The sequence below is a fragment of the Antechinus flavipes genome, chromosome 4, assembly GCF_016432865.1.
Source record: "Antechinus flavipes isolate AdamAnt ecotype Samford, QLD, Australia chromosome 4, AdamAnt_v2, whole genome shotgun sequence".
NCBI lineage: Eukaryota > Metazoa > Chordata > Mammalia > Dasyuromorphia > Dasyuridae > Antechinus > Antechinus flavipes.
The window spans coordinates 190525131-190592590 of record NC_067401.1 but is presented as its reverse complement, the minus strand read 5'-3'; the positions used below and the strand labels follow the sequence as shown (position 1 = coordinate 190592590).

Below are 67460 nucleotides of genomic sequence, written 5' to 3'. Positions count from 1 at the left end.
GGGAAGGGGAAGGATTCCATAAAAGGTCCCCATGACAAATCCTCACTTGAATCCCATGTCAACTTCCCACTATATAGTTTCTCATTCCCATCCATGACAAGGGGGTTTCAATGAGAAAAGGCCCCTCCCTTCTTCCCCCACCACATTTATCACTCCTAACTCCTCCTCCCTTCCCTAATCCCACGTGTCCAGAACATTGTGTGTCTCAGGAAACAGCTCAGAGAGAGGGCCTGAAGCTGGTCGAGGAGGAGGAAGGGGATATGGAAACATATGCCACAACCAACCAGATTCCAGGGGATCTCCTTCTGGAAAGTGGAGGGTGTGGAGCCTGAAGGAGTGTCAGAAAAGCAGCACCCTTCCATGCTGCTACTGCAGCATGCTGCTTATCTTCCCACCACTGGCCAGAAGTAAGAATACTGGGATGAATAGGAGAAGTAGCTCTTTCCATTAAGATTCATAAATGAATGGGGGAAAAGAATGCCTATGCAGAGTGTTAGAGATTAAGTGAAAATTAATAAGAGAGGAGGAGGAGATTGAGGAGAGACCATAGGATACACTGGTCTTGCACCTGTAAAGGAGGTGGGTGATGTGAACTGCAAAGGCAAAATCCTAAACTTTCCATCCGTTCCATTCCCACCCCATCCCCTACCATTCACTGATCTCACCCCGACCTTGCCCAGAAGAAGAAAGGTGAGAGTCCAGTTTGGGAAACTAAGCAGCTTTCACATACAGATTCTCCAGAAGAGAGGTCTCAAGACAGGTCCTGAATTCTCTTGTAATCCCCACTCTATGGTAGGAGGGGTGCCAGAGTGAGAGTAATGGAGAAAGAAATCCAATGGTCTTACCAGCATCCCAGGTTCCCATTGTCATGTTGAAACTGGATCGAGATGGAGCTTGACCAAGCTCAAAACTCCTGCCAGAAGGCACGGCATTGGGAGATGGTTCGACCTCTGTGGGCAATCTCTCCTCCAGTGCTCCTGCTCGAACTCGGGGCAAGGACTGGGGAGTTTAAAGCACGGACCTGTGTAGTCCCGGGAATAGCAGCTAAGAGTAGGAATTTTTCTCCAGATCTCACATTAATTCCGTGGCTTCTCCCTCGCCTAAAGTCTGATTCCTATCAGTAAAGACTCCAGAAGCTGTTTGTAACAGCAGAGTCAGAGAAACTTGAGGGCTCAAAATTGGCTTCTCCAGTTTCCTCAGTATGTTTGGGGCAGATCGTTTTAACATTTATATCTCCCCAGGGCAGATCAAGGAGGGCATTGGACTTGGACCCCTCAAAAGGCTGGGTGGGATCCCCAGAGCAATGGCCAAGTTTCTCCTCACTCTGGGAGAGATGTGACCTTGAAAGAAACACCATTGCTCTGAGTGTCTCTCCCTGAGAATTAGCCGTTTAAGCCAGAGGGCAGAAGCTCAAATCAGTATCCTGAAGAAAAAAAAAAAAAAGAGTCCCTGTCCATGTGTTGAGGAGTCAGGGCTGGGAAGTCTCAGGATTTAGTTCAGGTGATAGTGATAGAATTTCTGAAAGGGATTTAGGAGTGCATAGAGAGTCCTGAGAGGAACTGGAAGGAAGGAGTTTGATTTCCTTCCAGCAAGTTTAAGCAGCATCTTACACTGCTGTTTTGAGATCTTTCGAGCTAAATTTTTCTCTGCCCAAGCAAGTATTCTTAGAAGCAGAGGTATTTTGTCCCATTTTTACCAAAAAAAAAAAAAAAAAAAAAAAAAGCCTTAGTTTCCCCAATTCTATAGCTCCTGGTCCATCTTTAGATGTCTCTAGAAATGGAGAGAAGACAAAATGCTCTCTGAATAAGGGGGCCCTTTTTGTCAGAGAATGCAGGTATTCTCAACCAGGCATCCCTGAAAGAACACTGCTTGAGCCTCAAATCTTCCCAGGTATTTGAGCATCCAACTATAGAATAGATAACAAGAAAAGGCTTTACCTCGTCCAGGTTCTTGAGGATCCCGGTCATCAGGGAACCAAATGATAGGATTGTAGTGGCAGTGAGAGAGTTGTGGAAATCCCCTTTTGGTCGGAGGTGCAGGTCCTGTATAAAAGAATTCACGCACCCGAAATATTAAGTGGCAAAAATGGAAGTTTATTGTTGAATGAGAAATCATCTTTGCTAGAAAAACTGACTTCTTCAGTGGCAAAGTCCTATTAGGGAAATGGAGACTGGCACTGAGAAGAGAATGTCTTCTCAGCAGACAGGAGTGCTGGCAGGCAGCTATGCCCTCCTCCAGACTTTTGCAAAGAAATGAGAGAGCAGAAACCTATTTTATGAATAGATCTTGGGGGATCTGGGGATCTGGGAGGGTCTGGGGGCAGTATGAACTGATCAGACCAGAATCTCCCAATTGAAATTATTTTGAAGGCTTTTTCGGCCTGAATGTGAATGGAGATCTGGCTCTCAATGGAGGTGATTGGCCTTAGAAATGGCCCAGCCTGAGAAGCTCTCTCATAGACTCTAGGGAGCCTGTGAGGGTCAGAAATCAAAGGGGACAGAATTTCAGAGTGGTAATTTTACAGCTCAAAAGGGAACACAGTTTCATACCCCATCATCCTCCCTTCAAGCAGTTACCACCCAAATTCATTTGGGGAAAAAGGGGCAAAGATCTCAGACTTCTGTAACTACTTCAATCTGGGGGCATGAAACTGTGTTCCCTTTGGGGACTGGGGAAACTCAAACTATGAGGAAAACCTGTGCTTCTGCCACCTATGCCTGGGGATCTACATGTATTGATAGGATGGGCTCCTTCCCTTGCCTCTGTCCCGCAGGTCTCATAGGTACAAAGCTGAAGGGACATTGTGGGAGTGAGGGAGATGGACATTTAACAAATGCCTTTTTTCCTCTCTCCATCTCATTGTAAGAGTCATAGAAATATGAGGCTATAGGGGAAGAAAAGGAGATATGAAAGGTACACTGCCTGGTACATGGTAGGTACCTAATGTTTATTGATTGATAAAAGGACATTGGGAAAACTCAGGAGGCAATGGTATGGGCATAGGAACACATGAATATAAGGGATCTTGAATTAATGGAAAATTAATGTAAAGAGGATACAAAATAATTAAGTATTGACTTGTTTTGGGAAAGCAGTAGATTGAGTGCTGGGCTGGAATCAGGAAGATCTGAGTCAAATCTGGCCTCAGAGACTAGCTATGTAACCCTGGGCAAATCACTTTACCCTTTTTGCCTCAGTTCCTCATCTGTAAAATGGGGACACACTGGAAAAGGAAATGAGAATTCATTCCTGTAATGTTCTGGTTGGTCTTGGAGCAGCCTTTGTTTCAGCCGAGTAATCGCCATGAGAATGGCCAGGGATAAAGTCCAAAACCTTTATTGCCTCCTTTAAAAAGTCTAGTTTTCTTGCTTGGGGCCTGGACCAGCTTTCTGAAGGTCTTTCAGACCGGACTTGGTTTCACTGTAGAAATGAAGGAGACCCACCAGGAGCCCGATCAAAGATGGAATGTCTCTCTGAGTCTGTCTCCTTGCCTGGGGCTCAGGCTAGCTTTCTTGGAGGCCTTCCTGAGTCTTGGTCTCAGTGGAGAAATGAAGGAGGACAGGTCTGCCACCACAGTGGTGTGAGATGGAGTGAATCTGGCTGGCTGAGTGTCCCAGCTTTATATGCTCTATTATAATTACATCATCATAGGTGTCAATCTTGTAGAATAAGTATCAATCTTATAGACCTATATTAAGTACTAAGTACATGTACTGAACTAGAGAACTATTAACCACTGTGCTAAACTAGATAACCATTGACTTATCAATTCCACTAACTTAACACCTTGTAAGAATCCTGGTTTCAAGTGCAGAGTTCTGGCCCAAAATACATTCCAATATCTTTACCAAGAAAATCTGTTAGCCAAAGTCCATGGCATCACACAGAGCTAGAAATCACTGAACAGCAACATAAGTTTGGGAAGGAGGGCACTCATAGCTAATGGGGATCAAAAAAGGTTTCATGCAGAAGGTGATACTAGAGTTAGATATTCTGAAGGCAAAGAGAAATTCTCTTAGGCAGAGTTAAGAATTACATTCTAGGCAAGGGCTACATAGCTAGTGCAAAAGTATGAATGGGATGATGGAGTGTTACATGTGAGGAACAAAAAGAAAGCCAGTTTGGCTAGACTAAAACATGCAGGAAGAGGAGTAATATCCAGTGAGTCTAGAAACACAGGTTGTGAACAGGTTGTGTAGGGTTCTAAAAGCTGAAGAGAAAAGTTTATATTGATCTTAGAGACTACAGGGAATCATTGAAATTGACTGAATAGGAAAGTGCTATGTCAAATGTACATTTAAGGAAAAATCTCTTTGGCAGCAATGTGTAAGTTGGACAGGAACAGGAAATCAGGACAGGCAGAACAATGAGGAAAATGCTATAGTAATAGAAGCAAGAGGCAATAAGGGCCAAAGGTGAAGATTTGAAAAAAACACCAAGTTCATAGACCTAAGAGATTGGAAGAATAGTGATTTCTTCAACAGAAACAGAGCAATTGGGAAGAAAGGTAAATTATGAGGAAAAGATAATGAGTTACACAAGGAGTCACAGGAAGATCACAAAAAAGAAATGGGAAGATGGGAGAATATAAAAGCAGAAGACTGGGGGAGGAATAGGAAAAGAAAAAAGAAAAATAGGGAGTGACAAGGAGTAAGCAGGAAGATTCAGAAACCTCTAGAAAGGATATAAAGTAACATAAGGAACACAGTCTATTCTCTCTCTCTCTCTCTCTCTCTCTCTCTCTCTCTCTCTCTCTCTCTCTCTCTCGCCTTCCCACTCTAGGTCTTCTGTGCAGCTACAGGATATATGTCTGAGTCAGCCCTGCCACCCCAAAGCCCAACATAGTACCAATCCCATCTCAGGAGTCATACTTTATGTCAGACTGGCTACTCCGGGGCCCACCTGACACCAGGATCTGGATGAATGTCAGATGGGTGAGAAACCTCAGTATTCAATTCTACAGCTAAGCTGACCTCCCACCCCCCTCCATTTCCCACGGAAGAAATAGAAAAGCCAAGGATAGAAAATTAGATTTTCCTATACTTTCTCAGGTTTTTCCAGTTTCCCAGGAGAAAAAAAGCACACCTTTTTTTCCCTGAATATTTCTGGAATTTTTCCAAGCCATTACATCTTTACTCTATACTCTCCCCTTTGATTTTCTGCTGTTTAATCCCCTTTGGACATTACCTTTAACATCCCCACAGAGAGACATTTCCTCTTCTCCATCCCCCACAAAGGCAATGTGGTATAATGGAAAGGGCACTGGAGCCAGAATAAAAAGACATGACTCTTCCAGCTAATGGACCTTGGATAATTCACTTATAATCTCTTAAATGGTAAGGCAGCTAGGTGACACAGTAGATAGAGCCCTGGGTCTAGAAGCTTTCTGCTTTGAACAAGAATTCAAATATATTTTCAGACTTAACTCTGCAACCATGAGCAAGTTTCTCCCTGCCTCAGTTTCCTCAATTATAAAATGGGGATAATAATGGTACTTATCTTCCAAGATTGTTGTGAAAATCAAATGACATATTTGTAAAGCACTTAGCACAATGTCTGGCACATAGTAAATTCTTAATAAATGCTTGTTTCCGTCCTTGCTTGAAGGTTTCAATTTCCTTCCTATAAGATTTGTACTATCTTCTTCACTGAGCATGAGAAAAGCAATTTGAAAACCATAAAGTACTATTTAAAATCATTATTTGGACAGCTAAGTAGTACAGTAGATAGGGCCTAGAGTCAGGAAGACCTACGTTCAAATCCAGTCTCAGATACTTACTACAGCTATGTGACTCTGGGAAAGTCATGCCATCCTGTTTGCCTCATTTTCCTCATCTTTAAAATGACTCAAAAAAAGAGGCAAGCCATTCTAATACATTTCCCAAGAAAACTCCAAATAGGATCACAAAGAGTCAGACATAACTCCAAAAACAAAAGTTATTTTTAATATCATGGACTGAACTGGAAAGAAGTTTCAGAGAGTAATGTAGTCTAGTCCTTCCCCTTCTTTTGCAGATAAGGAAAGTGAGGCTTAAGTTAAATGAAATCACACTGCCAGAACTGGAATCCTCTGATCCCAAATCTAGTATAGAAATCTATTACACCACTATATCATCAGGTTCCTTATCAAATATGTTTCCATTTTCCTGTTTCTATTCCCTATCCATATGCCCTCCTCATCTTTATATATCTTCTTCATTGTCCCCTAAAATACATTCCACTCTTTTCTTGGTCCACCAAAGCCTTAGTCCCTGTGAACATGGCAGTTCTTGCATGAACACCTTCAATGGTCTCTGCTCCCTAGGCTATATAGGCTCCCGCTATGAGAGGGACCACAATGAGTGGCCCTGGCAGCACTTGTCCTGACCTGCTTGCTACATTCCACTGCCTCTGTCCTCCAGGTATGGGAATAGCACTGGATAGCCTATGAGCAAGGAGAAGATCTGGGTAGGGAAGTGACAGCAACCAGAGAGGCAAAAAGCAAAGTGCAATCCACTGTCCATTCAGCTGATCAGATCTCAGGTCGGTTTCCAGCAGCTCATTCATAATTCTAAAGACTAAGGAAGGCAGATAGCATAGTTAACTTCACCTGAACCACTGCTGACCCCCTGAGACAAAAGCCTGATTACGCACTGGGGGATTTCTATATAGAAATAGGAAGATAAAATGAGAATGGGAGATTGAGGGATGGGAGGAAGGTACAGTTAAGAATATAGTTGGGACACTGATTTCTTGGTACTATAGTGCTAAATGAGTATATCCCCAAAATATTTATTTCCTGAGATCCAAGGTCAAACCAGTCCCTTCATTTTCTCATTGCTACCCCCCAATTACCAACTAGTAATTAACTTTTCCCAGCCCAGCTATGGATTCTAAACATAGTATTGACACACACACACACACACACACACACACACACACACACACACACACCTTTCAACTAGGCACAATACCTTTTCAAAGTTTTTGAAAGGATTTAAACTTATTAAACATAGTAGATGGTTATCAAGACCAGAGAACATCCAAAGATGCAATGAAAAAATGATAAAGTTTACAAAACAATGGTCCCTTAATCTTAAATTGAAAAGTTTTATCAGCTTTCTGAATTATATAAAGAACAGTCTGTCCATTCCCTGGTATGATTTCATATCTTAATTAAGAAAAAAATCCATTTGTACAATCAAGAGAGCCTCATTGCCAGTCAATCAAGTTGCTTTGTTGCCATTAGAAGAAAGCTGAGCATTCTTTAACCAGGACCTGTTTCAGTCATTGATTCATTATTTGTCATTATGTTTAATTCACTTCCCCTCTCAATCTTCAATTTCCTTGTCAGAAAAATGAGAGGTCTGCTCTCAGATTTGTGGAGGAGGAAGGAATTTATGACCAAAGAAGAACTAAAGATCATTATTGATCACAAAATAGAAAACTTTGGTTATACCAAATTAAAAAGCCTTTGTACAAACAAAACTAATGCAAACAAGATTAGAAGGGAAGCAACAAACTGGGAAAACATTTTTACAGTTAAAGGTTCTGAAAAGGCCTCATTTCCAAAATATATAGAGAAACAACTCTAATTTATAAGAAATCAAGCCATTCTCCAATTGATAAATGGTCAAAGGATATGAACAGACAATTTTCAGAGGATGAAATTGAAACTATTACCACTCATATGAAAGAGTGTTCCAAATCATTATTGATCAGAGAAATGCAAATTAAGACAACTCTGAGATACCACTACACACCTGTCAGATTGGCTAAGATGACAGGAAAAAATAATGATGAATGTTGGAGGGGATGCGGGAAAACTGGGACACTAATGCATTGTTGGTGGAGTTGTGAACGAATCCAACCATTCTGGAGAGCAATCTGGAATTATGCCCAAAAAATTATCAAATTGTGCATCCCCTTTGATCCAGCAGTGTTTCTATTGGGCTTATATCCCAAAGAAATACTAAAGAAGGGAAAGGGACCTGTATGTGCCAAAATGTTTGTAGCAGCCCTATTTGTAGTGGCTAGAAACTGGAAAACGAATGGATGCCCATCAATTGGAGAATGGCTGGGTAAATTGTGGTATATGAATGTTATGGAATATTATTGTTCTGTAAGAAATGACCAGCAGGATGAATACAGAGAGGACTGGCGAGACTTACATGAACTGATGCTAAGTGAAATGAGCAGAACCAGGAGATCATTATACACTTCGACAACGATATTGTATGAGGACATATTTTGATGGAAGTGGATTTCTTTGACAAAGAGACCTAACTAAGTTTCAATTGATAAATGACGGACATAAGCAGCTACACCCAAAGAACGAACACTGGGAAACAAATGTGAACTATCTGCATTTTAGTTTTTCTTCCCGGGTTATTTATACCTTCTGAATCCAATTCTCCCTATGCAACAAGAGAACTGTTCGGTTCTGCAAACATATATTGTATCTAGGATATACTGCAACATATCCAACATATAAAGGACTGCTTGCCATCTAGGGGAGGGGGTGGAGGGAGGGAGGGGGAAAAAATCGGAAAAGAAACGAGTGCAAGGAATAATGTTGTCATTATAAAGTAATCATTAAATAAAAAAAAAAAAGAAATCGAGCCATTCTCCAATTGATAAATGGTCAAAGGATATGAACAGACAATTTTCAGATGATGAAATTGAAACTATTTCTACTCATATGAAAGGATGTCCCAAATCACTATTGATCTGAGAAATGAAAATTAAGACAACTCTGAGATACCACTACACACCTGTCAGATTGGCTAAGATGACAGAAAAAGATAATGACAAATGTTGGAGGGGATGCGGGAAAACATACATTCTAGAGAGCAATTTGGAACTATGCTCAAAAAGTTATCAAACTGGGCATACCCTTTGATCCAGCAGTGCTATTACTGGGCTTATATCCCAAAGAAATACTAAAGAAGGGAAAGGGACCTGTATGTGCCAAAATGTTTGTGGCAGCCCTGTTTCTAGTGGCTAGAAACTGGAAAATGAAAGGATGTCCATCAATTGGAGAATGGCTGGGTAAATTGTGGTATATGAATATTGTTGTTCTGTAAGAAATGACCAGCAGGATGAATACAGAGAGGCTTGGAAAGACTTACATGAACTGATGCTGAATGAAATGAGCAGAACCAGGAGATCATTATACACTTCAACAACAATACTGTATGAAGATGTATTCTGATGGAAGTGGAAATTTTTGACAAAGAGAAGATCTATTGATCAATTGATCAATGATGGACAGAAGTAGCTACACCCAGAGAAGGAACACTGGGAAATGAATGTGGACTACTTGCATTTTTGTTTTTCTTCCCAAGTTATTTTTACCTTCTGAATCCAATTTTTCTTATGCAACAAGAGAATTGTATGGATCTGTACATATATATTGTATCTAAGACATACTTTAACATGTTTAACATGTATAAGACTGCCCGCAATCTAGGGGAGGAGGTAGAGGGAGGGAAGAGAAAAGTTTGAACAGAATTGAGTGCAAGGGACAGTGTTGCAAAAATTACCCATGCATATGTCCTGTCAATAAAAAGCTATAATTAAAAAAAAAAGAAAAGAAAAGAAAAGATAAGTGAGAGGTCTGGACCAAATGATCTCAATGGGCCCTCCTTTTGCCAATACCTGTTAGATCTATCTATAAATCCCAAACCAAGGCTTTGGACAAGCAACTGAAACGCTACATACAATACTTTACTCAGATTTAGAATTTTCTGTTCTCCCACAAACAGGACTGGATGTAGCCTCACCAAACCTGGATACTAATCCTGCTATTTCTATTTATTAGATATAAAAACAATGACACTTTCTTTCTCAGAGCCTTTGTTTCTTAATCTGTAAAATGGAAGGATTATACTAGATAAGATCAAGGATATCGGATTCTTCAGGAGGGGCAAAAAATCCAAATTGATCAAAAATCCATATTTATAGGAACATGTAATGATATAATTAATCATGTTCAGCTTCAATTGCATTTAAGTTTAATGACATATTAAAGGCATGCTACAACTCCCATTTAGAGCTTTGTACAGTACCTGGCACTAAGCAGACATAACATAAATATTAATTGACTGACTTTAAAATTTACAACACCACAATTTCACCACAACTCTGAATAGTGCGGGTATTGTTATTTTTATATTATAGATGAAGAAATTGAGCTCAAAAAGATAAAATTACTTTCCCATCATCATAGAACTATTAAATATAAAAACTTGAATTTATTTCCTGGCAGCACTTGTGTTGACCTTCTTGTTATATTCTATTGCCTTTGTCCTCCAGGTATGGGAATAGCACTGGATAACTTATGAGCACAGAGAAGTGGAAGGGTTTGGGGGAGAAGATCTGGGTAGGGAAGTGATTGTAAGTCTAGCAAACCAGGTGGCAATAGTGGTGGTAAGTGGATACTTAGACATAATTGGCCTGCTAATTCACAGGCATTCACTAATATTAAGATTTTTCTATTAAAATTTTCACTTCTGTCAGCTAGATGGTGTCTAAGGTCCCATCCATCTCTGATATTCTACAATTCTAACCGCAAAATACATAGCCCTTTGAATCACTGTTTCTTTGTCTCCCAGATTTCATTTCTCTTTGTTGTTGTTGGGTCACGTCCAACTGTTTATGACCTATTTGAGATTTTCTTGGGGAAGATACTAAAATAGTTTGCTTTTTTTCCCCTCCAGTTCATTTTACAAATGAGGAAACTGAAGCAAACATGATTAAATTATTTGTCAAGAAATTTCTGAGTCTAGATTTGAACTCAGGCAGATGAATTTTCCTGACTCCAGGTCTAGTGCCTAGCTTTGCTGCCTAGCTGCCCTGTTATTTTTAGGACTATTTCCCTCATATTTTTGGAAAGTAGGCTTCTCTGTATCTTTGAAAATTTGTTTGCAAGTCTTCCTGTATATCACAGGATCCCTTCCTAATCAAATACCAACAGCTGGCTCTCCCATGAAAGAAAAGCAGATCAGTATATCAATGGCCAAAAAGTGAAGGCTTTGCCCATGATATCCTTTATGATTGTCTAATTTTATTTTCAAGTCTTTCACTTTCTTTTTGTTTTAAATAAACTGTATGCTATTACCATCTAGTGCTTCTAAATTATACAGTTCTCACCAGTTTTTGTTTGATAAGAATTCTGCCACTAATTCAATATTAAAAAATTGTATTTAAAATATTTTTCAAGTATCTACAATATAAAACATTAGTTTAGGGGCTAGGGGAGATATAAAATTTAGATGAAACACCATCCCTGCCCTCTTAAAATTTCAATCTAATGAAGATCTAGAACCTATATGTGTAATATTCTCTGTTTCCGTTTTCTTGGGAGCAGCCTTCGTTTCAATTCAGAGTAATCACCACAAGTACAGTCAGGTATTAAAGTCCAAATCCTTTATTATCTCTTTCAAAGTCTTTTCTCCTTTCCTGGAGGGGGTTAGCTTTCTTATAGTCCAGATCCTTTATTATCTCCTTCCTGGGCTGGGCAGCTTTCTCGTCCCTTTCAGACCAGCCTTGGTCTCAGTGGAGAAATGCAGGAGGAGAGCCTACTACCAGGAGCCTGACTGAAGGTGGAAATGAATCTCTGTCTCCTTGGCTCCAAGAGCTCTTAGTGCGCTTGTCTTCTGTAGCTCTCAGTCCCTGCTTATTCACCACACTGAGTATAAACCTTCATTATATCTCTAGGAAATCATTATTTGTTGTAAGATTAAATCAACTGAACCATGCTAAACTAGATAACCATTGTCTCATTAATCCCACTTAATTAGTACCTTATAAGCATCCTTGTTTCAAGTTCAAAGTTCTGGCCCATAACATATATGCCAATATCATTATTAAAAAACTCATGCATGACAAGTGCATGAGAGGCACAAAGAAAATCTTATATAAAATTTGGAGATAGAAAAGAAAGGTAATAACTTTGCCAGCTCAGTAAAATCCTCTTGAAAGAAGGTGCAATTGAATTATATCAGTAAAATCCTCTTGAAAGAAGTTGCAATTAAATTATTTAAAAGATGAGTAGCAATTCAACAGATGGAGAAAGAAAAGGAAGGCATTCCAGACCTAGGGAAATTTGTTGAAGAAGGCATGGAGGTGGGAAAGTACAAAATGAGCTATCTGGGGAACAGCAAGCAGCTGAGCCAAGGTGGGGCATCAACTACGTGGGAGGAAAAGTGTAATACAAGGCAGGAAAAAACAGATCCCAGATGCCAGACTAAGGACTCTGAGTTTATTAGGCAATAAAAAAGCCACTGAAAAATACAGCCACCACCCTACTTCTGGCCTTTATCATCTTCTCTCCTGGAACTGTAGTAACCTCCTAATTGGTCTCTCTGCCTCAAATCTTCCGCCCACACACATTTCCAATATATTTTCTACCCAAATGCCAAAATGATTTTTCCTTATTGTGTACCATGCTATTTATTCCCTTACTCAATAAACTTGAATTCCTAATTACCTCTAGGATCAAGTACCAATCCTCTGTTAAGTATTTTCAGAATCTCATAAACAAGTTCCAAACTGCCTTTCCAAGCTTATTCCACTCCATCTTCTTCACACAACATACAGTCTGGACAATCTTACCTTCTTAACTCTCTTACTTGTAATAGCACCACTACTGATCCTCCAAGGGTCAAAATAGACTGTTTTCTCTAGAAAAATCCCTACATAAATTTGAATAGGATACAAAGTAGTGTTTTAAGGTCCCTGAAGAAGGTCCCATCAAACAAGCATTTTTAGAAAGTGAGAATTTCCCAATGTTCTAGTGCCTGCTGAAAAGGGAATAGGAAGGCTTTGGACCACAGATACAAATTCTTAATTACCTACCTGTGTAAGGGTCCTTTTATGAGTCAAGTCCAGTGCAAACATGAGGTTTGAATGGCCCAGAAGTAATTTCTGTGGCTAGGGACTGCTTGTAACGGGAGACGGCTCTCTCTCTGATTGCCTGTGAATGTGACCTCACAGACCCTTTTTAAGCCCACTGCAGCTGGAGGTTGCTCTCTTTATCCTGGGGTAGCTGAGCTGAGTGGATGTTTAGCCAAGAGAGGTAAGGAGCTCGATAGTGAACACAGGGTCTCTCACAGAACAGGTGTTCAATTGGGAGTTAACAAATCAGGGCATTATGTGAGCAAGTATAATAAAGACTTTAAGTTTGCACATGGCTGTTCTTGAGCATACTATCGGTTATTAAACTATGATTCAAGAAATCATCGCCAGAGACTCAGAGGAAGTGAGTCGAGTTAAAGTTAGTGGACACTGCAAAGGTCAGTGGCCAGATGATTCTCTGACACCCTAGGAATTAGGAGAGACTGGTAATGTAAAATACCAAGTAATGCTAGGGCATTAGCAAATGAAGTGACAGCCCAGGGTTAAGTAATAAATGGTATTTTACATATCTGAATCTCAACTGCCTAAGCCCTCTGCATTAGTCCAATGTCAGCAAACTCTCCCTACCTGCTCTGTCTGTCCATCTTAAGTCTGCTCCCCTGAGTGGCTAGTGGAATCTGAGAGGAAATAAAAGTTTAGAGCTTGTGAGCATATCAATCTATTAATCAATACATGCCAACTGTAAGCTAGATGATAGAGTACTAGATCTGAAGTTAGGAAGACCTGAGTTCAAATCCAGCCTCAGATACTTGCTAGTTATGAAACCCTGGGTAAGTCACTTCACAGTTTGCCTCAATTTCCTAATCTGTAAAATGAGATGAAAAAAGGAATGGCAAATCACTTGACAAAACAAACACAAAACCTAATCATAGGATCAAAAAAAGTCAGAAATGAATGAAATAACTAAACAACAATGTGCCAATTATATAACAAATCAGGACCAAGCTTCCTTAGCTTTGACACTGGACCCCAAATACTGGGGAAGAAGGATTTTTATGTATTAAAAACAATTAATCAAATTAGACCAATCAATTAAAAGAAAACAAGTAACAGGATAAATGCCAATATACAAGATAAAGTGATCTAATTTCTAATTAAAGGAATGATTAGCGATTCTCCAAATTTGGAGGGGAAGAGTGAACAGGTGCAATTCCCTGAAACCAGAAAAAAAAAAAAAAAAAAAAAAAAAAAAAAAAAAAAAAAAGGTGTCCCACTCCTCCTCAAATATCTATATTCAATCAAAGAAAGAAGGAAACAGTACCTGACTAGTATGAGGCCAATTTTCAGATAAGACATGTAGATTGATTGAAATATGTACTTATGAGAATTATGAGAAAACTCCCAGATCTGATTGAGTTTCTGATCAATATAACCTAGATCTTAAGCATCAGACAAATTTTGTCTCTAAACAACAAGTAGAGGTGATCCAGCTTCACAGCCACACAGGGTTAGGTTCAAACAATGCAGTAAATTTTCTCACAGTTCCTATGGTTGAATAGTGTTCTCATAATACAGAAACTGAACTAGATCCATAACTGAATAGAAAGGGAACTGAGCTAGACCCAGTATTGAGTCAGAAGATGAAGTTAGTGTTGTTCTCAATTTTCAATTCCTTCACCTATAGCTTCTGTTCTTTCTGCCTCTGTTATTTTAGGCTAGTGTTTTAGGCCATCACACAAATCACCAAACCTATGCTAAAACATTTAGGATGGCAATGATATGACTAAGAAGTTAGGATATAACTGAGATAGGCAACCAGCTGTTATTTTAATACAGAAGTTGAGGAGGGTATATTCTTACTTGTTATGGTTGGCTATTTTTTGTCTATTAGTTGATTCATTTCATAATTTTAGCACCTTTGTGACCTTTCTATCAATGTAATCAAATCATATGATTTTAAATATCATCTCAATTCCAATGATCCCAAATCTTTATATCCAGCCCTCATCTCTTTCCAGCACTCCAGTTCTGCATCACCATCTTGCAACTGGACTTCTACCTGGATGTACCATAAATACCTCCAAATCAACTCATTATCTTTTCCCCTAAATTTCCTCAATTACTTCTTTTAAGAATACCACCAATCTCCCAATCATCTAAATATATAATCCTTTCTCTAGCCTTACCCTGCATTATATAAGCAGTTACCAAGATTTACCAACTTCACTTCTCAACTCTACCAAGCCAATTTTTCTTATCTCCACTCACACGGTCTAATTCCATTCATACCACCCTCTCTCTAAACTATTTACAAGCTTTCAAATTGTTATCATAGCTTTCATTCTCTACCCCTCTCCAAACTATCCGCCACACAATTGGTAAAATAATCCTCCTAAAGCAGAAGTTGAACCACCGGGCCAGCCACATAAGATCCTTAAGGTGTATTAACTAAATGTCCAAAAACTTTCAGCATCTCTTCATTGTCTCTAAGATACAGTACAAATTCCCTAGCCAGTCATTTAAGACATTCCAAAATATTTCCCCTATTTACCTTCCTAGCCTCATTTCAAACAACTTCCATTCAGGAATTTTATATTTCAGCTAAACTGGACTATTACCCATTCCCTGAACTCTTATCTATCCCTCCTCTATTCACACATAAGCCATTTCCCATGCCTCAAATGCACTAATTATCTCTACTTCTCAGCATCCTTCTCATACTTCAATGCTCAACTCTATTGCCAACTCCTCTATAAAGTCTTTCTGACAGTTACTGACCTCTCCTTTTTTTGTACTATACTTGTCCTTCAAGTATTAATGTAAACTTCTTGATTATATGCACTGCCATGTTTTTTAGTCTTTGTGTCAAAAGTCCCTAACACAGGGCTAGGCGCACAGTAAGCACTTTTCATTAAATTTTCCTGTTACCAAAGCCCACTCCTAAAGCCACTCCTGTCTCTGGGGAACAAAATACCAATGGACATGATAAGGCCTTCCAATTCTCCTCTGCCCATCAGAGGCCTTCTCTGAGCTGAGCCTTCATTTTGTCCAAATATATGCCCAGGAATCGTTAGATCCTATTACTATACCCAAATTTCAGACCACTTAAACTTTGAAAATATTTTTCTCTAGGCACTTGGATCCCAGGCTGATTCTCTAATTTTCTCACTACCATCACCCAACGTTTCCACTTCAGAATTGACATTTCTCAACTCAAATGACCTAAGACTCATACTGTTATTTTTCCTTTTCCCTATTAGCCCCTCAAGGAAACATAGCTTTCTAGAATATTTACTAGTGACAAAGAGAACAGACTGAGAGGAAAATTCCCAAGATGTTATTAGTTTTGAGGTTGGAAAAGGGGACTCCAAAAGTCTGGGGTCATAGACTGGTATCATGAGGTGTCTCAAAAGAATTTGCAGGATTGGTCAGTCACTCCCAAGACAACGCAACTACATTAAACTCAGCTGAAAATAGCCCGATACAATATAACTACATCCTATATTCTTGGAGTTATAGAAAATTTTTCATTTAATAGATACCATCTATCACTCATAATCTTGGGGGAGGGGCAGACAGATTGTGATTTTAATCTATTGCCTGCCAAGGTTTCTCAGGCTCAAGAAAATTCTCTGCTTAAACCAGGAATGTAATAATCCAGAAGAGAATGGCTATTTTCCTTTCTCACTGCTCTTATCTAAACATTCCATTGGGCTGATCCCTCCTCACTTCTTCTATGATATCCCTCCCTTTTTTTTTCCACCTCTCCCTAGGCATAGAGATCTCTTCCTTGTGTCAGAATGGAGGGCTCTGCATGGACACTAGTATGTTCCATTTCTGTCAGTGCCCACCTGGGTTCCAAGGCAGCTCATGCCAGGACAAAGTGAACGTATGTGAGTTGAGGCCCTGCCAGCATGGGGCTACATGTTTGGCCCATCCCACTGGGTACTTCTGCCAGATGAGAGGGACTGAGGTACAAGAAAGATTCAGGGAGCTTGGAGGAGTGGGAATACAATCATATTGATGCAGTTCTAGTGGTAGAGAACTGAGGTGTGAGAATTGATGTGAGAATCCTCTCTGGACTCTGCACAGTCCAATGTGAAAAGAATTCAGGAAGCTGAAATCTTAGTGGCAAAAAAAAAAAAAAAAAGTTTTATTTTTCACTAAGAAGCTCTCTCTTAGGACAAATCTCATAATGAGGAGATCTGCAAAGAAAGTGTTAACAGAAATCTATTTTATAAGCAAATCTTGGGCTGGGGGCTGTTTGAGCTGATTATCAGACCAAGATCTCCCAATTGAATGAAATCCCACTTTGAAGGCTTTTTCCCAGAATTTGGAATTTCCTACTACCAAAAAGATCAATAGGGCACCAGCTTTCATGCATACACTTTGTAAATAAAAAGCTTTAATTTAAAAAAAAAAAAAAAAAAAAAAAAAGGAAAGAAAGGCTATGTCAGGGGTGTGCTGGTAAATGTTTAATAACCAGTTCTCAAAAAAAATTATACACAAAATGAATTTTAAAGTTTAACATGTATTATTTACATTTTTCTATATCTCTATTTTATATTTACATAGTCAATAAAACAATTTATCAAGCCCTAAAAAAAAAAAAAAGGTTCCATAGAGAATGAGCTGTCCAGAGTCCTTAGTCTTAACTTTTTTTCCCCGTCTCCATCCAAGACTTTGAAGGTCCCATCTGTCTCCATGGAGTTCCTTCCTATGGCCCCCACCACTGCCATCCTGGGGGTTTCAGTCTATCCTCTTCCCAGCCAGGATCTATCCCTTACTGTGTTTGCCTCAAAGGCTATGGGGGTCCTGATTGCCTGCTTCCTCCAGTCACTCACAGTTGTAGATCTCCTTCCCCTTGCCTACGCAATGGCAGCTAGAGTCCCATGGAGGAAAGGGCCCTGGTAGCGCTAGTTTCTACTGTTCCTGGAATCCTGATGCCAAACATCAGAGGCAGAGGAATATAAAGGCCGATATGGAGATGGGGCCTGTGATCCTGACTGCAGTGGTCCTGAGGGTGCCTGGGATGGGGGAGACTGTTCCCTGGGGATCCCAGATCCCTGGAAGGGCTGTCCTCTCCATGCTCAATGCTGGCTCTCCTTCAGAGGTGGGCAGTGTCACCCATGGCGTGTCTGTCTGATGGCTACAATTGTGAGACATCCCAAATTTGCTCGTGAGGAACACTGGGGGAAAGAAAGAGTAATGTAACAGCCAACCCTGGCTCCTGGCCTCAAGGGACCAAGCAGAGAGATAGTATTCCCTTACCCTGGACCACAAACCGAAGAAGAGCTTCCCAGAAATAGGAACCACCCACCTCATGAAAGAACAGTACCCACACACACACCTGTTCAGCAACGAGACTGACACCCGCCCTGCTAGATAAGGAAGATTAGGAAAAAGTAGGGCTAGGGACAGGGGCAGCTAACCGGTGCCCAAATAACTAAATGCTCATGCTTCCACTCATATAGATTTATGGTGGTGCTAGGGATAGATTCATCCTGCTGTGGCTCTGCCCCTCCTGCCCCCCAATGCCAATGGGATCCAGGCTTTCTGCTCCCCTTCCTAGCTGCAATGGCTGCTGTTGGGCCTAGACACTCTACTGCCCGGGCCCCTGAGAGTTGCCTATCCCCAAGAAGGCACAGGTAGATGCTATCACCCTCAGCTTTTAATTTTCTCTTGAATTTTCCCTCCATCTTAGACCAGTCACAGATCCTCCATTATCTTATCCCACACTCATCTATCACCTTTCCCAGAACTACCTATTGAACATCATTTTACTCCTGTCTACACAAGAGGGAATAAAATGACTAGAATCTCAGAATAGCCAGTAGAGAGATTGTTCTCCCTCACTGATCCTCTGTCCCTCCTACTAACCCTGATTTCTCTGCTTATCTGTCTACACTCTGTATTAGATGCAGCTTCCTTAGAATAGATACATTTGTTTCATGTATGCCTTCCTGGATCTTTCTCTGATTCAGTCTTCATTTCTCTTCCCCAGCCCTCCAGCTTCCCTGGTCTGTGTTCTTTTCCCCAGTGGCTGGGATGATTCTCCTAGTTCCGAGGAGACTCCTGGTCCTCCAGCTTATCCGGAGAAGGTGCCAGGAACATGGTGCTCTGTGGCTTCCCCCTGGTTTCTCCAGGAGGCCTCGACCTCAAACAAAACCTGCCTCCTGTAGACGTCAGCCCCCTCTGGGTGACGCCAGTATTGGACTTAAGTAAGAGCAGGAGATACCCCCAAATGACTCTAGAGAAATGGAGAAAGAAGTAAGGGAAAGAAGAAATAATGATTTCACGGAAACAATGACTCCTAAAGGCAGAAGGAATGAAATCAGCATGTACGATTAGATGGCAGAGGTCATCTATGACACAAAAATTAGATCTTGAGGTTCTTGAGAGTTTCATGTTAACTCTAATCCCATATCCTCCTTCCTTGCTCCATTCTCTTTCCTAGGCCATTGAAGCCAGAGACTGAGGCTGATGAGGATGGGGTTGTGATTTGCTTGAGCTCTGAAAAGAGACAGGAAATATACCAGGTAAAGAGTATGATATGGAGATTGGGCCAAGAAGTGGCTTGGGATCTAGTGTGGAACTGAGGGATAAAAAAGTCCATACCTTGGACATGTATACATATATTGTATTTAACTTATGCTTTAACATGTTTAACATATATTGGTCAACCTGCCATCTGGGGGAAGGGGTGGGAGAAAAGAAGGGAAAAATGGAACAAAAGGTATTGCAATTGTCAATGCTGAAAAATTACCCATGAAGGCAGTTTAGGACATGAAAAAGAGAGAAGGGTAGGGAAAAAAATTAAAAGAAGATGAAGAAAAGGATGGAATAAAAATGAGTATGAGTGAAAAAAAGAATGGGAAGGGAAGGATAGGGAAGTTAGGCAAAGCAAAACTGTTCAGATATCAAGGCTGTGTGAGTTCAGACAGCCACTGTCCTCTGCCCATCCCCAATACCCTCAACTCTAGCTCCTATTTCAAAGTGATCAAACTTCAATAGATGCTAGAACAGAAAATGAGACAACACCTCTCATGCTAGCTGCCCAGCTGGCTGCAGAAGACCTGGTAGAAGAGCTGACTGATGCCCAAGCAGATAGAGGAGCCAGAGACAAATGGGATAAGGACAAATGGGATGGGACAAATGGCTTCTAAAAAGGAGGATTGGTAAACTGGAGATTACTGAAGTGGGAAAAAAGACAATGAGTTAAAGATGGAATACCAAGGATATTCTTCCACTCAATATAGTAATTAAGAACTTACTGTGGACAATTTTCAGATGGAGAAATTGAAACTATTTGTAGCCACATGAAAAGGTGCTCCAAATCACTATTGATCTGAGAAATGAAAATTAAGACAACTCTGAAATACCACTACACACCTGTAAGATTGACTAAGACGACAGGAAAAGATAATGATGAACGTTGGAGGGGATATGGGAAAATTGGGACACTGATGCATTGTTGGTGGAATTGTGAACAGATCCAACCATTCAAATGTGCATACCCTTTGACCCAGCAGTGTTTCTACTGGGCTTATATCCCAAAGAGATACTAAAGAAGGGAAAGGGACCTGTATGTGCCAAAATGTTTGTGGCAGCTCTCTTTGTAGTGGACAGAAACTGGAAACTGAATGGATGCCCATCAATTGGAGAATGACTGAATAAATTGTGGTATATGAATATTATGGAATATTATTGTTCTGTAAGAAATGACCAGCAGGATGATTGCAAAGAGGCTTGGAGAGACTTACATGAGCTGAAGTCAAGTGAAATGAGCAGAACCATTATACATACCACAACAAAACTATATGACAATCAATTCTGATGGGATGTGGCTTCTTCAACAATGAGATGATTCAAACCAATTCCACTTGTTCAGTCAAAAAGAAAGCCATCTATACCCAGAGAGATGACTGTGGGAAGTGAGTGTGGAACATAACATAGCATTCTCACTCTGTTATTTGCTTGCATTTTGTTTTCTTTCTCAGTTTCTTTTTCTTCCTTCTCGACTTGATTTTTCTTGTGCAACAAAATAACTGTATAAATATGTGTGTATATATATATATACATATATATATATTGAATCTTACATTTATTTCAACATATTTAACATGTATTGGACTACCTGCCAGCTAGGGGAGAGGGTGGGGGGAAGGAGGGGAATATTTGGAAGAAAAGGTTTTGCAAGGATCAATGTTGGAAAAATTACTCATGTATATACTTTGTAAATAAAAAGCTTTAATTTAAAAAAAAGAAGAAGAAGAAGAACTTACTGCAGGTAAGACATTGTGCTAGCTGCTGAGAGTTCAAAGAAAAAAATGGAGGTCCTTTTTCAGCTTCCATTACACCACATGTACATAGAAAAGTAAATTACTGCCAGATCCAAAACTATATTATAAAGTAGCAGTCATCAAAACCATTTGGTACTGGCTAAGAAATAGAGTAATTGATCAATGGAATAAGTTAGGATCACAGGACAAAATCGTCAATAACTATAGCAAAGGCCCCAGCTTTTGGATAAGAACTCACTATGTGACAAAAACTACTAAGAAAATTGGAAACTAGTATAGAAGAAACTAGGCACTGACCCACACCTAACACTACATATCAAGATAAGGTCAAAATGGGTTCATAATTTAGACATAAAAAGTAAGATTTGTGTCTAAAGAAGAACACATAATTGGAACTCATAATTGAACAAAAAATGAATAATTTTGATTATATTAAATTTAAAATTTAATTTTAAATTGTCTGTACAATTTAAATTTTAAAAATTTAAAATGTCTGTACAAACAAAACTAATGCAGACAAGATCAGAAGGGAAGCAATAAATTGGGAAAACATTTTTACATATAAGGGTTCTGATAAAGGCCTTATTTCTAAAACATATAGATAATTTATTCAAATTTATAAGAATTCAAGCCATTCTCCAATTAATAAATGATCAAAAGATATGATAGACAATTTTCAGATGAAATTAAAACTATTTCTAATCATATGAAAAAGTCCTCTAAATCACCATTGATCAGAGAAATGCAAATTAAGACAACTCTGAGATACCACTACACACTTCTCAGACTAGCTAAGATAACAGGAAAAAATAATAACAAATGTTGAGGGGATATGGGAAAACTGGGACACTAATACATTATTGGTGGAGTTGTGAATGGATCCAGCCATTCTGGAAAGCAATTTAGAACTATGCCCACAGGGCTATCAAACTGTGCATACCATTTGATCCAGCAGTGTTTCTATTGGGTCTATATCCCGAAGAGATCTTAAAGGAAGGAAAGGGACCTACATGTGCAAAAATGTTTGTGGCAACCCTTTTTATAGTGACAAGAAACTGGAAACTGAGCAGATGCTCATCAGTTGGAGAATGGGTGAGTAAGTTACGGTATATGAATGTTATGGAATATTATTGTTCTATAAGAAAAGATCAGGAGAATGATTTTAGAGAGGCCTAGAGAGACTTACATGAATGGATGCTAAGTGAAATGAGCAGAACCAGGAGATCATTGTACATGGCAACATCAATATTATACGATGAACAATTCTGATAAACGTGACTCTTTCCAACAAGATGACTGATGCCAGTTCCAGTGATCTTGTGACAAAGAGAGCTATCTACAACCAGAGAGAGGACCATGGGAACTGAATGTGGATCACAACCATAACATTCTTACTCTTTTTGTTGTTATTCACTTGCATTTTGTTTTCTTACTCACTACTTTCCTTTTTGATCTGATTTTACTTATGCAGCAATAGAGTTGTATATGTCTACACATATTGGATTTAATATATATTTTAACATATATAACATATGTTGGGTTGCTTGCGATAGAGGAGGGGGTGGGGGAAAGGGGGAAATCTGAAACACAAGGCTATGCAAGGATTAATATTGAAAAATTATTCATGTATGTTTTGAAAATAAAAAGCTTTAATAATAACAAATAATAATTACAAAAAGTAAATTATGAGGCATTTTGAAGGAGGAGCAATCTTCTCGCAGGAAACAGCACTTTAACCATACCTTAAAAGAAACTACAGGCAAAAAAAAAGAGGAAATCCATGGAGAACAGTCTGAAGAAACGCACAGACACAGGATATGGAATATCAATATTTGGGGAGATTATAGGAGAGTTTGTCTAGAACTATAGCACATTGAAGGAAATAATATGAAATAAGTCTGGAAAGGCAGGTTGGAGAAAATCTGTAGAAAGTTTGGACTGTTAGGCTAAGAGGTTTGCATTTTATCCTAAAACTGCTAAGGAGCAACTGAAAATTTTTGAATTTTTAAATGCCAGTAAGATATCTGATGGATATGAGTGAGCCATTAATTGGTGATATAGAACTGGAGTTCTGGAAAGATCAGAGTTAGATATATAGATATTGATATGGGAGCTACCCTTGTAGATCTAATAATTAAGCCTGTGGGAGTTGATGCCATTATCAAGTGTAAACATAATCAAAATGGACAGAGAATTGATACAGCATCTAAGCCTAGAGGGCAGAACATAGATGCTGATCTGGCAAAGACTGAGAAGCTGATCAGAGGAAGAAAACAAAAATAGTATTTAGGAAGAAAGTCTGCAAAGCTTTTAGAAGGAGAAAATGAGGAGTGAGAAAAAAATAAATAATCTTGGAGGGTATAGAGGGCCAGTATTGAAGAAGTCCATATACAGGAAGAGTCCAATCCAGGTATTACTTGAGATCTGCTCTTTGTAAGGGCTGAACAATTCTAGGCATTGGCTCAACGATTTCCTTAACAATTTTTGATAATTATTTAAATTATCCCTTCTAATTTCTATTTAAAAATGGCTTACAACCAGTGATACACTGCATGCAGAACACCTCTTTTCCTGTACCTCCAAAATCTTCACCACCCCAAATTTTTTATTTTATTTTTATGCTTTTCCTATTTTTAAGGTATTAATAACTTATTCTCATTCACCTTAACTACAATAACAAGATATCTATCATAAAAGTCATCAATAACAGAAATTATCAATAGCAAAGGTATTTTTCAAAATAGGGTTGTAAATAACACAGTTGTGATGCCTTGTTCCTGTCACATGCAATCTCCATCAAGATTATTCTAAATTTATCCCAAGTATGTCTTTCAAAAATTGTTAAGGGAGTCAGTGAACCAATGCCTTGGGTTGTTCAGCCCTTATAGAGAGCAGGTCTCTAGTAATATCTGGACCAGACTCTTCCTGTACGTGGACTTAAGTCAATACTGCCACTCTACAAAAGGGTACTGTTTCAACTGAATGGTGAGGGAGAAATCAGCTAACAGAGAGAGAGATGAGGAGATAAGGCTTAGCGTCGGGGTTTCGCTAAGGGACTGGACTGTAGGTGAATCCAGGGGGATGCCTCCAGGAAGCAGACAGTTTGCCTGTCAAAGTCCAACCCAGCAGGGAAAGCAGTGGGAAGGAAGGAGGGGAAGCCGGGGAAGGGGAGCGAGGTAGGGTGGAGGGGAGGGGAGGAGGGGAGTGAGGTGGAGAAGAAGGAGGGGTCCCTATCTCCCAGGCCACAAAACAAAGCCCCATTGTCTCAGAAGATGACATCACCGACGCAAAACTTCCTGCCCACGGGTCGCCATCTCCACGATAAAGCTTCCCGCTACTGACCAGCAGAGGGACCCCCATGCCAGCTCTAGCTGTCCCTTTTCTCCTATTTCCAAGCCGGGAGAAACTTCTCACAGTCATCTACCCCCAACGGACCCCAACCCCAACTCCAGATTCATCGCTCTTTGCCTCCCTAGGAAGGCATTTCCCTGCGGAAACAATGTTTGAGCCGCCAATGCCCTACTCCAGGTAGGAGCAGACAAGGACGCTCAGGACAGCAGGGTCAGGGTGAATGGCTTTTTTTCCCCTGAGGCAGTTGGGGCTAAGTGACTTGCCCAGGGTCACACAGCCAGGAAGTGTTACGTGTCTAAGATCGCATTTGAACTCAGGTCCTCCCGGCTTCAGGGCCGGTGTTCGATCCACTGCGCCCCCTAGGGTGAAGTCTCTTAAAGGAGGGGCAAAGTCCAAAGGGCGGCTGATGAGGGGAAGGGAAGGAGGAAGAAAGAAGAGAAAGGAAGAAGAGAGAAGGGAAAAGAGAAGGGAGAGGAGGGGGCAGAGGGAAAAAAAAGGAGGAAAACTGGGCGGAGTCGACACGTGATGTAGGAAGACGGAAAGTCTAGGAGGAATCGAACCTCCCTGGGAGTGGCCTTTCCCTGACCCCACCTGTCTGCTTCCCCTCCCCTCCACGCTGCTCTGCCTGACTGCCCGGGAAGGGGTAGTGGAAGTAGCCCGGTTGCTTCGGGAAGCAGGGGCGTCCCGGGAACTGCAGGACCAGGCCCAAGACATCGCTGAGGACACTGGGGCCGGCTGACGCTCCTGGAAGAGGAAGGGCTTCCAGAGTCCCGGCCCTCTTTGCGTCACAAAGCCTCCCTACGCTCTCTGGATAGAAACGGGACCCGGAAAGGCGCCTTCCGGCCCGCTAGGACTTTACTTGAAGGCGGGGCTTTTCCATGCGGCCGTATGACGTCAGGAGGAAGAAGTAGGCGCTTACCCTCCCCGCGAACAGTGTCGATGAATGGTGGGGCACGGCCTTGCCTCTCCAGAGGCGGAGAGGCTCCCCTAGGCGGCCTGAGGTCCCCAGCTAGCATGCACGAAGCTCGACACTGTCCTAGCTTACTACTGTATCGGTCCTGCGGACAACGAAAAGGAACGACAGGCAGCTGCTCTTATGATTGGGTGGCTCTAGAAACCTGTGGTCCCATCCCCAGAACTCCGGATCCCTCCCTCTTGCCTTACTCCCTCTTTTGAACAAAGTTCCTCCATCCTCCTGTGTACCCAAAACCTCGGAGTGAAGCCCCTAAGCCGAGAAAGTACTGGGCATAAGGTGGTTGTTGTTGGGAATCAAATGGATGTTGAAAGCAGCAGTCTGGGGATCTCCCAAATTCTAGGCCATGAGACTCCAACGCAGGGAAATCCTCCCCCATAGTGGAAATAGAGGGATGTGTCTGCACCTAAAATCAGTTTTTATCCCCTTGATTGAACAATATTTTCCCTGAAATGGGAGAGAACCTCAGCTATCCCTTTCCTGTTAAAATGGACACTATTACATATACTTAAAAGGGAGGGGTGGGGGGCAATACCATTATCACTATTGCCACCCCCAAAAAAGATTATGACCTGATGAGGAGCTAGGAGCAACAGAAAGAGAAAAAGGGACAAGCAAATCCCAAATACAGAGTTGCTGGGAGCCCCAAAACTGGTGCCTCGAGAGAAAGAAAAATAGGATATGAAATTGTTTTCCGTGTACAGATGACTTCCCATGGGTGCCTGCCTCTGGAACAGTTCAGAACTCCTTATGTTTCTCCCCTTACCCTAGGATGAGATCACTTAAGGATGGCACATCCAGTCATCTCCCCCCTATCCTTGATGAACTGGATTGTTATTTCCTAATAAAGCTAACTTCATATATCACTTGTTCCTTGTTCTTTCTTGGATCTGAAGAATTGTAGAGAAAGTGAGGGAGCATGACACAGAATTGGAATGGGACTTCTCACATACTTCACCCCCCCTAAAAAAAAAAAAATTGTCCAGGAATGAATAGTTCAAATGCTTGTGGGAAAAAAACAGAAGATAACTTTGGGGTTCCCATAATTTGACATCTATGGTCACAGCAATTAGATGAGATGTAAAACTTGCCAAACTATCTTCTTAATTCAATGTAGGAATCCAAATGCCACGTTTTTCTTTGCTAACATTCCCTAATATAAATGCACAGTAGCCACTTAAATAACTAAAGGGTAGAAGTTATGAAATTTTGAAGTACTTAATATCTTTAAGAAGATGTCTACTGGTCTTGTGGCATTATAGTCATCTTGTTCAGGAATTAGAGACTACCTAATGCTTAGGGTCTTTAGGAAACTAAAGGGCTAGACATTAGGAAAACACTCACCTGTGTGTCCTTAGGAATACAAGTCCATGAAGCCACATCCTCCATATTCTCTCAACGCCAACCCTGCTTACCATCAAATGACTTTCACAGTCCAGAACTGACATATAGTTTTCTCTATTCAAGAGATCCAGAGGAGTTGTTACATCTCCTCATTCTAGTTTCTTAGCCCTCAATACTGAGAAGTTGCCCCTGCCCCAAGAACTTGATTCTTCCTAGTTTTGACTTTCCAATCCTATCTTATATATGTTTGTATCTTTAGCATTAAGTTTGAGAAACAGGATCATAGGATGATAACCAGTAAAGACCTTAAAAGAACCCTAGTGCCATTATTACAGAATACTAGATCTAGAACTGAAAGGCACCTCAGAAGCCAATCCCAGAAACAAGTGAAGGGATGTGAAAGGACACACAGGTCAGAAGTTAGATTTGAACATAAATCCTATAATTCCAAAGACCATGTCTTTCCCCCATTCTATGCTGAAGAAACCTAAATGGATCTGTGATTTCATTGATTGGAAATCCCTTCCAATAAAACAGACCATCCATGCACATCTTCCTACTCTTCACTATTCTTGTTCATGCCTTCTATGTTTGCCACAGTGTCTCCCAAACATGTTGGACACCATTCTAGTTTCCTTTTAACATTGTGAGATTATCAATGAAGTGTAGGTTGCCCATTAGTTAGTCCCCATCTTACCATCTCAGTAAACTACTCTCATAATGGATTACAACGTATTCCCAGCTGCCATGTGCTTCTCCATTGTTCTCTGAAACTCATTTTTCAATTCTTTGGAAACTCTCATATCATGTAACTCATAACCATACAGCACTTTTGGAAACTGGTATTTAAAAGACAGGAGTTTGTTTCAAAAAGAAGCTTCTGTTGAAGAGACTGGAGAGTTGTTCTACCAAAACACTGCATTTATACAAGTTGTAAATACTTATGATATAACCAACTGATATAGAAGCTTCTCAGATTCAAATTCCTTATTCAAGTTGGAGGCATCCATTCACAGCAGGAAGTTCTGACCCAGAAGAATTTCTGGCAAGTCACTTGGTCTCTCTGAGCCTCAATTTCCTCATTGGTAAAATTGGCATAATATTGGAATTCCTATTTCAAGACTTCTTTGCTTTTGTTTCTTAATGAAGAAAGTGACAGATAAATGTGAGGTATTGTATGCCTATTTCCCTGAGTTGTTCTTTCTCAGTCTCCCTGGTGGCAATCCCCTTCGCAGCCATTAGGACTGAGACAATTAGGGCTAGAAGGCCTGGCCACTCTGGCATTCCAAAGAGTCATAAAACTCCAGGTGGCTTATCTCAAACACTTGGTTTCAGGCTCAGACATCCTATCTCTAACTTCTTCACTTATTAGAATTTATGATCCTTTTTTTTTTATTATAGCTTTTTATTTACAAAACATATGCATGGGTAGTTTTTTTCAACATTGAGCCTTGCAAAACCTTCTGTTCCAACTTTTCCCCTCCTTCCCCCCACCTCCTCCCCTAAACAGCAGGTAGTCCAATACATGTAAAATATGTTAAAGTATATGTTGAATACAATATATGTATACATATTTATACAGTTATCTTGCTGCTCAAGAAAGAGCGGATCTAGAAAGAAGGTAAAAAAAAAACCTGAGAAGAAAAACAAAAATGCAAGTAAACAATAACAGAAAGAGTGGAAAGGCTATATGTTGTGGTCCACACTCATTTTCCATAGTTCTCTCTCTGGGTATAGCTGGTTCAGTTCATTACTGCTCTGTGGAACTGATTTGGTTCATCTCATTGTTGAAGACGGCCACGTCCATCAGAATTGATCATCACATAGTACTGTTGTTGAAGTGTATATTGATCTCCTGGTTCCGCTCATTTTGCTTAGCATCAGTTCATGTAAGTCTCTCCAGGACTCTATGAAATCATTCTGCTGGTCATTTCTTACCGAACAATAATATTCTATAACATCCATATGCCACAATTTATTCAACCATTCTCCAATTGATGGGCATCCATTCAATTTCCAGTTTCTAGACATTACAAAAAGAGCTGCCACAAACATTTTTGCACATACAGTTCCCTTTCCCTTCTTTAAGATCTTTGGGATATAAGCTCAGTATAAACACTGCTGGATTAAAGGGTATGTACAGTTTGATAAATTTTTGAGCATAGTTCCAAATTGCTCTTCAGAATGGCTGGATGATCCTTCTTTACCCTCAACCTGTCCAAAATAAAAAGTTATGGTCCTTCCTGGAGTTCCAGTTCGCCAGTGTTCTATCCCCCCTTGCCTTTGTTTTCCTGATCACTGGAGCCCTATAAGAGTCTCCGGAATCCCTGAATGCTGAGACAAGAGTCCAATTCAGCTGGCTGGGGTCAACATGAGTCCTGTTTGGCCATGGATCCTGTTTGGCTGCCAGTCCAAATTCTCCACTAATAAAATATTAAAAACACTCTCTAATCTCTATCTTGCCTCGGTTTCTCCAGCATTACAGTATCACTAATACCCTCCTGCCTCCCAGCAGGAAAGAATCTCTCCAACCTAGGTAGATATTGGGGGGGGGGGGGGAAGGGGGAGAGGGAGAGAGGAAAGAGGAAGGAGGGGAGGAGGGATGCTACATTGAAAGATTATTCTACTAGGTCAGGGGTATTCCCTAGGGGAGGGGAAGGACTGGGGGTGGGGGTGGGGAACAGCCTGAGGAGTAAAACCACTTCCTCTACAGCAAGTTCCTGTGTTGACAGTCAGCTAGGAAGAATAGAGAACCTGTTATGGGGGAGGGAGAAAGAAAGAGAAAGGGGGAGCAATGTTGTAGTCTGATAATCCCCCACAATACCTATTTCTCCTCATCAACATCTACTTCCCCAGGACCCTCAAATTGAGAATAATCGGTTTTATTGTATCCCTTTTTTCAGGTACTTTCCTGAGGATAAGAGACTGCAGGGAGGGTGGAAAAGGGGAACAGGAGGAAGTTGGTTGGGGGAAGGGGAAACATCACTAAGAGGGATGGGCGGGGTTTTGGGGGGACTAACCCAGAACCCAGCTTCCTTCTTAGAACCCAGGCATCGAGCCCTCAAGTTCTCCTTCAATCCTATTCTATCTCCAGCTACCGTCTAGGGCTCAGGTGTCCAAGCCTACAACCACCACTACTGCCTCCAATCCCCTTCTCACCTCCCCCTACTAACGGGGATGGAGACAGAAAGACTCCAGGAAGAAGAGGGAGGTGAGATTGAGCAGGTAAGTAGGGGAAAGTTGGGAGAAAAGCAGAAAGGAAAATAGGGACAAGACAACAAATTTAGATTTTTAGAGAGACAATTGTATATAGAGAAACAATGCATTGGAATACCAAGCCAGGTACTCTTTCTTGCCTTAAGATTTGTCTACTTGTGATGGAAGTACCTACTTATCATTTTCAGAGCCCTCCCCGAGATGATCAAGGCTGGCCCCCTCTCAATACTATCAGACCTTGGAGATCTGCACCCCCAACTCCTCCTCATTCCAGAGATCAAAACACAGGTAATCCAACTATTATTTCTCTGTGCCATTTTAATCATTACCTCAACCTTATTTTTGGCCTAAGTACCAATCTCAGATTTGATTTCTGAGACACTCATTTCTAACTGGTACTCTCCCTCAGTTAATCCAGAATTTTCATCATCCCATTCCCTAACTGTCACAAATATGCCTTTTACAGTCCCCCAATATCCAACCTCCCCATTTACAGCTTCTCCTATCCTAACTCCTCAACCTCCAAATCTCTGATCATCACCCCCTACACATACTCCCCCAGACCTAGGACCCCGCTCCGCCTCCATGCTCTCCCTGCAGACAGAACTCTTCTTGGACTTAGTAGCAGAAGCTCAGTCCAAGAGGCTTGAAGGACAGAGAGCCACCCTCCACATTCCCTCTGGCTCCCTAGCCACAACCTCAGTCAGAGTCCAGGTTTCAGAGGACAGAGACCAGCTCTACAGCACCATCCTCAGTCACCAGGTGAGACCAAAGCCTTCCTAACTTCCCTTAGGTATAAGTCTGCTCCTCTGCCCTCAGATTCCCTTTCACACAGCACTCACTTCTCTAATGGACCCAGAAATCTGCATCACTCCCACCTCCTCTCCCCCTGTCTGTCCTTATCCCCACTTTTGCTCCCTTCGGAGAGAAAATCAGGTATGCAGCCCCAACCAGTTCTACCCAATCCCCTAACTCCAGTATATCATTCCCTCAGGACCTCAGGCATCCAGTTTTCCCCTCCCCTGCTCACCTTACCTCTATCCCTCTTTCCCCCCAGTGCCAGCGTATTGAAGCTCAGCGTTCAGACCCACCTCTTCCACCAGGAGGGCAAGAGCTCCTGGAGCTGTTGTTGAGGGTGCAGGGAAATGGCCGAATGGAGGAACAAAGATCCAGACCGCCTACACATACCTGCTGATCTTTCCCCTCTCCTGCTGAAGTTGGGAGGTTGTGGTGGGGAGGTGAAGTGAGGAGTAAGGGACTGAGAGCACTGTCTAAAATTGTCTCATCCTAGGCCTGTCTCCAGGGGATGTCAGGAATTGCAGAAAGCAGTGAACATCAACTCCTCACCTCCATTCTTCTCTATGGGTATAGTGATGCTGAGACCCCTAAAGTTTGAGACCAGGACACCTGACGTTCCTCTAAGAAAAAATTTCAGATTGGGGATAGGAAGGACAGAGAATAAGAGCAATGTAGGAGAAAGGCTGAAAAGAGGGAATCCTGGTAACTTAAATCCTCCCAGGAGGATACCCACACCTTTGTCCACTTGGATCTGAACTGCTGAGGTCAGAATAGGATTTGGTCTTAAGGAATGACTGAGAAACTATCCAGATCCAACCAGATATGTACTGCCTAAGAAACTTCCAGGGGGAAGGAAAAGGGACAGCACCTCTATCCTTATAACTTGTTCCTCTCAAAATACAAACAACTTTGTCCCCCTTAGGGGACCAGTTTTATCTGCACTCGCTCCCAGTCTTCCAGGAAGCCAAGACCTCTGAAGGAATTAGAGTGCTGCCCTGTATAAACAACTGTGGCCTCTTTCCCATCAGTGAGGGAAAAGGCTTGGAAGGTTGGAGGAAAGAGATTGGGACCCTCCAGCCCCTTCACCCTACACTCATTTCATCCTTTGAGAGGACAGGATGAAAGGAGGAGGTCCAAAGACAGGGTGATCTGAGACAATCACACCCCTTCTCCTTAATCCCACCTCCCTGAAAGCATATTGTTTCAATTTTATGAATAAATTTAATTTCCATCTCATTTGAAGACTGGTGACTAAGTGAGAGGGGGAATGGGATCTTTGGGGAGAGGAGCTAAGGGGAAAGGCCTGAGGCAAGGGCTGGATAGCTCTTTCCTTTGTCTGGCTGCAGGCCAGCTCACCTCCGAGGCTGGTTAATTACTAGCTCATTAAGCTTCGGCTGGAGACCTCCCTAATTACATACTTACCCCCTCCCCTCTCTGCACAGCTCCCACACTCCTGGTCTTAATTAAGTAAGACAGGGAGGGAGTCTTTAGGACTAGAAATATGAACAGAGCTGTCCAAGAACCCAGGCACCTGGCATCTCTAGCCCCATCCCTTATCAGGAGTCGAATGCCACCTCTCCCTCCAGCCTTTGGTTTCCTTCCCTATAGAATATCAAAATAAGCATCAGGCCCTTAACTCTCGCAATTCCAATCTTCTCTCCAAAAGGACCTTCTCCCTCTCCTCTCATCTTTCTCTTTTTTCCCCACCTCTTCTTTGGTCTCTGTTCTTTGGTCTATCTCTCCGCCCACAACTCCTCCCTGTTCCTCCTCTTCTCTCTCCTCCTCTTCCTCCTAATCTCCCCTCCCCCAGCTTCCCCCCTCCTCCCTCCCGCTCTCTCACACACACCCCCGCCCGGGCCTCCTCTCTCTTCGGCTCCATTTTCTCCGCCGCCCGGGGCCGGGGTCTCCTCTGGGGGGGCTCATCCCATATCTCAGAGCTTCCCCCAGGGCAGGGGCCCCCCAGGGAGAAAAGGGGGGGTGGCAGTAGGAGCATCGGCCCAAGCAATTTTTCAAGAAAAGGGGGGAACCCGGGAGAAAGGAGGGACTGATCTGGGAGGGGCTCCGGGGGGAGGCCCCCCCCCCAGCCATGGATGAAAGGCTACTGGGGCCGCCCCCTCCAGGCGGTGGCCGGGGAGGCCTGGGGCTAATAGGTGGGGAGCCAGGGGGATCTGGGGAACCTCCCGGTGGTGGAGAACCCGGAGGGGGTCCGGGGGGGGTCCCAGGAGGACGGGGAAAGCAGGACATCGGGGACATCCTGCAGCAGATCATGACCATCACCGACCAAAGCCTGGATGAGGCCCAGGCCAAGTGAGTCCCCCCAAACCCTTTTCCAAATCTGAGACCTCTTCACACATACGGGCTTTTGGGACCCTCCCCCATATTCTGACCCTCTGTAGTCCTCTTACTGTCTTTTGGTCTTTCCTAAATCCCCTCAACTACTCTACCTCTTCCTCCCTTACTCTAAGGAATCCCTAGACCTGCTGTACACAATCTCTTTAGGTGACTGTGAATTCCCTAAATGCTTAGCCTGCTCCTGATCTCTCAGTAACCCCTAAGCCCCTTGAAATATCCAATATTCCAAGGCTGTCTTTTAGTACCCAATGTGGGATTTTTATCATCACAGCATCTAATACCCTCACTCACAACCTTATCCAAATCACTTGATCACAACCTCCTGGCCACCCCTACCCTAAACTTTTAAGTAGAAAAGAGCTTTCCCCACTTTTCTACTCTAAGCTTGCCCAAGCTATTCTTTTATTTAACCCTTTCTCACAGCTTCTCTCTAACTTCCTCCTAGGGAATCTCCAAACTCCTAGCCTGTCTCCTGGCCCCCATTCTTCTCTTAAGCCCACTTATCTCCCCCAATAACCCTCCAAACTCTTCCATACCCCCTCGAACTCATTCCCCCATGTCTCCCACAACACACACACACACACACACACACATCCCATCACTGGTTTCCATTTAGTTCTTCTGCCCTCTTCTCCAAAATGTAGGACCTGATGCCCTGGTCTGGCCCCCTAGTCTTTTATTTCCTTCAACCCCATCCCAATTTCTTTCTACCTTTCTGACTTCTCCCTGTAGTTCTCTCTTCCTTCTTGTCCCTCAGTTTATTCTACCTCTTCCCCAATTCTCACATGCTTCTTACAGTGACATTCCTATCTCTTTCTCCTTCCTTCTTTTGTTCTTCTCCTTTTCCTTCCCCAGGAAACATGCCCTGAATTGCCACCGAATGAAGCCTGCTCTTTTCAGTGTCCTATGTGAAATCAAAGAGAAAACGGGTATGTATCTCCCCCCCCCCCCACCTCACCTCCCCCTTCCCCAACACACACTCCTTTCCTGGGAATGAAATCCATCTCACAATAGAGACAGTAGGAACAGGTCTGGGTCCCTGAAGAATGAGAAGGTAGAAAAGAAATTGGGGACAGAACATGCAGAATTCCCAAGGGAAAGAAGAGGCTGCTGGGTAGTTAGATACCATAGACCTAAAGCTTAAAAGGACCTCAGGGGCTTTCTAGTTCAACTCCTTGTTTTACAGATGAAATAACTAAGGCCCAGCCAGGTTTAAATGAAATTGCCCAAAGTTACAGAGAGAATAAGTGCTGGAGATAGGATTTGAACCCATCCCCTGAAACCCTATACTTTATCTTGCATCCCAGGCCTCAGTATCCGAAGTTCACAAGAGGAAGAGCCTGTGGACCCCCAGCTGATGCGTTTGGACAACATGCTTCTGGCAGAAGGGGTAGCAGGCCCCGAGAAGGGAGGAGGGTCTGCAGCCGCAGCTGCAGCAGCAGCAGCCTCTGGGGGTGGAGTGTCTCCTGACAACTCTATTGAGCACTCCGACTATCGAAGTAAATTGGCCCAGATCCGCCATATCTACCATTCTGAGCTGGAGAAGTATGAACAGGTACAGAGCCTTGGGCCAGATGAAGGAGGGGCATTGGGAGGCTGTCAAAGGGTTCTCCTCATACAAACCTGACTTCCTGACCACCCTCCCAGGCATGTAACGAGTTTACTACCCATGTGATGAACCTGCTTCGAGAGCAGAGTCGTACACGACCTGTGGCTCCCAAGGAAATGGAGCGTATGGTTGGTATCATCCACCGAAAATTCAGTGCCATTCAGATGCAGCTCAAACAGAGCACGTGTGAAGCCGTCATGATCCTTCGCTCACGGTTCCTGGATGCCAGGTGACTTCGAAATCTAGGATCCTAGCCCGTAGCTCTTTTACCAGCCTCCTTCCACCCTCCCCATCACTCTACATCCATCTCCCAGGGACTCCAACATTCTCACACACCCTCTCCCTGTCCCTGCAGAAGAAAACGCCGTAACTTCAGTAAACAGGCCACTGAGGTCTTAAATGAGTATTTCTACTCCCACCTGAGTAACCCTTATCCTAGTGAAGAGGCCAAGGAGGAGCTTGCCAAGAAGTGTGGGATCACTGTCTCCCAGGTAATGGTGTCAGGTACTACGGAATGAAAGACTTTTGTATCCTGAGAAGAGAGGGAATGGAGAAGAGTTGGCAAGAGAATAATAAACTGAGAGGGGAAGGTTATCAACTGTTGGAGGGAGGGAGGAAAGGAGGGCAGTCAAGTCACAGGGTTTCAGAAAATGCTAGTCTTCCTCTTAAGTCCTCTCCTCTCCTCTCTTCTTTACTTCAAAGGTCTCTAACTGGTTTGGCAACAAGCGGATCAGATATAAGAAAAATATTGGGAAGTTCCAGGAAGAAGCAAATATCTATGCAGTGAAAACTGCTGTGTCTGTCACTCAAGGGGGGCATAGCCGTGCCAGTTCCCCTACACCTCCCTCTTCTGCAGGTTGGACTTCCCACTACTCTTATTCCATTGGTTTACATTCCCTGAATTTACTTTTTTCCTGTCTGATCCAAATCGTGGCAGAAAGGGGCCCTATCTAGTTTGAGGGTGACCAAAATGAGACAGGGTTTGGAACACATCATCACAGCATATATATATATATATAGTTCATGCCATCTTCGAGAATTTATCCCTTGCCTTCTCTTCTAGCAGAAAAGATCCATAGGAAATGAGGTGAAATCTTCCCTTTCTGGATTGACAGTTTATTCACCAATCTCTTGTATATGGAAGTAAACCCCCAGAGAAACAGTACTGTGGTGCTTTGGGAATCCTAGATAGGAATGATAATTTAGTTTTCCCTCTTCCTCTATTCTTTTGCCTTTCCATAGGCTCTGGTGGTTCTTTCAACCTCTCAGGATCAGGAGACTTGTTCCTAGGGATGCCTGGGCTGAATGGAGACTCCTACCCCAGTTCCCAGGTCAGTTGCACAAGGCTATGTGTCTCCTTTATACCTTCCCCATACCCGCTAAAATATAGCACATTGCATTTCATCTTGTAATTCTAGGGTGTAAGAATCACCTCTCTTGCCTTATTCTCTCTTTTCCCTTGGGACATAGGTGCCTTTTCTTTTTCTGGCTCCCTCTTCCTCACCCCTCCTTTTGCCTCTCTCAGGTGGAATCACTCCGACACTCAATGGGCCCTGGGGGCTACGGGGAAAGTCTTGGGGGAGGCCAGACGTACAGCCCCCGGGAAATGAGGGTGAGTCTGTATATAGAATCACCCCTACTCTCCCTAGGATCAGAAAGATGTCCTCTACACTTTCCTTCCGTACCCATTCTTAAACTATGAGAACTTCCTCCCTTGTGATCCTATATGTCTCTCTCCTTTCCTAGGCTAATGGTGGCTGGCAAGAGGCAGTGACTCCATCTTCAGTGACATCCCCAACAGAGGGACCTGGAAGCGTTCATTCTGACACGTCCAATTGATCCAGTCTCTGTCTCAGGGGTGGGGGCACATTGGATGACTCCTGAAGAGGCCCTGTACATCCAGTGAACACACCCCACCCAAAGGAGAAGCACAAGGCAGAGGGACAAATGGGGCTTTTCCTCATGAAGAAGGTGTCTCAGTGCTAGGTGTGCAAACCAGAGAGTGGGAAGGATCTCCTAAGGGATCCTTCTCCGTTTGCTTCATTTCTCCCTCTACCCTACTTCTTTCCTTTAGTCTTATCTCTGTCTCTCTCTCCCTCATGACTTATTCCTCTTGCCCTCCCCACTCCACCCTATCCCACTTATCCACTCTAGAATTAGGCAGAGACGCCACCCTGCCTGCCTAGTGACGCCAAAAATGGAGACAAGATTTTTGGACAGAGGACACAGGCCATACCCCCTGTGCACCCCACCCCCTGCCCCCTAAGACAGCTCTTATTACCTCATATGCAGCTCATCTTAAACCAATAGAATTGCTCGGTGGACAAGAGTGTCTGACTCAGATATCTACCTCGAAGGGAGTTTCTGCTACTTTAGAAAAATGTTGACAGGCTTTGGATTTTTTTTTCTAAGAAAAAAAAAAAAAAAGAAAAAAGAAAACCTGGGATTCATCTGTTGGTTTGTTTGTTTTTTATTTTTAATCTAGGTTTGTTTTGTTTTGTTTTTGGTGAGGAAAGGGGTTAAGTGTATTGTTTCTTTTGATTTATTCCTTTCCCATATTAGGGTTAATAGCCAGAAGTGTTGGATAGGGGGGATGAACAAATTTAAGAGGACCTGCCAATCTCACTCCCCAAATGGGTCCATCAGTCTGATCTACGGGATATGTTGAAAGAGGAGAATAAAACCCTCCCTTCAGACCTTGCTGGGTACTGAGAACTTTTTCATTTGCATGTGCAAATAAGCTTGCTTCATTCTTCCAGATATCTGGTAATAGGATGACTAAAGGGGATAAATGAGCTCCCCAGGAAATCACTTGAGGAATGGGTCAGCAGAGCTGAGGATTGTGATTTTAAGGGAAAAAGTGAAATCACCTGCCCCCTCTCCCAGGGACTAACACATCTTAAAATATGTTTTTGCATTTTTCTTTATTTTATTGTTATCCTAGCGTGGGGGGGGAAGGGAGGCTTATTGCCAAATACGTTAAATAGGAGGGTACGCTTGTTGTCTCTCCCTCAGTTTCCCCAGAAATGAGGTTTCTGATCTTAGCCCAAAATCTGGGGTGTAGAGGTGGGAGAGCAACAGGGGTGAAGTGGGGGGCGGGGGAGGAATATTAGAAATGTCCCATATCTCCACCCCTCTCCCCTCCTGGCTAAACTCCTCAAACATCCTCAGGATTTGGTGTGTGTGTGTGTTGGGATGAGAGGACTCCTCCCTATTTAGGGATTCTGGGGTAGGGTCAGGAAGTAATGGGGATTGGGGGGGAGGGGAAAGGGGCAGTTATCTCCTCACTTGTAAACTTGTAGTTTCACAGAACAAATGACAGTTTTAAATAAAGAAATTTCTTTTTCCCCTGGGTTTGGTGAAGAATTTTTTTCACATATATGAGAACTTGGATTTCTCTAGGTTTTTATCTTTCCCCACACATGAAATCTGGCATCATCATGGCTTACTGGGACAAACACTGGTCTGGAAATCCAGGAGTCCTGAGTTTGACACTTGACTTCACAACTCACTTAAAAATGTTATCCAACTTCCCTTGCCTGATTTTTCCTTCTCTTCTACTTTCTCTCAATACCCTTTTTCCTAGGGAGAATAGACTTATCCCTCATCCTATCTGGCAACTTCTCTCTTAGAACAGGGTCTACTATGCCCACTAGTCTTCAGTGGCTTGGCTTGGGGGTACCAAGATTTAGAGCATGCTTCTCCCCAGTCCCCATGGGTGTGGCTTTGCTAAGAGTCAGCAGTACCTGGGTTGGGAAACACAAGTTTCTTCTGGTACTTCAAGGGCCCTTGTTGAGAACCCAGCTGGATTCCTGGCATTCTCCAGGGGAGCAGACAGAGGAGATTGGGGAGAAAAGGGGGAGGAGAGTCACAGGGTGCTGGCTTTATGTGGGACAGTAGCAAGATACTAAGAGAGAGTCAAACAACCAGGAGGCTGGGGAGAAGACAGGATGGCATTTCAGACAAACACAGGAGCCTGGATGCTGATCCTTAGCCTAGGGGGTAAGGGACTTGCCCAGATAAGGCCCAACCTTTTTGAGTATTCCCCCTCTTCCCTATTCAACTGCAATTCCCCCACCATTCCTACTCCTCTTCTACCTCCCATATCTATTCCTTATGTTCTTCCCTAGCTATTTCCTTGCCTGATGCTACTTCAATAGGGGACTCCAACCCTGTCCTGGCTCTGTCACATATCTCTGGCCTTCCCCATCCCTACCCCAAAAATATATCATGCTTTCTCCTTGAGGGCAGTGGTTGGCAGTCAGAACATCTCAGCCAGGATTGGGGAGCCCTTGGTGCTGACCTGTAAGGGGGCTCCTAGGAAACCACCCCAGCAACTTGAATGGAAACTGGTAAGTTAGGAGTTCTCTCTTAAGCCTTCTTGCTTTCTAATTCACATGAACTTTCTCCCCTGTTCAATTATTTGTCATCCTTTGCTTCCTAAACTCTCCCTAGAACACAGGCCGGACTGAAGCCTGGAAAATCCTCTCTCCTGGAGAGAACCCTTGGGAGAGTGTGGCTCGAGTCCTCCCCAATGGCTCCCTCCTCCTGCCAGCTGTTGGAATTCAGGATGAAGGAACATTCAGGTGCAAGGCAACCAATCGCCATGGGAAGGAGTTCAAGTCCAAGTACCAACTCCGTGTCTACCGTAAGGGCAAAAAGAGCTTCTCTTTTGCAATCTTCAGCATCTTCAAACCTGGGGCTTCTTCCCCCACACCCACAACATCCTCTACCTGGATTAAAAAAACCATCCTTTGAGGGCCCCTGATCTCATTTTTCCCTCTAGAGATTCCAAAGAAGCCAAAAATAGTGAACTCTGCCTCTGAACTCATTGCTGGGATCCCCAACAAGGTAGAATTGAAAAAAAAAACAAAAGGGGAATGGTGTATGAGGGGTGGAAAGGACATTCCAAAGGCAAAAATGGAGGGTGATGAGGTCTTTCCGGTATACCAGATAGGAACATGCCTATCCGAAGGGGGATACCCAGCAGGGACTCTTAGCTGGCATCTAGATGGGAAAGCTCTGGTGCCTGATGGGAAAGGTGAGTGATTCCTTCAAGAAAACTTTCTTCTCTATAGTCCAATGTCTATTTCCTCTCTGTAATCTCCCAAATCTTAAAAGCTTTCTTCTTGCCATGGCCTTTCCCCTCTCTATATCCGGTCCTCTACTTTTTGGGACATGAATCTCTTTCTTTTCCCATCAGGAGTATCTGTGAGGGAAGAGACCAGAAGACACCCTGACACAGGACTTTTCACAATACAATCAGAGCTGACAATGACCCCAGTCCCAGGAAGCCCTCTGAACCCCACCTTCTCTTGCAGTCTTAGCTTCAGTCCCAGTGCCCCTGGACAACAGGCCCTCCAAGCAGCGCCTATTCAACTCAGTGTCTGGGATGAGAGTTGAGTGGAAGAGAACAAGAAGAAAGCTATAGGCTTATATATATAGGGTCTTTGGTGAAAGGGGTGGTGATATGTATTTCAAATGGGGAAGCAATATGCTATAGAGGAATTAACCACTATTCTCATTCCCAGAGCCAGAATCTTTGGAGGAAGTTCGACTAGTAGTAGATCCAGAGGGTGGAGCAGTGGCCCCTGGAGGGGCAGTAACTCTGACCTGTGAGGTCCCCGCTCAGCACTCATCACAAATTCATTGGCTTAAAGATGTGAGTGATTCAGTTCCTTAATGGTACAGTGAGTTTAATGAAAAGGAGAGCCATGCAAAACACTGGGAGGTGAATGATTTGGGTTGAAAAAGGGGAAAGGAAGAGGAAGGAGAAGTTACAGAAATACTAGGTGGGGGGAAAAGGAAATTTGGAAGATAAATGGGAGAATATGGTAGAAGGGGATCCCTGATAACCATCCAGTATCTCTCCTTCCCCATCCTTTCCCAGGGTTCTCCTCTGGCCATTGCTCCAAGCTCTGTGCTGTTCCTTCCTGAGATCACAGTCCAAGACCAAGGAATCTACAGTTGTGTTGCCACTGACCAAAGTCACAGGTCAAGAGAAAGTCCTGGTGTTAGCATCAGCATCATTGGTGAGAAAAGTCCTCCTGTCCAATCTTTCAATCCCAGACCAGATTGAGGCATGAGTCACAGAGGCCAAACTTCAGGTTTCAATCCTCCCTCCCTTCCCAGCTCCCACTTCCCATACTGCCCCCCCCCCCCAAGAAGGCTGTTCCTTCCAGGCTCCTGTCCAGGCTCCTCTGCCCAACAGAGGAAGCCCAACAAGCCTCCTCCATTGCCAGAAAAAACAACTTTAGCTGCAAGGGTGTTTGGTAGGGAATAGGAAGTGGGGGGGAAGGGGGAGAATAAAGGAGGAGTTCATCTTCCTTGGAAATCCAATCGATGGAGAGAAAAACAGGTCCTAAGTACAGTAGGAATACCTCTTCCCTGCCTCCTTCCCCACATTCTAGCTCTATCCCCTTTGACTAAGATCTACTTTGACTTTCAGATTCTAGAGAAATTGACCAAGTAGAAGGTAAGGATCATAGATGTGTGGATGGCTGGTGAGGCAAACTGGAAGTAACACAAAAGTTGCTCTCCTTCCAATCATGTTTTGTCATCTCCCCACAGGCTCTGAGGGAGGCCCAGGACTAGGCTTACTGGCCCTCATTCTAGTAGTTTTGGGTGGCCTGGTCACAGCTGCCCTGCTGGGGGGATTCTTTTTGTGGAAAAGACAGCGGCTGCTCCACAAAGAAGAGAGGTAAGTGAAGAGCATGGAAAGCCTAGGGCCAGAGGTCAGAAGCCAACATCTAGGGCTCTGTCCCTTTTTCCTTCTGTAGGAAGGTTCCTGAGTGCCCAGAGGAAGAGGAAGAACGGGCAGAACTAAATCAACCTGAAAAAGAAGAAACAGCTGAGAACAATGAAGGGGAACCCTGAGCAACCCTTGGCTACCCATCTAATTCCATCCATCTTTTTCCCACTCCCCTGCTCTAATGCTATTTCTCCTGACCCCAGTATCCCTTCCCCATTTTCATTACTTCTCCTGAAAAGTCAGTCTTACATCAGCTGAGAGCTGAACCTGTTCCCTGCTTGTGCACATTCATCCAAACAATGATTATTAAATATCTGATAATCCTATCCTCTGTGCGTGTCTTCACTGCCCTAAGAACCTCACAGGAAAAATATCAAATAAGAAAGATCTTGAGAAGCAAGAAGCAGGGGGATGGGGTTGGGGGAATGGAGGAGGGTTGGGAAGCTCCCACAGACATATTTTCAATTTTTTTTATTGAATTCCTTACAAATTATGGAGTGAGGATGGGGATGAAGGTAGGGAGACAGAACCCATCCTAGGCATAGAGGGGAAAATTAAATTAAATCAAAAATTGGGAGAATAAAGAACACTTCCTCTTCATCCCAAATAAGAGAACTTGGGAAGAAGTAGAGAAGTAGACAGTCCCCTTACCCATTTCTCACTCCCTTACCCCTCAAGTTGGGAGTAAAGTTGCATCTCAACTTAGCAACTAGAGAGGAAAGGGTTCTCTGGCTCTCCCAGTCAGTACTCAGTTGATTCCCTCTCCCTCACTTAGAGGGATGGGATTGGGGGAGGCTGTGTCTGTCCTCAGCCAGCAGAGAGCAGATACCTAAAAAAAAAGTTTTGGGGCCCCCCAATACTGATTCTCCCTCTAGTTGGGGGAGGCCCCTAAGAGGGGGCAGCTCAGACACTGAGCAGCCAAAAAAAGAAGAATATGGCAAGGAGGAGGAAGAGGGAATCCTGCCAGCCGGAGCCTGGACGGCCGGGTCCCAGGTCCACACCTATAAGAGAAATCAAAGAGTTGCAGAAAAGAGTCCCTTGTCCCAAGGAATGAGCTAGAAGACTCTCATCCTGAGGAAAAAGGGAGAAGGCTCTTACCTGGACCCCGGTAGAAAGGCTCATGGGCATTGAAGACAGTTGTGAAAAAACCAAAAGGAAAGGCACCCACACCAAAAGAAAGGTGGAAGCCTCCAGCATCCCCATACGAATGGAATCCCTGTTAAGATGAAGACATGGTAGATATAAGATAAGTGATGAAAGAGGAATTTTTGGGATACAAAGTCATGATGGGAAAAAGCAAGACTCACCCCTCTGCTTTCAGGGGCAGGCCTCTGGCCCTGTGGACGTGGCGGTGTTTTCAATCTGTTGAAGATAAAGATTACACGAGGAAGCCATCACCTACCTTTTCTCAAGACTTAAAAGTTATCCCCAGAGCCTGATTCTACCCTCATTTACTCCCTCTCACCTAGGATCCTGTTGTTTCTGGCTTCCTCTCCCATAGAGTGGGACAACTTTCTCCCGGCTTATTCCAGCCTTACACACAGGGCATTCTTGTCTTTCAGGTCGAGTCTCCAGCCACTGAGGAAAGAAGTGTAATATACAGTAAATAGGTTGGGTTTTCTACTCCCCAGGCCTCTCCATTCCTCAGCACCCATCTCCCACTTCCCTTTCCTCTCCATCCACTCCACTACTCACCTGGTGGAGACAAGGCCAGCTTGGTGGGAGGAGAGATCAGAGGTCAGAACAGCTGCAGATAGAAGATACACAGAGGCCCCAGGCCCCAACTGCTTCCCAGCCCCATTTCCCTCACCACTCATTATTATTCCTTTACCTCTCAATCTTTTTCAATATGTCTGTTTTCACATCAAAATGAATTCATATTACCCCAAATGCCCTGTCTCCCCTACCAATACAATCCTTTGTGTCACTTCCTTAGCACCAACCCTTCACAATCTGAATTATAATCACATCACATCAAACTGATCTCTTAAAGTGATATTTTTAAAAAATGCAATAACCTCAGTTACACTGAATAATCCCTCCTTCAAGATATCTATCTCCTCTCTTGACTTCAGAGATGCCACATTCCCCTTAGTTTTCCTCCATCTCTGATAATGCCTTGTCTCCTTGGCTGGCTCTTCTTCTCAGCCCTTCAAGGTAAGTTCTGTTCTTAACCCTCTTCTATCTCCTTTAGCACAATCTCTTATTACCAGCTATGACATCTCTTCCTTAACTGAATCAACAGATACATAAATGAGGTGCACCTGTCTATCAGACCAAATTTTCCAGTTCAACAATTTAGTAAATCTAAGTTCATTTATATAGCAGAATGATTGTTATATTCGAAGTCAAAGGAATCAAGTTTGAATTTGTGCTGGCCTGTTTTTTGTTTAACTCTGGGCAAAACATTTGACTTAGATCAATCTATATCCTTATTAAGAAAATGAGGCTAAACTAAATGATTTCCAAAGTTCCTTTCAGGTATAAATCCTAAAATCCTATCATTCCCTCCAAACCTGTTCTCCCTGTTGACTTAATTATTTCTGTCGATAGCAATAAACATCATTCTTACAGACTCCCATATTCAAAACCAATATTGCTTTTCACACTTTCCTTTTATTAACTTCTCACATCCAATCAGTTGGCAAGTTCTATTAACTTTCACGTCTACTTTTCTTTCATCAATATTCTCCTTTTTATTTCTACTACTACCATCAATAAAGGTTCCCTTCCTAACTACTTTCATTTATTCTCAGGCCAATTTTCTTTAAACATTGGTCAAGTCACTTTGATCAAAATTCCCTAAAACCTCTGCGTGGAATTCAAGCATCTCTACGTTGGAAACAACTTACCTTTCCAATTTAATTTCATATTTCCCCTCTATGTACTCTACTTTCCAAATTAGATTACTAGCTATCACAACTCCATATAGTTGAACTCCAAGTTTAACTATCAGGATGACTGCTTATTTTTAAAAACCCAATACCACTCTTCCCTTACTGACATCTTCCAGCAATAACACATTCACACAGCACTTTGTTTTGAACCTCTCAGGCACCTATCATATACTACTTTGTGCATCCATTCATATATTACTTATATACATGTTATATGCCCCTGGAAGCTCCATGAAGTCAGGTACCATAGCTGATCTAAACTTCTGTATCTGTTGCTCTGCATACAGTAGATATTTAATAACTATTTAAGCTATTATAAATATAAGTTGGATGTGCATCCTGGGTGCACAGGCGTGCCGTCTTTTCTAAATTCCCCCCACTGGAGTGGTATATGTATGTCTATATCCCCTGGCTGTCAACAGCACAGACATGTGAGCCCAAGCTCTCAGCAGTACAAGTATGTGTATGCGGATTTATCCAAAGCTGTCATGAAGACACGTCTATGTGAATGTTGCAAGAACCTGGGAAATGTGTACGTGTGTGTTCTTCCTAAGGCTGTCAAGACATAGAGAGAGGAATGCAGTTAAGAATAGGGTATATCTCTTAAAATGGCTTACATAAATGTATTGCACACACACACACACACCAATATCACCCACTAGCCCAAGGAGGGGGGTGTGTGTGTGTTTTCAAGGGATTCTTACCACTCTCATACACTAAGAGTTGTGGGTATCTTGGGGCTGCTGACAGTACAGGGAGAATATCCAGTGGGAACATCCTGAGGTTCTCACCAGTACCAATACAAGAACCTATCCGCGGGTCTCCTCGAGCTCTCCCATCAGTACCAAGGATGTGGGTTGTAGATGTGCTGCAGTCTTATGTCATTTAACTAGAGGGGTGTAGTAAGTAGAGGTCTGTCTCTTGGGGCTTTCTAGAAATAGGTATGAATGTAGCTCTGTCCCAGAGTGATTGTATATTAGGGAAGGGATAATTTGTGGAGCTCAGGATAATGTGTCCCAGAACTCTCTCGAGGAGAGAGAGAGAGAGTGAGTGTGGGTGGGGGTAATGGGATAGAGGGATGTTCTAAAGCCCTCACTATTTTACTAGTAAAGGTATATGTCCCAGGTTCTCGTTGGTATGGTGGGAGTAGAGTGGGGGGGAAGGGGGGAAGGTGTGTGTGGGGGGTGTCCCGGGGCTCTCACCAGTACAGGTGGCCGCACATACTGACCACCGCCTCCCGCGCTGTCTCCAGACAGATGTTACACTCGAAGGCCGCACCTGCCCCTCCCCGGTCTCGGTTTGGCCCTTCGGAGCCCCCGTCCTCCTTCCTGGCCGCTGCCATGGCCCCTCAACTGTTGCCCGCGCAACACAGGTCTTCCCCCACTAAACACATATACAAACCCAGAAGGTCCGAAAAGCCCGCCCCCCTGCTCTTGCCCATTGGTCATCCGTCAAGGTCTTCGAGCCTCCATTGGTGATCCTGCCCACCAGTCACATCGCGTTCGGAAAGAAAGGATTGGTCGCCAGTCTGGGGAGGGAGAGGCACATATTGCCCCGCCCTTAAAGAGTGATTATTGGACGAAGCAGTCGACAGTCAAGATGCTGCGTCATAGGATAAGCCGTAAAATGTTCTGGCAGACCCTATTGTCCGCAGCAAAGAAGAGCCCACTATATCAGCATCACCACTCGTCCCCCATTGCTATGTGTCGTGCTCAATTGGCTCCAGGACACAGATTCTAGCTATTAATTATCCAGCCAATTCCCGCCCCCGTCCTTCCTTCAGTTCATTCACAATCCAGAGATCCTATTGGACTATGAGCGCGTAAATTCCGAAGCAGCCGGTTGGCTAGGAAATGGTCGCAAACATTCATGTGAGAGATAGAGTGGGCCTATCCGGAGGAAGTTTTCCTTCCTTGGACCCACCCTTTCCTCTCCGTCTTTCTCGTTGCTATAACGACTGGATTGCAATTGGTCTTGGTTTGGCCACCACCCCAGCCTTAAATTCCTTCTCTGTTCGCCACTTCCACCAAACTCTCAAATTTGATTGGCTACCTATAGAGCTCGCAGATTAGCCAGGATTGGAAGCGAAAAGAATTATGCTAGTCACCGAGTTCAAAATGGCTTCAGCCGTTTCGGTGACGTCAGGAACCGAATCTGAGTACGTCCGGCGCTTTTTACATTGATGTTGCCCGGAGAATGGCAATTGGCCCCATCTTCTTGACGTCACAGATCCATCGCTTGCTTTATAAAACTCTTCCCGCCCCACCCCCATACCTAAGAGTGCACACGCACTCCATCCCCCTTAATCTTGGCCTACGCACGGAGCGGAACTCTCCAGATTCCTTTCTTCGATGACGCACAGAGCAGAAACGATTTTAAATCTAGTTCAGCTCGAGTGGTGCAGTGGAAAAAGAGTGCTGAATTTGTAGTTAGAGTACCTGGGTTCAAATTTTGACTCAACCTCTGACTTTTTGGGTGACCTCGGGAGTCACTGGCTTTCCGCCAGATCCTAATGTTTTCGTCATCTTTGCAAAGTGGAGCTGGACATTCTTGTTTCCATCATGCTTTGGATGATCTCCGAGGTCCTTTCCAGTTCTGATACTGTAATGTTTCTGCCATGATCTGCAGAGATAGATTTAGAACCGCCCCTTCCTCCCTGTGACACACCAAGCAGAACTGGGGTCTTCTTCCAGGGCAGGGTGCCCCTACTCTACCCGCTACAGCTCAGCGTGGCTCAAGTGCTTGGTGTAGGCAGCCAGGCCTAGGCAGTGAGTCTCCCTCCTCTGGGGCCCAAACACAGCAACCTGGTAATAGCCCACCCTTTCACACACACACACCCCCTCTTCCATCCATCCCACCTCCAGCCTCTCCCCTGCTTGGAGGCCTGGCCATTGAGAGACTTAGGTTAATTGTGGGAACGGTAGAGAGGGAGGAATCTGGAGAGGAGAGGGAGAGAGGAGAAGCTTGTCTCCTTAGGCATCAGTTTCTTTGGGCCTTTGTAAAATGAGGATAGGTGGTCTCCAAGGTCTCCAGCTCGGACATTCTGTGTTCTATGGTTCTATGGGAGGGAGGAGACAAACCAGACAGGGGCCCTCAGAGAGAAACCAAGACATCTAAAGGGGGAAGAACCCAGAAGAACCCCAACATCTGGGGGAGCTGGAAAGTAAAGGGAAAGCAAAAGAGGGCTATTCCCAAGTTGATGGAGTTGGTTAGTTGAAGGTAGGGCTTTTATTGGAGAGAGAGAAAATAGGGCCTAGCAAGACAGCAAGGAAAAGAAGGGAAGATGGTAATGAGAAAATGTTTTGTTTTGTTTTGTTTAGAAAGAGATAGAAAGAAGAGTTGTGTGAAAGGAATAAAGCTAAGTAAGTAGAGGAGTATCAAGGAGGGTAAAAGAAGTGTGGGAAGCCAGGGCTACAGATGCAGTTGGGCTGCCAGAAAACAAGTATTAGAAACTGGGGATGACAACCTTTAGGGGTTAGAGTCTGCTCCCTATTTCATCTTCAAGGTGAATGGTCTGCCCATACTCCCAGAAAGAAGTGAATAACAAAGACCTGATTTCAATGGTGGAAAAATATACGCAATTCCATCTTTGAGGTGAGGGAACAGTTCCCAATCTGGCTGAAGAAGAGAGACCCCAAAGGAAGGTGCAGAAAGGGGGTTGGGAGAAGAGAAAAAGGAATTGGGGAATTAAGAAAAGGAGGAGGGGGGCCTTGAGGGTAGGAAGATCAGAAAGAGGGCAAGATGAAAAAAGGGGAGGATGGGGCTAGTGTTCTGAGAAACCATAAAGATAATGGGAGGACAGAAAGAAGAGGATAGCCATAGGACAGGGATCGAAAGATTAGGAGAGACAAGAGAGATAAGGATGGGAGAGGCTGAGATAGAGTTGAGGAAAAGCAGCTGATGAAAAAGGATGAGTAATGAGAAGCTGGAAGAAAGAGGAAAGTTATCCTAATGGACAGAGCAGAGAAAGCTGACAGAAATGGAGGAAGGGATAAACGAGCAGGGAAAGCCAGGAAAGATCGGAACCAGAGACAGGGGGAAGAAAGGATTATGAAAGAGAGACAGCTGGAAGGAATAACCAAAATCCTCAGCAGGAGGAGCTAGCAGAAAAAAGAAGAGGCAGGGAGGGCCAAAAGCTGGAGGGAGGGAATGCTTGGGTCCCTGTCCAGGCTATTGGCAAGATAGCCCGCCTGTCACCGCCCCCCACTTCCTGGCCAGCCCCGGAAACAAGCAGGCGTTGGGAGGGGGGGGGGGGACAGCAGCAGCATCGGCGCCCCAGCCCTCCGAGGGAGAGACAGCAGTAAGGGAGGGAGGGAGAGAGCCGGGGGAACACCCTCCCTCCCACCATTCTCACCACTATGGGTCCGGCCCCCCACTCCCACAGCCCCTCCACCAGCCGGGGCTAGGATACCCCTAAACCCTGAGGGCCCCTTGGCACCGACTCCCCATCAGAGACAGAGACACAGCCGCCACCACCGCTGCCGCAGCCTGGCTGGGGAGGGGGCCAGCCCCCTAGGCCCCCTACCCCACTGAGGTGGGGGAGGGATGGAGCTGGGGAGGGGGATGAGAGATGGGTCGGGGGAGGAGGGAGCTGGGAGGTCATGGAGGTGGAGAATGGGGTCTGGGGAAAGAGTGCAAGATAGACTTGGGAGAGGAGTGGCTGAGAAAGATGGAGAGGATCCAGACAGAAAAGAAAAGGGATGGAGGAGGGCCTGGTGAGTGGAGGGTTGGCCTGATTATGGGATAGTGATGGGGTGGGAATGAAGTGTGCTTGGTGAGGGGACTGTGGAATTCCCTACACCCTTCCCCCCAGTTGCTCTTTCGGTCCCTTGTGTCCCTTGGAAGGAGTGTAGATTATAAACTACATTCCTGACTCCTCCTCCAAGAGAATATTGGTTGCCAGGATCATACCAGGACACCCCTCTGTTCCCATGCACAGAACTTAAGGTCTCTACATTCCTATGTGCATGTTAGGCCCTTCCTGACACACGTGTCTTGTTTCCTTTTCTTCACTGAGTGTGCATGCTTCAGATAGTGGCCTGTATATGGTTGAATGTGCTCCCATATGATCCATGGTTATGGCAGATGTGCTCATATTAGCTGGATGTTATATCCATTCCCCCTTAGGAAGGATGGCTATAATGCTTTTGTTTTCCTAAGTTCATACTTGTCCAATCACATAATGTAATATGACCTGTCCCGTGTATCATATCCATTTGGAGCATATTTAAATACCTTACACATCTATATATTCAAATTCAAATATATTGCCTACCTTCTCAGATCTTTCCATTACATATTAGTTGTGTGTTTATGTTCATATGCTCTGCCCATGACTTTCACTACCAAGGTAGTTATCTTCACATAGTTTTTATATATATATACATGTATGCACATACACACACACATACACATTGTGCCCATGGCATATTTTGTTTCATTTCACAAGTTGTACCTGTGATTATTGCCCTATAGGACAATCAGGTGTCTGAGTCCGTTATTTAATTTATTTTTAACACATATCTTTATGTTGTATTAACCCCTTTTGCTGCATTTAGTTTTCTAAGGAAGTTCTAGCATTGCTTGAGCATGTATATCTTATGTTATGTTATATAGCATTTCTGGTCATATGATAACATCCATTTCACCATTTCTTTCCTGTAATGTTTTGTAAACAATATGTTTATGTAACACATCTGGCAATCTTCTATGGTTGGATATCCTCTGGATATTCTTAGATATTTATTCCTGAGGGAATTGTGTACATGGCCCATGTACAGAGTAATGGATCTCCAGACACAAAACCCATCTCATGTTCATATGTCCTTGCATGTATTTGACTTGACCCACATTTCTGCATGACGTGTTATCTATACTACTACTATAATTTATCAGTGTGTACTTATATGGCATGTGTATGAGTATGTCACTCCCATCTGTCCATGTTTTTATTAATGTTAAACATTTATTCCACTGCTTTCATCATTTGCATGTTTAATGATTTGGCATGTTATTTTCACCCCAGGCATTTTATTAGTACTCTTTATGTTTCTGTACTACATTGAATGTTATCTCCATATGATTTACATTTGTTATATTCATTCCTCCATTATGTTACCACCATTCTGCCTCTTCATATTATTGAATTTTCCCTGTGCACTTTCCCATTCCCTCTCCAGTAGTTATGACATCCTCATGATTTCTGTGTTCTTTATAAAGCATGTTATACTTTTGTCATGTAGTGCATGTGCTTAGAGTACATCATGTTCCATGTCAGAAACAGTGTCTTTGGGACTACACTGTATTAAATACCTGGTGTTATTGTTATCAACAGCGTGAGCATGTCTTCATTCTTGTCTTCTTCACCTGGTACATATATGTATGTGTGTGTATATGTGTTCAGAGGATTGTTACACATGGAGGTTGACTTCTGCCATCACCATTTCTTCATTCCCAAGGCCTACTTATTCTCTGATCTGGTTGCCCCTTCCCCACATGAGGACCCTTATCCTCTCCATTTGTGCTCACCTGTTAAGTGTCTGTTATGTGTTTCCTACTGTCATTCTTGACTCAATTAAGCTAATATATAGTGTGTGCTTAGTGTTATTATCATCCTCAGGAAAGAGAAAGAGGCATAGGTGATGTACAATGAGTGTCTTTGTCCCTGTTCAGTTATGTCTTCTCTGCCAGGCCACTTGAAAATGTGTATGTGTTTGTCACATGTTTCTTCCTTGTGATGTTATCACACTTGGCCAATGGGATTGATCTCTCTTTTACCTTTGACACTCAAGTCAGCCACTGCCTTCCCTTAATGGGGGGAGGAGAAGGAAGATAAATTGTGTCCACTACTGAGGGAGACGTCACATTGTCTTCTTTTTCCTCATGTCACATTGTCTTCTTTTTCTCCTGATCCGTTTCTTCCTCCTGAGGCAGGTAGTGTGATCTTAGACACATATACACCCCACCTCTTATTTCACATACTATGGATTCTTTACAGTTCTGTGGGATTCTTAACTTGTCACCTATGTAATCCTGATCATGTTTCCTCTAATACCTGGAGAGGTTGTATATTGGGTGGGGAACAGAGGAAAAGAGGAGCACAGCTCTCTGTTCCTGGGTTCAATCTGTATCTGTCTTTTGTCCTTAGATTTTTCTGTATTTTTAGCGGGGACTAAGGGAAAAGTTTGGGTGAAATTGGGATTCTTTGGATGTATTTAGCTCTCTCTGCCTCTGAGAGAGACAACGTGGCTGTGTAGTCACGAAGACTTGGGTTCACATTCTGCATCCAATACATATAGCTGTTTGACCCTGGATAAACTATGAATTGTATTGAAAGTGCTGATCTAGATTGGTAAAGGGAATTTCCTCACTTGGGAGTGAAGAAATCGTAGATCTAGTCCCTATCCCTATATATCTATATTTGTCTTTTTCCATATATATGTTTTAGTGTATTTATATATGTATATGTGTCTATCAGGCTGTTCATAGGTATGACTATCTTGCTTTCAATTCTGATGGGTGTTTTGTGTACGTCTTTTTTTTTTTTTTTAAATATCTCTTTGTGTGTACATTTATATGTGTCTTTTTGTTTATGTTGGAACCAGGAAGGATTTCTCAATTCTTATGTCCTTACTATCTTTCAGAAGTGGATTGGCTGGGTGGGAATCTGGAAATGGAAGGCCCTTGTCTCTACCATGACTTTGCCCCTCATCCCCTCCACCCCCTCCAATCTGACCCTCTAAATTCTTACTCTCCCAACTGTACTTTTGTCTTATTGTTTCTCTGCTCTGGTCCCTGTTGGCCACTCCCCCCAACATCTCCCTTCTAGTGCTCCAGGCCCACTATCTATCTCCTCCCTCCCCACTGCTCCTTACAGGTGGCCAGCATGGAGCTGTGGCCAGGGCCATGGACAATGCTGCTGTTCTTTCTATTGCTACTTTTGCTGCTGGTGCCTGTACTCTGGGGTTACAGCACCAGTGCCAAGTACTTCTGCAAAATGGCCTTCTACAACGGCTGGATCCTTTTCCTGGCAGTGCTGGCCATTCCTGTGTGTGCTCTTCGAGGACGAAACGTGGAGAACATGAAGTGAGAGAGAAACCCAAGGAATGGGAAATGAAAACAGGGTGGGGGGAAATGGATTACTAGAGGTACCAGGCACAAGGGATTACAGAGTGGGGAAGATATAGAAAGACCCAGGGGAAAAAGATCACACACATAAGGCAAAAAAGAAAAGAAAAAGAGAAGGGAAAATTAAAATGGAGAAAAAGATAGATGCAAGAAGATGAGGGTGGGTTAGAGGAATACTGGGGAAATAAGTGGAAAAACTATGTGATCTTTTCTGACAAACACTCAACTGTGGTATCCTGGGCCTATCCCCATAGGATCCTTCGACTAATGCTGCTGCACATCAAGTACCTGTATGGGATCCGGCTGGAGGTTCGAGGGGCCCATCACTTCCCCCCCTCCCAGCCCTATGTTGTTGTCTCCAACCACCAAAGCTCCCTTGACCTACTAGGTAAGATAGTCCTTTCTCACAACCATAGGAAAATTTCTTCCCAGAGTACCCTCTTCTCCCTCTAGGTTTTAAAACTCTTATCTCCAAGGAGCTTTCTACCCTAGAGATATTCATTATCCCACACCCCAGATACATTGGTTCCCAATAGGAAATGTTCCTAGAGCCTCTCATATTAGAAAGTACTGCTTCCCCTTTCCCTACTGTTTTCTCCCTGAGAATTTCCTCCCCATTTATATTAGGAACTTCTCTTCCTTCTTCTTCCTTCCTTCTCCTACCCCTCTCCACCTGGTGTCTGATCTCCCTTTAGAGAACCTTCCCTGGGAGGTAAATCTCCCTCCAAATTACTTCTTTCCCTTCTAAAATATCCTTGACACCCTTTGGGTGTCACTTTCCTGTCATTCCATTACTCTTCCCATCAAGTAAAAGCACTTTTCTTACTGTCCCACAACCTATTTTCTGCTCTTGACACTGAGAGTGAGTATTATATTCACTGGCTCCAATGACTACCACTTCCCTGCCCTAGGAATGATGGAGGTGCTCCCAGGTCGTTGTGTACCCATTGCCAAGCGGGAACTGCTATGGGCTGGGCCAGCAGGGCTAGCGTGCTGGTTGGCTGGAGTCATCTTCATTGACCGGAAACGGACTGGGGACGCAATCAGTGTCATGGCTGAAGCTGCGCAAACTCTGCTCAGCCAGAACGTGAGTTACCCAAAAGAGGAAAAAAAAATCCATTGGGAAAAGGGGAAAAAATAGCCACACAGAAGCACCTCTAATATCCCGGAGTTACATCTGTTTTTTGACACTAACTTCTCCATTCTATATTACACTGGCTGTATCTCTGGCTTGTTCTCTGTCTCTTCTTATCTCTGATCCAGTTTCTTCCCTAGGTCCGAGTTTGGGTTTTCCCTGAGGGTACCAGGAACCACAATGGCTCTATGCTTCCCTTCAAACGTGGCGCCTTCCACCTTGCTGTTCAGGCCCAGGTCAGAATTCAGTTTCCCCATTTGACCACTGACAGATTACCTTTCTCCTGCCAATTTCCAGCCAACTCCAGACCCCTTTACTCTCTGTGGGCTAATGAGCAAGGGGAGAAGCTCATCAGGAGTTGATCGGATAAAGGGACTACCAGGGGAGGAGGGCTGAAGAAGGAGGCTGTCCTCTGATTTTATCCTTACCCCTCCTGCAGGTCCCTATTATTCCCATTGTCATGTCCTCCTATAAAGACTTCTACTGCAAGAAAGAACGGCGCTTCACCTCAGGTGAGAAGACCCAGGTGTTGATCATGAAGATTTGGTAGGGAGAGGGTAGAGTGGCCAGTGGGATTGTGGGAGGGAGAGTGAAATATGAGTCTTTGAGAAGCCAGGAAATTATTTAGTCATAGAACCATAGAACATCAGAGCTGAATTACTTAGTCAAGTCCCTGGAAATCAGACTCAACAAATATAGAATAGCTACTATGTATGTAAATCATTATTCCAAATGCTGTGGTGGACATAAAGATGTCCTTCAAAGAACTTATACTCTAGTAGGAAACCAGGGTTTAAAACATATGAGAAAATAGCTAATAGATACAAGATAGTAAGAAAGGTGTTGATGTTTACAGAATGCAGAAAGTATGGATCACTTTGGGCTAGAGTGAATCAGGAAAGGTTTCAGAGATTGAGCTGGGTCTTGAAAGGAAGAGTACTTGCATAAGAGACTAGAAACCTGGGTTCTAATAATGGCCCTGTACTAACTTACTTGCATGACCTTAACAGTCATTAGAAGTCATGCTTTTTTTTTTTCCTTTTTTGAAGAATATTTTGAACCATTCTGAATGTTTTCTTTCTCCTGGGGCAGGCATCATATCTTTGCTCCTCCCTTCTCCACTTTCTTCCCTCTGCTTCTATTTCTCTATGAGATTCTTCACCAGCCCCTTTAGATGACCCATTCAGGTAACCTCCTCTCTGTTTGTAGAGGTGTGTCTATCTGGTGAAGAATCAATTTGTAGAGGAGGAAACAGCTCCAGAATAACAGTGAGAGTGTAGCATTTTATAAAGTTTCAGTTGCTTTCTTCAACCTTGTAGGTAATGAATTATTATTATCCTCATTCAACAGATTAGGAAACTGCTGTACAGAGGTGAATTGCCCATACTCATAGCCAGTAAAACTGAAGTCCCATGCTCTCTTTACTAAACCACAATGCTTCTGAAACATACCTCCATATTTGTAACTGGAGGCACCTTTGTGGTTATTGGATGAATTGATAACTGGTATACTACAGATTCCATCTAGCAGAAAGAATAATTGGACTAAACTGTCAGGAACAGGTTCTAGTTCCAGTGATCCCACTAACTTAAATCACTTCCTTTCCCTCCTCATTTCCTCTGGCATTGGACTTGATTTTCTAAATGGTCCCTTCCAGCTTTGACATTCAGTGGTTCTTTGAATGTTTTAGATATTGGAGGTAGAGAGGAGAAAATAGAAGGGGCATAGGGGCAGAAAGGATAAATTTACTGTCTGCAGGCAAGAATGTGTAAGTTTGCCAATGAGGCTTGAGCAAAGGCTTTTTTTAAGAGTATAAAGGGAGATGAAAAATTGAAGAAAGACCTGGAATGATAGCTTGTGTTTTCCCATCCCCAGGAACATGTCAGGTACGGGTGCTTCCCCCTGTAGCCACAGAAGGGCTGACTCCAGACAACGTGCCGGACCTCGCTGACAGAATCCGTCACTCCATGCTCACAGTTTTTCGGGAGATCTCTACTGATGGCCGGGGAGGGGGTGACTATCTAAAGAAACCTGGTGGGGCTGGTGAGGCTGGCCCTTGAGCCTTCCTCCTACCACTCCTCCACGTTCCCTCCCCAAGCCTAATGGTCCCTGGACTGGGCCTGACTCCCTCTTCACTTCCCCCATCCCATTTCTCCTTTATGGTACAGCCAAGCCACTCCTCCCATAATTCTCTACTCCGAATCTTCAGCTTCCGAAGTGGACATGGACAAAGCGCTTTTCTTCCACCCTTTTTCCTCTTTCTTCCCAATCCCTTTCTGGATTTTCCCGACTACACACTCCCTCTCATCTTATTTGTGGAACATTCTGCTCCCCTCTCTGTCTCCTGAGTGGTATGTTCCATTAGGCATGGACCATTCCCACCCCATAGTGGAAGATCCCTCTTCTCCCCACCCATGATTTGTGTACTCATCCGCCTCTATGGAAGTGCTCTGTTCTTTCTCTTCTACCCCCTTCCCAACTCTCTGGATGCAAATGGACTTATCCAACTCGGGGGCGCAGACTCGAGGAAGACCCCAGACGAGAGCTCCTCTTTGCACCCCTTACCCCAATGAATTTTTGTGGAGTCCTCTTTCCTAGGGACTTGTACCTTCCCCTTTTTCTTGGTACAGTCCATTTTGCCGGCGATACTCATTTTCCACTGACACAAAGAATTCCTTGTTCTTTCCCTTCTTCTCTTCCTTTTCCTTCTCCTCCTCCCTTTCGACTTGTGGGTGGCACACTCCAGAGATAGTACACTCTTAAAAATTCCCCTGGAGAAGCAGGAGACCAGCCCAACCCAGTCCTTTTCCAACACAGTCCTTAGGCCTTAGGCCCAGACCTTTGGGAAGGGTGGAGTTACAGGTGCTGCATTAATTTCTTACTCTAGGACGTTTGGTAGGAAGAGCTGAAAGCTGATTAGAGGGAGCTGGAGTAGGTTTTAATTTATTTTTCTTTCCTTTGCTGCTGAGGAGCTGCCCTTCCCCCACCTCCCATTGTCCAGATTGGCAGCCAAAAGCTCTCAGTGTTAAAAGTCCAAAGGGAAAGGCTCGAGGCTGATTATAAAAAGGGGTAGAGGAGAATCCCAGCCAAATCTAGGCTTCCTTGCCTAGCAGCCATTCCCAGCCTAGAAGAGGATCCCAGCCTTAAGTAGCACATCCCCATTTGGGTGGGAGGGGAAAAGAGAAGCCCCATTCTTGTTTTGGGGGAACTCAGTCCTGCTGATGCCCTTTCCCCAACCTGATGAGCATTAATGAGAGGGTGGGTGGGGAAAGAAGGACCATTTGATGGTCCTACTCTTTCCCCCACCCCAGGCCAGTGTGATCTGGGGAGGTGAGGGGACTCCCTGACATTTCTCCCAACTGGTTCTGCTTTTCCTCCCAAGGCCTCCGTATTCCAGTAATCTCCCCTATCACGGGTACCAGGACTGCCCTTTCCTCCTTTCCAAATACTCTCCTCTCCTACCTCAAGAGGGTGGGACTGGAGGGGATGAAAGAGGCAGTCCAAGAGTTTGCTTGGCTCCGATGGTTTTTATTATCTGGATTAATAGCGAAATATGGAGAATAAAGGGAGATGGAAGGACTCCGTGTGTTGTATCTTGTTGGGGGAAAGATCTCTGTGGTCCAAACCCATCTTATGCTAAAAGGGGGCGGGGCTGCAGTAAAAGAATATTTTTGCCTCTCCCTTAGGCAGCTTTTTTAAAAAATCATTTTTATGCTACAGTAATATTACAATTTGTTATAATACATTCAGCTATCCTCAACTACTAGACACAAGTTACATATGAGCTTTTGACAAAAAAAAAAAATCCTTCAATAGACATTTTTGTACAAATGATCCTTTTTTTTCCAACAATATCCTTAGGAAATTAGCTCTGTAGTTTGTTTTTTTAATAGTAAATTTATTTTTAATACATATTGCTTTTTGAATTATTGGGAGAGAAAGATCAGAGCACAAGGGGAAAACCATGGGAAAGATAAAGAAAAAAGAAGTGAACATAGCATGTATTGATTTACATTCAATCTCCTTAGTTCTGTTTCTGCATGCAGATGACATTTTCTGTCCAGATTTGCAGCTGTTTTAATTCCTTTAGCAATAATTTCCCTGGGCAGAGAAGGTGAAGGGTAGGCACTGAAAACAGAAAGTGTTGCTGTCCAAAAGGGCTTTTATGTGCCATGGTTGAGACCTGGACCCAGGCTGTTGTCCTCACAAGAACCTATTAAGAGACATACATGGGGGGAAGTGGGGAGAGGGAGGAAGAAGGGAAATATGTGGAGACTGGCAAAGACTCTTAGAGCTAATTTCAGCCTCAGTGTTGGAAAGGTGAGAGCAGGAATAATACCACCCCTTCCTCCAAGAATTAGTCCATTACTTTATGGAGGAGAAAATAGAGGGAAAATCCAAGAGAACAGTTGCTAACAGGTAAGAATGCAGGAAAAGTTGAGAAGTATGACTGTTGGTCAAAGGGGGCATAAAGAACTGATATGATTATGTATGGGGATAAGGTTAAGTGTATACAGGTATGTTTGGGGAGTACATAGGAAGTTTACTGGTTAATGGAAAGAAGGTAATGGAACAGCAGACTCACAGGCGCCCAGTTTCTCCTCCAGAAGCAGCACTTGATCGCTAAGCGAGTCTATGCGGTCTCCTCTCCCCCACAGTTCAGCCACCTGCTCAGGCCGGATTGCTTCAGGAGACACTGGCAGCACAGCTCGAACCCAGGCACTCACCTGCCCAGCCCACTGTGGGGGCAGGAAGATGCCAAAGGTGCTGCTGAAACGCCTTTGCCCACTGGAGGGCTCCTTTGACTCCTATAGCCTTGTCTCTGAATTTACCTGTTAGTAGTTTGACCCCCAGAGTCTTAAGTGGGCTAGTAGTTTGACCCCCAGAGTCTCACCTGCTCCAAGACTTCCAGCCGCCCACGTAATTCTCCAACCTTCAGCCTCAGGGAATGCTTTTCTTTCTTCGCCTCCCGAACTGGAGAATATAGTTCAGCAAACTTTAAGAGCACTATACTAAAGAGAACTCAGTCAAAAGGGAGAGTATGTAAGACATGCAAAAACAATTAAGATAAAGGACAGCAAGAACTGCAAAAGGGAAAATGTCATAGAGGGACTTGGAAGTCAGACTTGGAACCAGGGGAAAAATCTGGATTCAAATGCCATATTTGACATTAAACATGAGTCTATTCATCTGTAAAATGAGATAGAGCTAGATGAGCCTCAGATCCTTTCCAGCTCTAAATCTATGATCATATAAATATCAGGACTCTTTAGTTAGGAACTTGTAGGTCCTTCACATGATCATTAATAAGGGAGCAATGTTGTGAAGAGGGTTCCACTTACCTGTCAAACTAAGGATACTGGGACTGGGAAGTGGTTCAGAGGGGACCTCCTCGCAAGTCCTTCCATTGGTCCCTAGAGCTAGACCTTTTGGGCAGCTGCAAGTGAAGCTGCCCAGGGTGTTGGAACAGCTATGAGAGCAAAGAATGATTCCAGTGCTGCATTCATCTACATCTAAAGGAAGAGAAAGAAGCCCAGAGGTGCCATAGTCTAGATTACCCAGAGCAGGAAGTTAAAGAACAGAACTAAATAGCCTAATACTCACCCATGTGACAGTGCTTCCCTCCCCAGCCTGGGGTGCATTCACACTGGTCAGGCTGAATGCAAATCCCTCCATTCTGACAGGGTTTAGGACAAATGGCTGGGGATGGGAGAAGAGAATGGGGTCAGGATATGGTATGAGCTCCCTTCCATCTTCTAGGCAGGCTCTCACAACCCTACCACCAAGCATCTTCCCCTCCTTTCCACACACCTTCACAGGTCAGTGCCCCTGGATGCTTCTTCTTCCAACCCTGACAACATATAGCATGAAACTGCTGCACATCCCTCTGAACCTCCCTCCATGCCACGCGGTATGTGGTCCTAGAAGGAGCAAATGACTTAAGATCCTGGAACATGGTTCCCTATGGCCATTCTAGATCTCATCCCAACGTAAGCTCTCCTCAATAACTCAATCTGTAGTCTAACTCCCAGTTCCTAAACACAAATACTCAACTTCATCCCTTCCCTGTAACTCACAACTCTTCCTAGAGAACCCCCAACTCACCTGTAAGTGCTGCAGATACGCTGACCTGCACACAGCGTCAAATAAGGTTTGTATATTGGCTGGCTGTAGGATTCATTGTATTTTAGAGGAACCACCAAGGTCTGCCTGGAGCAAACTCCCTTGCTGCACCCAAGTGGAGGGAGAAGAGAGGATGGAAATTCAGAACAGACATGCCCTTAGAGAGCCCCTTCTCTGAAGGGGACTTCAGTGTTACTTAAGGATGTTCCACCAAGGCGCTCCAACTCCCACCCCAACGAGGAAAACAATATCCTCACCTGTATGGGCGGTCCCCATTTGCCCTCTGCCCCCCAAAAAAGAGCAGGACTGAGAACCCCACTAGCAGACAGCACAGCAAAACCCGGACCCCAGACCCCATGATCACTTGTATATGAGGGGTCACACGTTGCTATCCTGAAAGGAGTAAGAAGGAGTTAATGAATGAACGAGTGTTCTCACTTATTCCTGTCTGCTCTGAGCCTCTCAAAACCCTAGGAGGAATCCCTCATTCGTGTACCTCTCAAGCTGAATGTGAGGTGACTATGGCCATACCCCCTCACTCACTACCTGTAGCAATCTTCACCTTTCTTTACAGTTGTGTCCAGTCATATACTCCTCTAATACTTGCCAACATATTCTAAACACCTTGCATATGTCCTTATTCCTTCTCTTTTTACAAAGCACTGCTACCCAGACACATAAGAGACATGCATACATATGCCTCTTATTTAATATACTCCCCTATGACTCTTGTCTTCCCTTCTACCTTGTCCATTATTTCCATGTTTCTCATCTCCCAGACACTCTTCTCCTGAAATAATGCTCTGATCTTTCTACAGACACATATCTTAAATAGTGCCTTGCACAAAATAGCACGTGTTTGTGGAACCGAATTACATTTTACAAATATCCCAAACAGACATCCTTACACCTACACCTTTTACATATGCTTCTTCCATACCAAAATCTTGAGTGATATCAACATCCTCCACCTCTAAATCATATTCATCCCTCAGCTTGATCAGAACATCTTTTCCTTTTCTTTCCCTCCCCACCCCACCCCCTTCCTACCCCATATCCATTCCCACCTGGGCTTTCTCTCTCCCTCAGTCCACTGGGAATTGCTGCAGACAAAAGTCTCAGGCAGGATCAAGTAGGAAAGCTAAGAGAGAAGGGGTTGGGCTAGATATAGGGCCTCCCATCTCTGCTCTCTCTTCCCCGCCTCCACCTTATTCCCTTTGCTACTAGCTGAGATCCTGTGAATGTTAGCACCAGGCCAGGAAATTTAAGGTCAAGTTTTCACATACTTTTCAAACTCAACTCCAATAAACCTTTGCAAAGGAGCTTTCTCCAACCTGTATCTCCCCATCTTTTATAATCCCTAAGACCCCAGAAGCTTCCTTTCAGCAAGGTCCAGTGGTCCCAAGTCCCCATTTCCCATCAGTGAGACTAAGATCTATTAGGAGGTCAGGAGAGAATGTCAGGGTTAGAGAGGGAGGAAAATATATAAATGGACCTGATAAGAGGAAGATGGGAATATAAAAATGAATAAATGTGGGCCAGTATATGGGGAAAAGGGGAAAGGTAGTTTGAGAGAGAATATGCCCTCCCTCTCCAAAATGGGGTAAGCTAGGGCCCCAGGAGGAAATGTTTCTAGCACCCTCTGGCATTTGTGAGGGGCATAGAAGCTGTGAGTCAGTCTGCCCCCTACTTCAGAGAAGACAGGGCCCCCTTGTCTAGATCAACATTCCTTGCTGGAGGAAAAGGAGGCTTATTGTCTAGTACTAACTCACCCACACCCACCCAACCCCATAAAGGTCAAAAAAGGGCCCAAATGATGCCTCTTTTAACTCCCACTCCACAGCTTCCATATCTTGAAGAGGGGAAGATGGGGAATGGAAGGGGGGTGGCAGAGAAAGACATTCCACCTAGTAGGCCTCAGCCTACTGAGTGCTCCTTGGACTCAGGCCTCTGGTGTCTTTGGCTATGTCCCCCACTCCTAGGGCTAGAACAGGAAGAGGACTGTCCTCAACAGGAACAAACCTGGGGAGAATCAAGAGCCCAAACAGAATGGGCATTGAGAGGACAAATGCCTCCACTCTAGGATCCAAACACCCCACTATCCACCTTTTTTAAGAACAGAAGTACTGACCCCCATAACTAGAGAATAAACCAGTTTATGTTGAACAAATGGAATTTTATTTCCATAAATACAGAGAAAACATCCCCTTTACACAAAGATGGGGTTTATGGAGTAGGATCTTCAGAGAAACAGCTTCCACGGGAGATCCCAAAGAGAGAGGGTAGGGACTACCCCAAGCCTGAGACAGGCTTATAAGCCATGGATACCCCAATACTGATAATTCAAAAACAGATTTGTCCCTGGGATCATCCCATTGGGGGATCTCCCACTCCAAAATGTCCTCCTGGAGGCTGAGGGAATACATGAGGAAGAGAAACTAGAAATGTCCTGAGTCACTTAGAGGAAACTCCCGTTATGAAAGAAAGTACTGGGATCTCCCTTCACATCCCCAAAGTACAGGGACAGCAGCAGCCAAAAGATTAAAATCCAATTTTCTACCTTCCTCCCAGAACGAGAGGATATGGGGATGAGAGAGGGAAGAAGGTCAGATAGCTGGGAGGTTGTAGATCTAGGAGGCCCCTTTTAATCGAAGCAGCAGCTTGGTAGAAGTCAAACAGCCAGGAGGTAATAGAACAGCCAGGGCTCATTGCTGGATCTTCAAAGAGACAGGCTTGGCATCTCCAGGTTTAGAGTTCTTGGGCTATCCAAGAATGCTCTCAAGAAAGCCAAGGTTCAATGCAGGCTTCATAGAGTGAGCGGTTCGAGTGCCAAGCAGTGTGGGGAATCCCAGGTGTAGGACACCTCACAATGGACCCTCGAGCAGAGAGGGTTTTCAACCCAAATGAATCCAGGAGATAAACCTTGGACAGAGGAGAAAGAGAGGTAGAGATACGGGGGTGGGGGGGAGAGGGGAGAGAAGGGACAGGGAGATGTGTGAAGGAAAAGATATTTCAGTCCCAGAGCTGAATTTCCTTCCAGATTGGGGGGAAATTTAGAGTCAGAGTTTCTCTCAGAAGACAATTAGGGGAATAGGAGTTATAAGTGCTTCTTACCTGCTGCTCTTCCATCTCCAATACTGTTTCATTTGCATCATAGAAGCCAAAAAAACTGAAAAGATTTTGGGAGTGGAAAGAAGAAAAGCTGGTGAATTTTCTTCCCTAGGTGACACATGTTCCTCTTACTTCTGCTGTACCAGACAGCTTCTTGTCCCTCAATTAGCCTTTACTCCCCAGACCCCACGGTCTATCATAACCCCTTTTTTCCACTGTCTCCAACCTGGACTGCCAAGGAGTTATTACACCATCATCGGGTCCCCCAATCAGAACCACACGCTTCACACGGAGAAAGTTCTTCCGCCATACTGCCCAGGAAAGAAAAAATGAGAAGTTAGGTTTAAATGAAGGAATCAAGAAGAGACAGGGGGATGAAGCCCTAAAAGGAGGAGAGAACTATAAAAGGGGTGGGGAGACAAGCTGGGGAGAGGGAAGAAGTAGGAGAACTGTCAGGGTATCTTACCAGTGGCATTCGGATGATCTCTTTCTCCATTGATAAGTGCCAGGAAGCTGCTGGCATTGAGGTATAAGTCTGGGTGGTGGGGATCTGGAGACAGACAGAGTGGGTGTATATATTACAAATAAGTTTTGTGGGTTTGTGTGATGAAAAATTTGATAGAAATCTGCATTTGAATTCAGGAATACCTGAGTTCAAATTTTGACTTAACACATATTAGCTGAGTAAACTAGTCAAGTCACTTAACTTCCCAGTTCTCTAGGCAATTCTGACTATAAATTCTAGAGAAGATAATAGAGATAGCTATGAAATAGATATTTATATCTATATATAATAAAAATATTAATATATTAATAATGCATACAAATTATATACTGTATATAATAATATATATAAATATTTTATACAATATATAATAAAATATATTAATGTATACAAATATTCTATACAATGAACAACTGTTCACAAATGTATATCTATGATATATATTTCATGTCTATATTAAAGAGAAATATCACCAGCTTGACCATAATCTAATGAATTTTTCAGCCACACTAAACTCTTTAAAAACATCTACTAAATCACAGAGGGGTTTCCATTTGAATTGGCGAAAATTGGTACCCACACTTAGGAAATTACAGATCTTTAAAGAATTTAAAATATATACAGATACATAAGAAAAACAAACAGAAAAATAGAGTGAAAAACAAAGAGTTGGACCCTCCCACTCACTGCCACTAACCCATTTTTCTAAGTTCTCTTTCCTCCTCTCACCATGCCAGTAGTTACAGATGGAGAATTCCTGGCCCCACGGGCTATAGCAGATTCGGTATAGGTTAGACCTCATGGAGGTGGGGAACAACCATTTCAGGTAGTCTGTGTCTGGGAAGGGAAAGCCACAGCCAGGTGGAATTGAGGCACTTATCCTTTCCATATTCTTCAGAGAGCTAAGAAAAGGGGAACTCAGATTATGCCCTCCCAAGGCCCAGCTCCTCTGAGACCCAGAAAAAGGAGCTCCTGCTCCTTCAAGGACTTGGAAAATCCAGATTCGCATCCTCTCCAGTTTCTGTTCTCTTGGGAAATCCAGAAGCTGTCCCCACTCTTCCCTTCCCCTCAGAGATGAAGGTATCAGGAGTATCTACTCACCTCCATACTGCCCCATTTGTGGAGATGAGAGGGAGATAAAAGTATCCACATTGTGTTCATCCATAACAGAGAGTAGGGCCCGGCAGATGAGGCCTCCTGTAGCATGGTGGGGGAATGGAGGAAGCAATCATCTCATTGATCCAAAGAGAGGAAAGAATGTGGGAAGTTGGGGAGTAAAGGGGAGTGCATGGAAACAGAGCTGGGTGTTACTCTCGCCAGATACATACAAAGACAAAATAATATAAGTTGAATATATCAGTGGGTATAGGAGTAAGGAGAAGGAGGAGAAAGAGAAGGCACAAATGATTGATCAGAAAGTCTATAGTGAGTAAGAAGGGGACTGGAATAGTCAAAATGGGATGAAATGCCAGGGTCACTCTTTGGCATCAGAGATTAGCAGCAGAGTTCAGAGGTAAGAGATGGGGTAAGAAGTGAAGGAGGAATGGTCACAAATTAAGGAGGTCAGGGTTAGCAATATGGTACAAAAATTCATACCCTGGGAATAACAGAGGAGATGTACTCCGTGAGGAGACTGTTCCATGATAGGGGTCACAGCTTTCTGGAAGCCTTGTACCTGTTCCCATAGTGGTCGAAGACTTTCTCCCCCATCAAAGAGATCCAACACTGTCACCAGTGTCCCTGGATGGGTCTGGAGTGAAACAGACTAAATCAGGGCATTTATAAGCCAGTGTGAGACAACCCTCCACATTCCCATTGCTGTACCTCTCAGGTGAGTCTTCTCTCATCCCAAGATCAGGGCCCAAGTGTCCTTTTTCCCCCCTGTCTTTCTCCACATCAGCATCAACTCCCGTGGAGAACCCACAGGAAGGCCCCAGTGAGTTTGAAAGGAAGCCAAGTACTGTTCCCTTGTACCCAAGGTTCCCTTGCTTCCTCCCTTCCCCTTCTTTCCCCCTGCACACATACACACACCTGGTTGATGTACTGCAGCAGGTGCCTAAAGGTGGCAGAGCTGTCAAAGAGTCCATGCACTATGATGATAGGCTTGTAGGGAGCTTTGGGGGATTGCGGAGCCGTGAGCAGTAGGAGAGGCAGCAAGGCCAATATGAACACGACTCCCAGCGTGGGGAATCGGGGCCTCCAGGACTCCAGCATGCTCCAGTCTGGGAAGAAGGACAAGATAGAACAGGAGATAAAGAGATCATCCTTCTGCTTCAAGAACCCAAGCTTCTTGAATTCCATCTTCCTCCCCTAACTCTACCCAGAGTTCCAGATCTAGTGCACCCCTTGTACTTTGCAATCTATGTCCTGTGATCTACACCAACTTTTCTCCCAGCCCCGACTCAATTCTGGGCTCCTTCAACGCCTTTCTGTTCCAAGTCCCAAATTTTCCTCCAGATAGGCCCCCACCAAGGATGCTCTATGCACCCACTTCCCACCAACCCTTTTCCCATTTTGCAGTCTCAGCAGCAGCCTGGATCCCCAGGGAATATATGCAAGTGTCGCGCGTGCCCCCCACGCTCTCCGATCCGCACTCTGCTCGCTCCCCCCACCCTTGCCTGGATCTGTGAGCTTCGTTTCTCCCCTTGTTTACTTCCCCCCTATTCCAGAGTCCCCGGTGGGGGGGAAGGGAGAAAGAGGGGGGAAGAGGTGGGGGATGGGCAGGAGGCGGGGAGAGCGCCCTAGCGTAGAAAAGGTTGGGATGGGAGTTCGGGGCTGAACGACAATCTTGCGTCACGTCCGGGGCTTTCCCTGGCAACCCTGGAGGCGTTCCTAGCAACCTAGTGTCAGATCGAATGGGGGAAAAGAGACCCGGGGCAGATTGGAATGTTCCATTTGCTAAAAGAAGTAGAGGGGGAAGACGAGAGGGGTTAGAGCGACCATCTGTATTAGGAAAATGGAATCTCGGAGAAAGAAGTTTGAAGTCCCGGGACAACGAAAATAGTCCCCAGTTCCGTTCCAGATAAGGAGCTCCAGGGCCTTGCCTCCTTTATTTATTTCCCATGATCCATCTATCTACCTTCCCTGCCAATATCTGCCGCATACTGTCACTCAGCCTGACCTTCATTAGGAGGGCTGGAGACAAGTAAAGCCGGATTGGTGGAAATGACTCTGCGGACCAAAGCAAATCCTCCCTCAGTCTGGTTTTCCTCCTCTTCCCCCCACCCCGACTCCCCTGCCCTGGGGTTAGCTCCTTACACTTCTTCAGGCTTGAGTGCTTGTCGGGCTACGGTCTCCAGTCGCTCTGAGAGTCCTCGAGGCCCTTGGAGCGGAGTATGGATATTTGTCTAACTAGCACCTCACGCACAGCCTCTCCTACGCCAATTTGAGGGCCCTAAAAAGACTCGCTGACTCACCTACTTACCCGGGCGGTTCTTCCCTGCCCTTTCATCTCTGCTGCCTCTATGCTCAAAATTATATGATCCCTACTGAATCACCTAGTCCAGCCCTTGGGTTGGACCACTCTCTTTATACTGTTTCTTTTTTCTTTTTATTGAAGCTTTTTATGGCAAGTAATCCAATATATGTTAAACATGGTAAATATATGTATATATATACTTTGTTTTTTACCAAGCCTGCCAGTCCACTTTTTTCCTTTTTTTTAGAAAGCAGATTTATTACTATCTCTTGTTTCCCACATGCCTTTTGGGAAGGGTGAAAGCATCTAGGAAAACATTTTAATTTTGACGGATGTCAGTCACATTGCAAAAAAATAAATAAACAAAACTAATTCCTCCCCATGTTGTGCAAAGGGGGAAGGTTATATTTGAAGACACAGGCAATGTAATGGGTGAGCTTCATAATTTTTGCTGAATCTGGGGGAGAAATATTTAAAATAGTTATAGAACTGTGTTGGGGCCAATGAAATATGGGGAACGAAAAGAGAAACAGAATCATAGAGAGATAGAAAGGGATCGAGCTCTTGAAGCTATAATACCACCTCTCAGCTGTCCCCAAAAACATCA

The 67460-nt window shown here is 43.8% G+C and overlaps 7 protein-coding genes across 17 annotated transcripts; 4 read left to right on the top strand and 3 right to left on the bottom strand.

Moving 5' to 3' along the window:
• The first annotated feature begins 29365 nt into the window (after positions 1-29365).
• Positions 29366-32061, top strand: GPSM3 (G protein signaling modulator 3). Of its 2 annotated transcripts, XM_051996343.1 has the most exons (5): positions 29366-29714; positions 29906-30036; positions 30216-30315; positions 30590-30789; positions 31085-32061. In XM_051996343.1, the coding sequence occupies exons 2-5, from the start codon at positions 29989-29991 to the stop codon at positions 31220-31222; spliced, it is 486 nt and encodes a 161-aa protein (XP_051852303.1). In that variant the 5' UTR covers positions 29366-29714; positions 29906-29988; the 3' UTR covers positions 31223-32061. The 2 variants fall into 2 exon arrangements, with proteins under 2 accessions (XP_051852303.1, XP_051852302.1); XM_051996342.1 differs by lacking the exon at positions 29366-29714 and having other exon boundaries at positions 29777-30036.
• PBX2 (PBX homeobox 2) lies at positions 31297-37236 on the top strand. 3 transcript variants are annotated; one of them, XM_051996331.1, is made up of 9 exons: positions 31297-31392; positions 34033-34106; positions 34485-34732; positions 34825-35015; positions 35142-35277; positions 35489-35642; positions 36029-36117; positions 36312-36398; positions 36533-37236. In XM_051996331.1, the coding sequence occupies exons 1-9, from the start codon at positions 31334-31336 to the stop codon at positions 36623-36625; spliced, it is 1131 nt and encodes a 376-aa protein (XP_051852291.1). In that variant the 5' UTR covers positions 31297-31333; the 3' UTR covers positions 36626-37236. The 3 variants fall into 3 exon arrangements, with proteins under 3 accessions (XP_051852291.1, XP_051852289.1, XP_051852288.1); XM_051996328.1 differs by lacking the exon at positions 31297-31392 and adding an exon at positions 32119-33132; XM_051996329.1 differs by lacking the exons at positions 31297-31392; positions 36312-36398 and adding an exon at positions 32116-33132.
• Positions 37237-38246: 1010 nt separating this feature from the next.
• Positions 38247-41863, top strand: AGER (advanced glycosylation end-product specific receptor). Of its 3 annotated transcripts, XM_051996326.1 has the most exons (11): positions 38247-38788; positions 39038-39138; positions 39242-39434; positions 39573-39637; positions 39740-39827; positions 39990-40184; positions 40318-40448; positions 40677-40818; positions 41235-41261; positions 41357-41486; positions 41566-41863. In XM_051996326.1, exons 1-11 carry the CDS (start codon positions 38737-38739, stop codon positions 41660-41662), a joined length of 1221 nt encoding a protein of 406 aa, XP_051852286.1. In that variant the 5' UTR covers positions 38247-38736; the 3' UTR covers positions 41663-41863. The 3 variants fall into 3 exon arrangements, with proteins under 3 accessions (XP_051852286.1, XP_051852285.1, XP_051852287.1); XM_051996325.1 differs by having other exon boundaries at positions 39573-39827; XM_051996327.1 differs by lacking the exons at positions 41235-41261; positions 41357-41486; positions 41566-41863 and having other exon boundaries at positions 39032-39138; positions 40677-41228.
• Positions 41864-41993: 130 nt separating this feature from the next.
• RNF5 (ring finger protein 5) lies at positions 41994-46226 on the bottom strand. Its single transcript, XM_051996341.1, has 6 exons — positions 45637-46226; positions 43233-43251; positions 43003-43115; positions 42845-42899; positions 42636-42753; positions 41994-42538 (listed from the first exon to the last, which is right to left on the bottom strand). The coding sequence occupies exons 1-6, from the start codon at positions 45774-45776 to the stop codon at positions 42441-42443; spliced, it is 543 nt and encodes a 180-aa protein (XP_051852301.1). The 5' UTR covers positions 45777-46226; the 3' UTR covers positions 41994-42440.
• Positions 46227-47536: 1310 nt separating this feature from the next.
• On the top strand, positions 47537-57276 carry AGPAT1 (1-acylglycerol-3-phosphate O-acyltransferase 1). 2 transcript variants are annotated; one of them, XM_051996339.1, is made up of 7 exons: positions 47537-47653; positions 52311-52519; positions 52816-52949; positions 53473-53648; positions 53837-53932; positions 54136-54208; positions 55572-57276. In XM_051996339.1, the coding sequence occupies exons 2-7, from the start codon at positions 52320-52322 to the stop codon at positions 55754-55756; spliced, it is 864 nt and encodes a 287-aa protein (XP_051852299.1). In that variant the 5' UTR covers positions 47537-47653; positions 52311-52319; the 3' UTR covers positions 55757-57276. The 2 variants fall into 2 exon arrangements, with proteins under 2 accessions (XP_051852299.1, XP_051852298.1); XM_051996338.1 differs by lacking the exon at positions 47537-47653 and adding an exon at positions 48662-48968.
• Positions 57277-57572: 296 nt separating this feature from the next.
• EGFL8 (EGF like domain multiple 8) lies at positions 57573-61898 on the bottom strand. Its single transcript, XM_051996337.1, has 9 exons — positions 60887-61898; positions 60077-60212; positions 59802-59924; positions 59508-59617; positions 59301-59396; positions 59039-59209; positions 58591-58670; positions 58282-58435; positions 57573-57909 (listed from the first exon to the last, which is right to left on the bottom strand). Exons 2-9 carry the CDS (start codon positions 60175-60177, stop codon positions 57860-57862), a joined length of 885 nt encoding a protein of 294 aa, XP_051852297.1. The 5' UTR covers positions 60178-60212; positions 60887-61898; the 3' UTR covers positions 57573-57859.
• A 76-nt stretch (positions 61899-61974) lies between these two features.
• Positions 61975-66826, bottom strand: PPT2 (palmitoyl-protein thioesterase 2). Of its 5 annotated transcripts, none has more exons than XM_051996333.1 (9): positions 66694-66826; positions 65467-65657; positions 65032-65185; positions 64537-64632; positions 64165-64272; positions 63397-63480; positions 63157-63241; positions 62934-62988; positions 61975-62741 (listed from the first exon to the last, which is right to left on the bottom strand). In XM_051996333.1, the coding sequence occupies exons 2-9, from the start codon at positions 65647-65649 to the stop codon at positions 62598-62600; spliced, it is 909 nt and encodes a 302-aa protein (XP_051852293.1). In that variant the 5' UTR covers positions 65650-65657; positions 66694-66826; the 3' UTR covers positions 61975-62597. The 5 variants fall into 5 exon arrangements, with proteins under 5 accessions (XP_051852293.1, XP_051852292.1, XP_051852294.1 ...); XM_051996332.1 differs by lacking the exon at positions 66694-66826 and adding an exon at positions 66054-66236; XM_051996334.1 differs by lacking the exon at positions 66694-66826 and adding an exon at positions 65938-66002.
• Between the last annotated feature and the right edge of the window lie 634 nt (positions 66827-67460).

What these genes read in the sequence shown, in the direction of transcription:
- GPSM3 (XM_051996343.1), top strand. Translation starts at nt 29,989, where the DNA reads ATGGAGACAGAAAGACTCCAGGAAGAAGAGGGAGGTGAGATTGAGCAG. An exon ending in AGGGAGGTGAGATTGAGCAG is followed by an intron (nt 30,037 to 30,215) that starts GTAAGTAGGGGA and finishes TATCATTTTCAG; the next exon opens with AGCCCTCCCCGAGATGATCA. An exon ending in GCACCATCCTCAGTCACCAG is followed by an intron (nt 30,790 to 31,084) that starts GTGAGACCAAAG and finishes CTTTCCCCCCAG; the next exon opens with TGCCAGCGTATTGAAGCTCA.
- PBX2 (XM_051996328.1), top strand. Translation starts at nt 32,912, where the DNA reads ATGGATGAAAGGCTACTGGGGCCGCCCCCTCCAGGCGGTGGCCGGGGA. An exon ending in TCACGGTTCCTGGATGCCAG is followed by an intron (nt 35,016 to 35,141) that starts GTGACTTCGAAA and finishes CTGTCCCTGCAG; the next exon opens with AAGAAAACGCCGTAACTTCA. An exon ending in ACAGCCCCCGGGAAATGAGG is followed by an intron (nt 36,399 to 36,532) that starts GTGAGTCTGTAT and finishes CTCCTTTCCTAG; the next exon opens with GCTAATGGTGGCTGGCAAGA.
- AGER (XM_051996325.1), top strand. Translation starts at nt 38,737, where the DNA reads ATGGCATTTCAGACAAACACAGGAGCCTGGATGCTGATCCTTAGCCTA. An exon ending in TGTTAGCATCAGCATCATTG is followed by an intron (nt 40,819 to 41,234) that starts GTGAGAAAAGTC and finishes TTTGACTTTCAG; the next exon opens with ATTCTAGAGAAATTGACCAA. An exon ending in AGAAATTGACCAAGTAGAAG is followed by an intron (nt 41,262 to 41,356) that starts GTAAGGATCATA and finishes ATCTCCCCACAG; the next exon opens with GCTCTGAGGGAGGCCCAGGA.
- RNF5 (XM_051996341.1), bottom strand. Translation starts at nt 45,776, where the DNA reads ATGGCAGCGGCCAGGAAGGAGGACGGGGGCTCCGAAGGGCCAAACCGA. An exon ending in CAGAAACAACAGGATCCTAG is followed by an intron (nt 42,900 to 43,002) that starts GTGAGAGGGAGT and finishes TATCTTCAACAG; the next exon opens with ATTGAAAACACCGCCACGTC. An exon ending in GCCTTTCTACCGGGGTCCAG is followed by an intron (nt 42,539 to 42,635) that starts GTAAGAGCCTTC and finishes TTTCTCTTATAG; the next exon opens with GTGTGGACCTGGGACCCGGC.
- AGPAT1 (XM_051996339.1), top strand. Translation starts at nt 52,320, where the DNA reads ATGGAGCTGTGGCCAGGGCCATGGACAATGCTGCTGTTCTTTCTATTG. An exon ending in CGAAACGTGGAGAACATGAA is followed by an intron (nt 52,520 to 52,815) that starts GTGAGAGAGAAA and finishes CTATCCCCATAG; the next exon opens with GATCCTTCGACTAATGCTGC. An exon ending in ACCTTGCTGTTCAGGCCCAG is followed by an intron (nt 53,933 to 54,135) that starts GTCAGAATTCAG and finishes CCCCTCCTGCAG; the next exon opens with GTCCCTATTATTCCCATTGT.
- EGFL8 (XM_051996337.1), bottom strand. Translation starts at nt 60,177, where the DNA reads ATGGGGTCTGGGGTCCGGGTTTTGCTGTGCTGTCTGCTAGTGGGGTTC. An exon ending in AGGGGCACTGACCTGTGAAG is followed by an intron (nt 59,397 to 59,507) that starts GTGTGTGGAAAG and finishes TCCCATCCCCAG; the next exon opens with CCATTTGTCCTAAACCCTGT. An exon ending in GGCTGGAAGTCTTGGAGCAG is followed by an intron (nt 58,436 to 58,590) that starts GTGAGACTCTGG and finishes CTGCCCCCACAG; the next exon opens with TGGGCTGGGCAGGTGAGTGC.
- PPT2 (XM_051996333.1), bottom strand. Translation starts at nt 65,649, where the DNA reads ATGCTGGAGTCCTGGAGGCCCCGATTCCCCACGCTGGGAGTCGTGTTC. An exon ending in CATCTGTAACTACTGGCATG is followed by an intron (nt 63,481 to 64,164) that starts GTGAGAGGAGGA and finishes GTCTGTCTCCAG; the next exon opens with ATCCCCACCACCCAGACTTA. An exon ending in ATAACTCCTTGGCAGTCCAG is followed by an intron (nt 62,989 to 63,156) that starts GTTGGAGACAGT and finishes AAATCTTTTCAG; the next exon opens with TTTTTTTGGCTTCTATGATG.